The sequence below is a fragment of the Salvia splendens genome, unplaced genomic scaffold, assembly GCF_004379255.2.
Source record: "Salvia splendens isolate huo1 unplaced genomic scaffold, SspV2 ctg712, whole genome shotgun sequence".
Lineage (NCBI taxonomy): Eukaryota > Viridiplantae > Streptophyta > Magnoliopsida > Lamiales > Lamiaceae > Salvia > Salvia splendens.
This window is the reverse complement of record NW_024599381.1, coordinates 1-59,464: the sequence shown is the minus strand read 5'-3', so window position 1 is coordinate 59,464 and position 59,464 is coordinate 1. Positions and strand designations below refer to the sequence as shown.

At 40.3% G+C, this 59,464-nt stretch overlaps 6 protein-coding genes, 1 non-coding gene and 1 pseudogene across 8 annotated transcripts; 3 read left to right on the top strand and 5 right to left on the bottom strand.

Moving 5' to 3' along the window:
- Window positions 1-13,626: 13,626 nt before the first annotated feature.
- On the bottom strand, window positions 13,627-18,758 carry LOC121791072 (proteasome subunit alpha type-2-A-like). Its single transcript, XM_042189123.1, has 12 exons — window positions 18,618-18,758; window positions 18,282-18,361; window positions 18,102-18,178; window positions 17,683-17,747; window positions 17,179-17,225; window positions 16,612-16,687; window positions 15,884-15,951; window positions 14,999-15,068; window positions 14,675-14,760; window positions 14,167-14,229; window positions 13,833-13,898; window positions 13,627-13,747 (listed from the first exon to the last, which is right to left on the bottom strand). The coding sequence occupies exons 2-12, from the start codon at window positions 18,320-18,322 to the stop codon at window positions 13,699-13,701; spliced, it is 708 nt and encodes a 235-aa protein (XP_042045057.1). The 5' UTR covers window positions 18,323-18,361; window positions 18,618-18,758; the 3' UTR covers window positions 13,627-13,698.
- On the bottom strand, window positions 18,541-21,509 carry LOC121791069. The gene is made up of 4 exons (XM_042189121.1): window positions 21,326-21,509; window positions 21,188-21,251; window positions 20,925-21,117; window positions 18,541-18,765 (listed from the first exon to the last, which is right to left on the bottom strand). Exons 1-4 carry the CDS (start codon window positions 21,507-21,509, stop codon window positions 18,541-18,543), a joined length of 666 nt encoding a protein of 221 aa, XP_042045055.1.
- On the top strand, window positions 19,178-19,250 carry TRNAR-CCG. The gene has a single exon. It is a non-coding gene; the product is annotated as a tRNA-Arg (tRNA).
- A 484-nt stretch (window positions 21,510-21,993) lies between the features above and the next one.
- Window positions 21,994-24,757, bottom strand: LOC121791073 (phosphoglycerate kinase, cytosolic-like). The gene is made up of 7 exons (XM_042189124.1): window positions 24,624-24,757; window positions 24,309-24,518; window positions 23,762-23,839; window positions 23,410-23,670; window positions 22,835-23,152; window positions 22,477-22,635; window positions 21,994-22,363 (listed from the first exon to the last, which is right to left on the bottom strand). The coding sequence occupies exons 2-7, from the start codon at window positions 24,501-24,503 to the stop codon at window positions 22,169-22,171; spliced, it is 1,206 nt and encodes a 401-aa protein (XP_042045058.1). The 5' UTR covers window positions 24,504-24,518; window positions 24,624-24,757; the 3' UTR covers window positions 21,994-22,168.
- Window positions 24,758-26,262: 1,505 nt separating this feature from the next.
- Window positions 26,263-28,933, bottom strand: LOC121791066 (peroxisomal 2,4-dienoyl-CoA reductase [(3E)-enoyl-CoA-producing]-like). 2 transcript variants are annotated; one of them, XR_006048470.1, is made up of 7 exons: window positions 28,673-28,933; window positions 28,307-28,466; window positions 28,126-28,157; window positions 27,472-27,600; window positions 27,176-27,398; window positions 26,838-27,033; window positions 26,263-26,567 (listed from the first exon to the last, which is right to left on the bottom strand). XR_006048470.1 is itself a non-coding variant. In XM_042189119.1 (6 exons), the coding sequence occupies exons 1-6, from the start codon at window positions 28,862-28,864 to the stop codon at window positions 26,987-26,989; spliced, it is 783 nt and encodes a 260-aa protein (XP_042045053.1). In that variant the 5' UTR covers window positions 28,865-28,933; the 3' UTR covers window positions 26,703-26,986. The 2 variants fall into 2 exon arrangements, 1 of the variants encoding a protein (XP_042045053.1); XM_042189119.1 differs by lacking the exon at window positions 26,263-26,567 and having other exon boundaries at window positions 26,703-27,033.
- A 15,670-nt stretch (window positions 28,934-44,603) lies between these two features.
- Window positions 44,604-47,801, top strand: LOC121791070 (probable glycosyltransferase At3g07620). The gene is made up of 5 exons (XM_042189122.1): window positions 44,604-44,783; window positions 45,516-46,280; window positions 46,359-46,489; window positions 46,576-46,924; window positions 47,025-47,801. Exons 2-5 carry the CDS (start codon window positions 45,573-45,575, stop codon window positions 47,682-47,684), a joined length of 1,848 nt encoding a protein of 615 aa, XP_042045056.1. The 5' UTR covers window positions 44,604-44,783; window positions 45,516-45,572; the 3' UTR covers window positions 47,685-47,801.
- A 4,208-nt stretch (window positions 47,802-52,009) lies between these two features.
- LOC121791068 lies at window positions 52,010-52,690 on the top strand. The gene is made up of 2 exons (XM_042189120.1): window positions 52,010-52,385; window positions 52,527-52,690. The coding sequence occupies exons 1-2, from the start codon at window positions 52,010-52,012 to the stop codon at window positions 52,688-52,690; spliced, it is 540 nt and encodes a 179-aa protein (XP_042045054.1).
- A 3,071-nt stretch (window positions 52,691-55,761) lies between these two features.
- On the bottom strand, window positions 55,762-59,460 carry LOC121791067 (annotated as a pseudogene).
- Between the last annotated feature and the right edge of the window lie 4 nt (window positions 59,461-59,464).

The following is a 59,464-nucleotide window of genomic DNA, read 5'->3' as shown; positions in this document are numbered from 1 at the left end:
GACTATAGCTTTTATACTTCCATACGCAAAACAGGGTCTTGATTCGTGCCTCTGGCTCGCGACGGGATTCCATCCTGTTGCAGCTTCTGTCTTTTATCTATCGATGGCTCACATCGAGACGGGTGGCTTTACGGAGCAACTGGTTGTTTTTCCAACTTTGTTGTAGTTTCAGTGGCGGAGCCAGAATTTTAATCTTGGGGCCTAAATTGCTGTTAAAAATTTGTTGAATGTTTTTAAAGTCAACAAGTGGAAACAACTTGAATATGAGTAATTGAGAGTTGCGTGCGAGAGATGGATAATGAGATGAATAACTAGAAGGTGCATATCAGTTAGTGCATGCTCGTAAATAGACGAAGGTACTTAGTATCGTTTATTCAAATTGTAGTACTAATATGAATTTAAAATTAAATACGCATTAAAACTTGCATACAAAGTCATTTATTGAAAAACAGGAGTGATTGATAAGAAAAAAATGTGTTTTTACTTTAGTTTTTACCTTCTAGTCGGATTTCATTAACTAAAAGATTTAGTTTATCATATTCATTGTCATACATTGAATTTATTTTAATTCGTTGGGCCATGATTTACCTGTCGATCCGGTTAGATGAGTAACCTTACATGTAGCATATAAATCCATCATACATACTTATACTACTCCATCCGTCCCATTAAATATGCAACATTTGCTTTCCGGCACAGGATTTTATGTAGTCTTATTTTGTGAGTTAATGAAAGAGAGTAAAGTAAGAGAGAAGAAGAGGTAGAGAGTATTGTTTCTATTTTTAGAAACCTTTCATTTTTATTGGGACGGACCAAAAAGGAAAACGTTTCATTTCTAATGGGACAGGAGAGGTACATATCATGTTAGTATAAATGTATAATGTATTACTAGTATTTTTTTTAGTATCCAATTGAAGTCAAATATCAATGCCGCGGTTTATGCGAAAAAACTGATAATGCAAAATAGTTTGTGATATAGGTATAATTTAGGTGATATTGGTGAAAAAATTAAAATAAGTAATGTTATTGAATATGTGGTCGGATTATATATGTGGTGGCGCTTGAATGATGAGGAGTCGTGGGAGGATAGGATAGAGCATGGACCAAATTACTAGTTTCGAGTATTGAAATGATTTAATTGTATGGCTTTCTTAGTCAAATATGGCTTGACAAAGAGTAATGGAAGGTGCTTCCTAAAACCATATTAATTCCAAAAATGGATTTCCTTTTGACCCCAATTGGTACCTTTACTTGTTAAATACTGAACATATCGATCTGTGTCATGATGCTAAATATTATCTTTACAAAAAATCTATACAGCCCACATATATCCACATTTATTTTATAACCAAAATCATATGTATAATATATAATATCAGTATGTGTAAGATATATATGAAAAAATTAAAGCATTATTTTGTAAGATACACACGTGACATTGAGTAATAGGAGCAGATACCATATAAGAACTACGCATATTATGAAACTTTATAAGAACTTACACATATTATGAAAAAACACAAATGAAATAAATCTTGATAGGAGATGCTGTTGGAATTTTATTTGTAGCGACACATATTATAATTTTACTAAGAATCACACATAATAAAAACTACACATATTATAATTTTAACGAATAACCTACATATTTGATTTATAGTAACAAAATTTTAGTAGGAGATGCATATTGGAATTATGTTTGATCAATACTGTCATGCGACTAGATCATATTGATGTGAGTCATGCGGACTAGATCATACTGATTGGGTATGAGACCAAGAATAACGTGTATTATAATTTTTGTACTAATAAAAATTAAGATATTGAAGCTGCCTTAATTTATTTTCTTTTAAAATAGTGAGTATAAGTTCACAAAGTGGTAAATTAAATACAAAAGCTATCCAAACTAGCAAAACAATAAGCAACTAAAGGACACCCAATTTACAATCTATAGTACTCGATAGAAATGGTATTAATTTTATACTAGTAATTTTTTTACTCAATTGAGTTAGATAATGTTAAATAAAAGGATTTGAATAGATAATTTAAAAATGATAGACTTAATGCACATAGATACATTCAATACAATTTATAATTAGGCTGTACGAGATCATTGCCATTTACAAAATCAAATAAAAAGATGTTTGAACTTTGCATTCTACTATACCAATGCACGATTTGGTTGACTGATTTATTATTTGTTTATAACTATTCATACATAGAAATTAGAAGTTAACAAAAACAATAAACACGCACAAATTAATGAGGTTTGGCTTTGCGCCTTTGCCTACTTCCGAAAGCAAACATCCCATTTATTGACTAATTAATCAAAATTAGTACTAACACGATATTAAATTTACAGACTTTTTATACCAATAAAAATGACAACTCCTTTTCTGAGTAAAGTCATTTATATACTGATCTTTTAATTTTCATTAATAGTAGTTTGGCAATTGGTAACTCCCTTTAATAGCCACAATTTCCTCTCTTAAAAATGATTTTGCCCTATTCAATATCAATAATTAGGTTTAATAAATTGGGCCATGTTTCGGTAGCTGTAAGCATTGTTTTATTCGTTCATAACAGATTAACACTCTATTAATGTAATTTTAAATGTCTGGTAATATTTCTTTTTGGACAGTTCCAAGTTAAATCGGTTATATTTATTTATTAACAAAATCTAATATTTTTAATATTTCTTACTTTATGCCAGTGTTTTATTTTTTTCTTCTTCACTTAACTAACTAAACACTACTTTTTAAATCTCGTATAAGAACTGTAATTTGTGACAAATATTATAGGTTATGTATAACACAGACACAGTAATAATTTGACAAACTCCTAATCCAACCAAAGCAGAAAAAACAACACTCAATAGGCCCAAAAAGGCCCAATATCTGTTACAAAGTGGGCCCTCGTAAACGGTTTGAAATTAAGAGATTGGATGCTTCAATCTTATCAAGAAATTGCAACGAGAATCATTATTGTTTTTATGTTGGAGTTATCAAACAAATATCCAGAAAATAATTATTAATGAATTTTATTTATATATTTTCCAGGTGATGAGTTGTATGGATAGATGTGGTTAGTTGTATGGCAAAATACGTAATTAAATTCATTTGAATCAAATTGAAAAGGGGGTAGTAGATGATACTAATATATTCGAATTCCCTGGTCCTCATTTATTGATGGAATACAGAAAATCTCACAATACTCAAACTGACAACTGACAAGCATATATGTATGTGTATGTGTTTTTTTTGTGGGTCTAATTAGAAACTAATTGACTACTCGACTTTATATTCATTATTGCAGCTATAATATTGAGTGTGTCCCAAATGTTTTTGTCCCAACCTAACCACATATTTAATGAACAGTCTACCATTTAGCTCAAGAAGGACATACAATGCCTTTCAAAATTATAAATGCTCTGTTGGAGTTATTCTACTCTTACAAAAGGTTAATTTAGTACCTAAACTTAGAAGAAAAGATCAGTTTATACTCTTAACTTTTGATAAAATTTTCAATTATTACTTAATTATCAGAAATTAGTCATATCTAGCAACAATTATGTTAAATTTGCTACTTCCCTCCGTCCCCATAGAATATGCACTTTGTGTTCGACACAAGTTTTAATGTAAAATTAGTAAAGTAGAGAGAGGTAGAGAGAAAAATAACTAAAGTATTGTTAGTGGAGAATGGATCCTACCCTATTAGAGATAAGAGTTTTCAAAATTAAAAGTGCATATTCTTGTTGGACGGACTAAAAAGGAAAGAGCGCATATTCTTGTGGGACGGAGGGAGTATTAATTTGCAGATAAACTATAACAAGGCTCACTAGATTGATGCATGAGCTTTGTCGATAATGTTTAGACAAGATGTAACTTATAGTATATGACAATTCCTACAGGGTAACCGATAGCCAAATATTTTTTTTAAAAAGAAGAGCGAGGATGAGAGATTAAATGAAATAAATGATAGTAATATATTATTAGTGGAGAATGTAGTCCATCTCAAAGAAAAAAAAATAACTTATCAAAATGAAAATGTACTCATTTTATGTGATGAATTAAAATGGCAAAAAGAGATTATTTATTGTTTGAAGATATAGGGAGTGTATATCAGTCCTAGGTCTAGTCTAACAACCTGGGATGGTCATGGTGATGATAATGAGGTGCTCCAAGATGGAATCTTGTCAGTGAAATCAAGAATGTGAAGAAAAGAAGCAAAAAAAAAAAAAAAAAAAACCATTCCACCACAATCTAATTCTAAATTACTTGCAGTGTACTCTGCTTGGCTAATTACCTGTTTTAGTCTTTGATATTGCATTTCCCTCTTTTTCATATACTCCCTAACTACCTGTTTTAGATATTGTACCTATTTTTTTTCCTTATCATCCTTTGTAATTTGATGAAATGTTGTTATTGAAATGAAACATTAAAGTATTATGTACTCTTATCAAAAGTAAATTGAAGTTGTTGCTCATTAGTCAACAAGTATTTTTTTTACTTTTCCAATATTAATAGTAATACCTAACGTATTAATCTTTTGACAAAAAGGAACAGATATTACTGTTTGGAGATTAATAGTAATACTAGATTAGTGTTCACTTATTATGTGCACTCCCAGTATTGATCAAATATTCACAATTTATTTGCATTAGTTTATAATTAGTAAATTAGAAATAAAATAACATGCATAACACTGGATCTGAGCATAAAGTATGAACATAAAGAATGGAAGTCGAACCCCAATAAATACTACGATGGAATTGCAACGGCACCACGGACATCACATAAGTGGAACATCAAAAAGTAACGTGGTAATTAATATAAATTTAGTGTTTGTGACTCAACTCTCATCGTGTTAAGCATGTTCCTGACATGTATGACGATAAGCTATATATCTTCCAACACTCACAACTCATGTTCAGTCTTGCACTTGCATTTTCGAGCATGCCTACAAAAGTGCTCACTGCGGCTTCAATGTTTGTTTTGGTTCTTGTTCTTTTATGGGGACTCTATTTGTTGCCTTTTTGAATTAGTGAAGGACGAAGGTTGGCAATGGCATATGTAACTGGGAATGTTCAATTACGATGCATGACACAAGAAGCTTGTACGATTTTTCATACTAGTATGCTGGAGAAATGATTAACCTTGATCAATGTTCTACGATCTTGACATAGCCGGGTTACCTTCTAAAGTAGGGAATGCCTCTGCGAGCGCATATATTGTTTACTGGAGTCGAGTGGGATGCTCATGTAAGAAGCTCATTTATGTCAATGTAAGCTAATGTTAGTTCAAGTAGTTCCATGTTTGGATTCGCCATTGGGAGGAGGCTTTGAAGATTCCCCTCAGGCTGAAGCAGATTTTGATCTAAACTTGGAGCATCTTCATGGTTTAGCTATCAAAATCACAATCATAATAGCCATGGAATGATGAGTTGAAACTGATTCCAGAGACAAAAATGCGATCTGGAATCTAGATTATCGTGACATTGAATATCTATCTGCCTTATGCTGCATTGACCCACTGCCTTATGCTGCGTTGAACTCAAGACCTCCCGCTTACTAAACGGGTTGATGAGTCGGCGAATTTTTGATGTTTGTAAATGCTGGTAGAAGATAAAGACTACGACACAAAGAATTTACGTGGTTCGATTTACTGAAGTAAATCTACGTCCACGGGAAGAAGGGAGGGCAAGATTGTATTGCTTGATCTGGGATTACAGCTTACAACACAGACTTGCTATATGATCTTTTATCTCTAGAGTTAGTAAATCTGGTTTATCAGATCTAAGTTCTATTTATATATTGAACTGAGATCGTGGCTTGCATCACCACCCTAAGTCGTGGAGGTCATGGAGGTCATGAGATCCTGCATGGCCACTAACTAGGCAGTGGCTTACATCATCAGTAATTATGTCGTGGATGTCGTGGAGGTCATGAGAGCCTGCATGGGTCCACCACTAGATAGATCGTGTAGTGGAGGTCGTGGCTCCCAGTTCGGTATTGCCGAGCAGCTTTTGCCGATGCTGAGACCGAACTGCTGAACTATTGCCGAGCAGCTTTGTAGAGCTTGATTGGTCGGCTTTTACCGAGCTATAGGCTGGGGCCGAACTCTTTGGTAACGCCGAACTGATACTCTTTCTTGGGCTTTAGGCTGATGGGCTTTACTGCTGTTGGGCTTGTTTAGTACATACTCCATCACTTTTGTTTAGTACATACTCCATCACTACCCCCCCCCCGAAAAGCGAAGTGAACCACTTCGGCGAAGCGAGTCACTTCAGCATTCTGGATAAAGGTACGGGGTAAGTTGATGTTTGTCCTCGGTCTTATGAAGTAAACTCTTCTTTGACCGGACTTGGTTTGTGTCCTAATTTGGCGAGTTTTATCGCGTGGATCGGACTTTCCCTTGTCCTAATTCAGGCAAGTTTTATCGCGTGAATCGGACTTTTGTTGCAGTTCGTTTCAGACGAAGTGCTTGATTCTTAAGCTGAATTGTGGTCTTGTATCCTCTTTAGAAGCTTGGACTTCACAATCGTTGGCTTATTGCAGTTCATTTCAGACGAACTGCTTGTTTAAGCTGAATTGTGGTCTTGTATCCTCTTTAGAAGCTTTGACTCACAATCGTTAGCTTATATATGTTCTAAAAAGGGGATCAGCCTTCGAAGAACAAGATACCTCAGCAGCATTTGTAAGAGACGACACGCACATAGACAGACAAAACGCACATAGACAAAACGCACATAGACAAAAAGACCAAGCAAACCAAAGAAAGCACATTGACCGAACAGGACTCAAGACTGACTGACTGACCGGACTGTCTCTTACAAATGGAACTTCTTGAGGTTGGAAATGTGCCATGTTCGGGGTACCTGTTCTCCTGACATGTGAGCCAATTTGTAAGACCCTTTGCCGAGGACTTCTGACACCCGATACGGACCTTCCCATGTGGGTTCGAGTTTGCCCAGCTTTTCTGCTCGGCTTACTTCGTTGTTTCTCAAGACGAGATCTCCCACTTGAAATTGCAGCTTTTTCACCCTTGGTTATAATACCGGGCTACTTGCTCCTTGTACTTGGCTGCTTTTATGCATGCCAATTCTCTTCTTTCTTCGGCAAGATCTAGCTCGGCTCTCAGTCCGTCGTCATTCATTTCTGCTGAGAAATTTAGAGTTCGGGGACTGGGTATGCCGATCTCCACCGGAATCACGGCTTCAGTGCCGTACACAAGACTGTACGGAGTTTCACCGTTGGAGGTTGTGGGTGTAGTTCGGTAGGACCATAGGACTTGAGGGAGATTTTCTACCCATTGTCCTTTGGCTTGTTCTAACCGAGCTTTTAACCCTTTCACCAGGATACGATTTGTTACCTCCGTTTGTCCGTTTGCTTGTGGATGAGAGACCGAAGTGAACCGCTGTTGAATATTCAGCTCTTGGCACCAATTCTTGAACGTCTTGTCGGTGAATTGAGTCCCGTTATCCGAGATGAGGATGTGGGGTATGCCAAATCGGCACACTATGTTCTTCCAGACGAAATCCAATGCCTTCGAGCTCGTTATCGTAGCTAATGGTTCAGCTTCCACCCACTTCGTAAAGTAGTCCACGGCAACGATTAGGAATTTTATTTGCCGAGGAGCTTGTGGTAGTGGTCCTACTATGTCTATACCCCATTGCATAAAAGGCCAAGGGCTTTGCATAGTGGATAAATCGGTCTGCGGCATCCTTGGGATATTTGCATGGACTTGGCACTTCGGGCATGTCTTGACGAGCTGCACTGCTTCTTGTACCAAGGTTGGCCAATAATATCCCCATCTTAGAACTTTTTTAGCTAAAGCTCTAGCTCCGATGTGGCTACCGCACGATCCTTCATGAACTTCTCTGAGGATGTAGTCCGTCTCTTCTGGCTCTATACATCGTAATAACGGCTGAAGGTAGGACTTTCTGTATAAGACTCCTCCATGAAGTTCGTACCGAAGTGCTCGGTATGTGATTTTCCGAGCTTCTCTCTTATCCTCGGGCAGTTGTCCTTGATCTAGATACTGTAAGATCGGCGTCATCCAGTTCGGCGAGCTGGTTACTGAATGTACCTCAGCTTCATCAATGCTTCGATGCATCAATTCCTCCACCTTTGAGCTTGGACATGCGGCTAACTTACTTAAAGTATCTGCTCGACTGTTTTCTGCTCTGGGAATGCGGATTATCCGAAAATAAGAGAAACTTCGGCTAATGCTTTGCGCTTTGTCTAAATATTTCCTCATCCTCTCATCACGGGCTTCACTTGTACCCAACATGTGATTCACTATGACTTGTGAATCACAATGGATTTTGAGAGACTTGATACATAGACTTTGCGCTAGCTGGAGTCCGGCAAGGAGGGCTTCGTATTCGGCTTCGTTATTAGTGGTTGGGAATGAGAACCGAAGTGAATAGGTTACCTCGTGTCCATCGGGAGCGATAAGCAGAATACCAGCTCCACTTCCCGTTTTATTCGAAGCTCCATCTACGAATCCGCTCCAGCAGTCCGGCGGCTCTTCTTCGGATTCCAAGGGCTGTGCTAGTTCGGCATTGGCAGAATTTTTCTGTTCGGCAATGACAGGGATTGCTTGATCGAACTTGGCCTCTGCAAGAAAATCTGCCAAGGCTTGTCCCTTGATGGCTTTCCGAGGTAGGTACTCGATTGAGTGTTCTCCCAGCTCTATGGCCCATTTGGCGATTCTGCCTGATGCTTCTGGCTTGGTCAAAACTTGCCGAAGAGGCAGATCGGTTAAGACGCATACCTTGTGAGCATAGAAGTATGGCCGCAGTCTCCTTGCTGCATTTACTAACGCCAGAGCAATTTTTCCAGAGGTTGATACCTTGTTTCTGGACCTCTTAATGCTCGGCTTGTAAAGTAGATGGGAAACTGCTTTAGGCCTTCTTCTCGTACAAGCACCGCGCTAATGGTTTGATCGGATGCCGCTAAGTATAAGAAAATCACTTCGGCATCTGTTGGAGCAGAGAGAATTGGAAGCTCGGCTAAATAACTTTTGAGCTCGTCAAAAGCCTTTTTCTGCTCGGCTCCCCACTCAAACTTTGGTGCCTTTTTTAACACTTTGAAGAACGGCAGTTGCTTTTCGGCTGCTTGGGAAAGGAATCTATTCAATGCAGCTAGACATCCAGTTAGTCTTTGCACATCGTGTATGGACTTCGGCATCGCCATGTTCTGAATAACCTGAACTTTTGAGGGATTTGCCTTGAGTCCGTCCTTTGAAACCCAACAACCCAGAAATTTTCCCGAATCTACCAAAAAGGTACATTTTTGGGGGTTGAGTTTGAGGTTGGCTTTTCGGAGCACGTCGAGAGTGGATTTGAGGTTGTCTTCGTACTCCGAAGTGCTTTTGCTTTTGACAACTATGTCGTCGACATACACTTCAACCTGTTTTCCGATTAGGTGCCGAAAAAGCTTGTCTACCATCCTTTGATAAGTGGCTCCGGCATTCTTTAAACCGAATGGCATCTTTTTATAAGCGAAAATGCCGAAATCGGTAATGAAAGCTGTTTTCGGAGCGTCACTCTCATCCATCAACACTTGGTGATATCCTTTGTATAAATCAAGAAAACAGAAAATTTCGAAGCCGATCAAAGCTTCTACTTTTTTATCTATATTCGGAAGGGGATAGCAATCTTTAGGACAGTGCTTGTTTAGATCGGTAAAATCTATGCACATCCGCCATCCTCCTCCTTTTTTCTTGATCATCACAGGATTGGCCACCCAAGAAGGATATTTCACCTCGAATAGTACATCCGCTTTTAGTAATTGGCGGACTTCGTCATGGATGACTTGGCTTCTTTCTGCCGCAAAGAGTCTTTGCTTCTGTTTTACTGGCCGGATTGAAGGATCAATATTTAACCGATGAGTGATTACCTCGGGGGGCACTCCGGTCATGTCCAACGAAGACCATGCAAAGACATCTTTGTACTCCTTGAGGAGCTGAATGGTCTTTTCACGGAGTAGAGGCGTTCCTGTGAAGCCGATCTTGACCGTTCTGGATGGATCATCTTCGTATAACTGAACGGTCATTGAGTTCGGCTCTGAAGTGACTTCGGTCATCTCGCTTGCCTCTGACTCCGGTTGCTGTGATTGCTATGCTTGATGGTGCCGAACTGATTGCTCGGCACTTTTAAGCGCAATCTGCAGACATTCTTTTGCTCTCTTTTGATCACCTCGGATGACCGCTATCCCACCTTTAGTGGGGATCTTGATGGTGAGGTGATAAGTAGAGCAAACGGCCCGAACTGTGTTGAGTCAGTCTCTCCCCAGGATGATGTTGTACGGGGACCGAGCTTTCACCACAAAGAACTCGATCATCGTATTGGAGCTTGTAGGCGCTTTTCCCACCGTGATCGGAAGGCTGATAATACCTTCAGGGCGGGTGTCCTCCTGGGCGAAACTTTTCAGAGGAAGTGGAGCCGGACTGAGCCGAGCTGGATCCACTTCCATTTTATCGAAACATTCTTTAAAAAGAACGCTGACTGACGCTCCTGTATCCACAAATACTCTGTGGATCAGTTTGTTTGCCACTCCGGCTTGAATGACAATAGCGTCTTGGTGAGGAGAGATGGCTGGGACGGGATCGGCATCTGAAAATGTAATCACTTCGTCTTTCTTCAGCCTTTTATGTGTCGGCTCCTTTTGATTGGAACCTCTGCGTTCTGCTTTTAGGGACGACTTAGTCTTCCCGGCAGGGAGAGCATCAATAGTCTGGATTACTCCATCATATTGCGGCTCGTCGTCGTCTTCGGGATCTTCATGCCTTTTCGGATCCTGAGGATTGCAGTTCGCACCTCTCTGCTTTTTGTTCTTTTTCGGCTGCTTGCTTTGGTATTTTTTTAACGTTCCTGTTTTCACAAGAACATCAATACCTACAGCCAAATTTCGGCACTCCTCGGTATCGTGACCGTGGGCTTGATGGAAGGAGCAATATTGATCCTGAGGTCGCCGCGCGGCTGATTTCGTCATCCGCTTTGGTTTTTCGAACATATCGGAATGTAGTTCGAAAATTTCCGTTCTTGACTTGTTTAATGGTACGAACTGAGCGGGCGGCTTCTCAGGATTGAGACGTGGCCCCAATCTGCCTTGTACCGGTGCCCTTTGAATTCTTTCAAAAGGAGTTCGGCGAGGAAGCACCTGGCCGCTTTGATCGGGCTTCTTTTTCTCTTCTCGGGATGAGCTGTCTAAAGACCGTTTTCGACGGTCTGCCTCATCCGCACGGGAAAACTGGTCCGCAATGTCCCACATTTCTTGAGCTGTTTGCGGACCGCACTCCACGAGCTTTCTGTAGAGAGCTCCGGGCAGGATTCCATTTTGGAATGCCGAAATGACAAGTAGATCATTGAGATTATCTACTTGTAGGCATTCCTTATGGAATCTCGTCAGGAAGTCGCTGATCTTTTCGTCGCGACCTTGACGTATAGAAAGCAGCTGAGCCGAAGTAATTCGGGCTTCCGCTTTCTGAAAGAACCTCCTATGGAAAGCATCCATTAGATCTCGGTAGGATCTAATGCTGCCTTGAGGAAGGCTGTCGAACCACCTTCTGGCGTTCCCGATGAGCAGCTCGGGGAACAGCTTGCACATATGGACCTCATTGAGACCCTGGTTCGCCATATTACATTGATAGCATCCCAAGAAGTCATGAGGATCCACTAGCCCGTCATAAGTCATTGACGGTGTCCGGTAGTTCCGCGGCAAAGGAGTTCGGGTGATATCGTCCGAGAACGGAGTCTTTAATGCTCCGTACATGGCCAACCCGACATCTCTTCGGTACGGAGGAGATGGAGTTCTCCTGTGGTTCCGGTACCGAGGAGGAACAGGAACATGTCGGGGTTGAGGATTCTTTCTCCTGGAAGACACGTCACTACTGCGGTAGTGACTTTCATGTCTGGATGAGGAGGGAGAATCCGCCGTTGTCTTCTCCGGCTGTTGGCTCTTCTGCAGGAAGGTTAAGAACTCCTCCTGCTTCTCGGCCAAGAACAGCTTGACAGCTTCATTTAAATCGAGCTGCTGGGAAGACTCGGTGCGATCTCTCCTGGAGTGGCTTGTTCCTTCTTCGTGAGAACTGGAGACAGATTTCTCACGAGGCTGCTTTCCAGGCCTATGGGCTGCTGGATTAGCTTCCTCATGGTTATCACGGACGGAGGCACGGGTGTTATGTGATCTGGTATGCATTTTTTTTTTTTTTTTTTTAGTGGTGGAAAAAAGGATCAAAAATTCGCTTTATCACAGATTTGGTTCTCTGGTTTCCCACAGACGGCGCCAGTGATGAATCCGCGAATTTCTGATGTTTGTAAATGCTGGTAGAAGATAAAGACTACGACACAAAGAATTTACGTGGTTCGATTTACTGAAGTAAATCTACGTCCACGGGAAGAAGGGAGGGCAAGATTGTATTGCTTGATCTGGGATTACAGCTTACAACACAGACTTGCTATATGATCTTTTATCTCTAGAGTTAGTAAATCTGGTTTATCAGATCTAAGTTCTATTTATATATTGAACTAAGATCGTGGCTTGCATCACCACCCTAAGTCGTGGAGGTCATGGAGGTCATGAGATCCTGCATGGCCACTAACTAGGCAGTGGCTTACATCATCAGTAATTATGTCGTGGATGTCGTGGAGGTCATGAGAGCCTGCATGGGTCCACCACTAGATAGATCGTGTAGTGGAGGTCGTGGCTCCCAGTTCGGTATTGCCGAGCAGCTTTTGCCGATGCTGAGACCGAACTGCTGAACTATTGCCGAGCAGCTTTGTAGAGCTTGATTGGTCGGCTTTTACCGAGCTATAGGCTGGGGCCGAACTCTTTGGTAACGCCGAACTGATACTCTTTCTTGGGCTTTAGGCTGATGGGCTTTACTGCTGTTGGGCTTGTTTAGTACATACTCCATCACTTTTGTTTAGTACATACTCCATCACGGGTGCTCTAACCAACTGAGCTACAAGAGCTACTTGTACTGTTCCAGTCTATTTAGATAGCAAAGGATTTCACCGGCTTAGTCGGATGAAAAATAAACGAATAATATCCATTCTGGTTTGTGGAAGCAGCCTCTTTAATTTTGTTTGCAGAGTCTACGTAAATAAATTGAGATCCAGTATCCGACGAGAGGGAGGAGACCTATACGAAAAATCGACTAATATATGTAAAAGTTGGGATAGAGGAAAATGATTTACTAAAAAGAGAAACAAAAAACGAGAAAGAGGTTAGAGGAGAATGATTTAATAATATTTTTTTAAAAAAATCTTGACCGGGCAGGGTCAGACTGGTTAATGAGTGACTCACTCTGGCTGAACTAGTCGAGTCTTGGGTCTGAGCGGAGCGGGTCGGGTCTGAAATTAGAACCAGAACCAGAACCACAATATGTGCATAACTGGGTAATGAATTGTATCGAGTAAAACTGGTCAAAGAGTTAGGGCGGGCGGCATAATTATGGGAGTTTCCGCATTTTAACCAGAGAATCTAGAGACCTGACATGATAATGATATTGTGAAAAATACATACATTATCAGAGTAAAGCGAGATTACAAGCCAATAAAAATTTCAGAGGATACAAATCTCTAAAATCTTTTGCTGAAATAGTACAATACTAGAGAAAGGAAAGAGAAGTGAAGTTTTTTCAGGCCAATACAGCAGGATAATTGTAATAGTCGAGAGATGGAACTCGACTATTCCACCTCTTGCAAGTAATCCTCCACTTCAGATGAGCTCAAAACCCTGCACAACAAATTTTGACAAAAAAACATCTCACACTCCCTTGTGCATGTAATTTCCAGAAACTTCATAGACAGACAACACTCACCTGAATATTCTGTCGCTGCCAATCACGCCAATCTCAATATTTTTGCCAGTAATTTGCCCTTCAAATCTGGAAGTCCAAGGTGTCAACAATTATTAATATCAATTACCACACCATGTTACATAAAAGACCATATTCCTCTGAGCAATTATAAACCGTGGCACCTGAACCTGCTTCTTCTAGATGATATTGAGAAAAACATGCAAAAAATCATTTGATTTTTCCCTCAAGAGACGTTGAAAAATAGATATATATTCAAACCTTCCCCAACAAAAGAGAAATAGAGAGAGTTTTCACATACAGACCAATTTCTAAGAGAGAGAAAACAGGCGCTTACCCCTCCTTCAAAGTCAAAATTGCTGTATGAACAGCATCATCAAGTTCCACCCCCTCGGTATATCTGCAAAGAATTCCACAGGTAAATTACTAAAATTTGGAATCAAGGAGCAGTCAAAGAATTAGATGGGTACAAGAGTAATTGCAATAGTACAAAAAAGTTTAATCCACTCAAAAATATGTAGAGTGCAGCATGCTTCTCTAAATGGGCTAAGGTAACATGAAATAGATAGTGTAGCCCGATCTAGTTGAAAATCATGCAACTCAAAGAAAAGAAGCCATCTATGTTAGACATGTCTACATATGCTACTGTAGGCTACCCATAAAAACGTGCTTACATAGTCATTGCACGTATTATCCAAGGAACTTATTATGAGATTTAAGATTTCATTTAGCTCTTCCCATGACTTAGAAAAAAACTGCTTGAGCAGTTATGCATAATCCTCCTTGTTTAAGAAAAGTCAAGACACCCCCTCCCCCCACCCCAAAAAAATGTAAAAATAAATCACCTCTTCTCCAGAAATGCCTTTGCATTAGAAACATTCTTTCCCATGGCTGAAGCTTTCCAAGAGAAGTATGAACCTGAAGGATCAACCTATAGAAGAAAAATTAAAATCTCAGTAAGTAGATGCTTTGATTTGGTCAATTGCTGCAAAACAAGAAAATGTTACTCATTCATGAATTATTTGTGTATCATGCAAGTGGGATTACAAAATGAGGCAATCAAATTATAGCAACATATAAGTATGTGTGTAGAACAGCATGCACACCCACAGTACATTTAAGAGGAAACAGATAAGGGGAAAGTAATGTATAATTAGTGCTTCGTATACCTGATATAGCTGGGGACCCTTGTCATCATATCCAGCAACCAAAAGTGATACACCAAAGGGCCTCACACCACTATCAGAAAATCCAGAGAGTTTTTAGATTAGTAGGATAAATGTTAATAGTAAGCAAGAACTAAAGAACTTTAGTTCAGCTTCAGACACATTAATTCAGGAGAATCTAAAGAGTAAGGAAACATAGACATAGGTAAACACTGTTTAGGATGGATCTGTCAATTTAACTCATCAGTCTTCACCTCCAGTTTTTAATGTTTCACCTGATTTGCACATGGAAATGCAGAGCAAAAACTACTTCCATCTACTAGAAAAACTTCTATTCAAAGTAGTTTTACCGCATGTCCACAGTGCTAAAGGGTCAATCGGAACACTCACTTTTAAGATTTGATATTATGTGCTAAAAGTAGAATAGAATTTCAGGAACATATAAAGGTTTTTATGAAGGTATTTTTGATAAGTACAAATTAATCAGAGACTCGGCACAAGCCTAATTGGAACTAATTCCTTGATTATCTGGAGGCCAACCATGCAAAATATAGATAACTTGCAGAATATACTGACTGGACAACAAAATGTAGAAACAAACATTAAACTACTGATGCCAGCAATTCTTGGGAAAATGAAACAGCCTGAAGAATGGAACAGTAATAAATTATGAAAAGAAGTGGCGGTGATCATAATTAACTGCCTAGTGAGTAGCAACAGACATAATAAAATTAAGAAAAGAATTAATTTAATTACACTTTATCAGACAGATCTAGTTTACTAATATGAGATCAAAAGCAGTTGTAGCAAAAAGAAGAAAAGCCACCAAAAATAAATAAATGGCCCTTGCTTTTTCAGAACAGAAGCGCAATAAAGTAATGAGTATACCCTGACTGAGTGAATTCCTGCATAACAGTAGCAGTTTCCCTCACCAACTGAGTCACCGGAATTGGTTCCTATAATATATTTGGCAGATGACTGATTGTCAGCATAGATTGCTATAATTATGTCTGCAGAGGACATATAAATGGATATATACATAGCATACAGTTAGCTGTTAGTTAGAAACTTAGCACTACCTATGGGATATCATGTGTAAGATAACTTTATTTTGAAAACAAAAAAGTAGGAACCATAGGGCACCTCAAGAAGTAAAGTGCAACTTTTTATTGTAAAATGTCCCTAGCCCTCTAGCCTTTCTCGTTCATTTTATTATTACAGATGTAAAATGGAATCCCAGGGATAGTTGATCTACACTTAAGTTAAAGGATTTAAACTGACTAACAAAGACTTCCTACATGTTCAGTTGTTCACACAACCTCCCACAACTAAAGGATATAAAACCTAAACAGATATAGAAATATTAATTCAGTAATAAGATTTGCCGATATTTGCTCAGCCAGATATGTCTTGCAATGTGTAATTGACTGCTTTCACTGTGTAAAGAATTTGAAAGTTCTTATCACGATATGTGCTTACAGATTTCAGTTGAAATATTACAAGGCGTACTCCAGTCCATGATGATTTCTTATTAAGATATTTCCAGAAAAGAAAAGGCCGCATGCAAATAATATTGTTATCGGATAACAGAAACATCAGTGGGCATGGATACATACTTTATAGAGCCGATAATATTGCTCGGCCTGTTTTCTACTTTTTCGAACCAAAACTCGAGAATCGGGGCCCATGCCACTGCACAAAAGAGAATGTTTATCAAGCTATCAGAAAACCCTCAACAATGAAAATTCCTGAAAATAATAATGCCTCTGTTTATAAAGATGGAAGCTCAAGAAGAATATATTAGATGTCGTTTTGAGTTAAACATAACTCAACAGAGAAGGATAAACATAACTCGTTTTGTGAACTATAATTCACAAAAGCAAATAATTTTCTTGAAATGCCCTTGACACAAAATTTCGAACATTTCAACTTTATTGAAAGTTTCTTTCATACTTTGAAATGCCAGAGAGTGGTCACTCTTTTCCAGCACGCAAGCAATCGGATAGTTGCAGTCAACAAGAATACCAGGACACATTAATAATTTAATAGTAGTATACAATTATATCATCAGTGGCCTCTTGATGATCATTCTCTTTGCATGACATGCTTTGATTTCACCAAGTTCCATCAAAATAAAGCAAGGGATTGTGGAGCTACAACAGTATGCCAATAACAATACCAACCTGTATACAACTCCAATGTTTGGAGTCAAACTCTGAATTTTCTGCACCTGAAAGAAGCAGATAAACCTTCAGAACAAAGGATGCCCATCAACATAATTAACAGCTGTATACAAATTTAAATTCAAGTTGAAAAGTAATCAATGCCCTCAAAACAGCTAATTGAATGCAATTCCATAATTATGTTTATATACAAAGCATTAAGCACCATACAGAATATCTGGATTCTTTACGGAATGTTTATAAAAAAGTTAGCATAAATATTGTCAAACCAAACTCGTATTAAATTTACAATTACAATTAAGCAAAAAGATACTATCATTCAGGCAAAATTAAAAACTTACATCCTATGGGAAGCATGATACTTAATATTAGCTGTTTATGCACTATAAGCACTTCAATTTATCAGGAAAAGAATAGCATCCATTTCAACTTTGAAAAGGAATAACGAGTTGAATTGGATAGGAATGAAGTTGAAATGCCATTGTAAGTGCATGTAAAACTTACAGATGTTTCATCAACCAAAATCGATGGCAGTTTCTTCTCAGTTGCAATAACAACGCCATTAGCAGCTGCAACCACACGATATAAGCATTCTCAGTTTCTTGAAAAAACAATTGATACATCTCTTTTTTGTTTTGTGAGAGTGTGTAGAAGGCAAGAAAAGGTTAACTACTTGGAACAGAGAATGTAATTGTATAACCTTCAGTGTACTCAACAAGACCATAAACAATGATAACCCTTTTTAAAAAGCTTCTGACTATAGCTCATTCATATTCATTACAAATCAAAAGCTTCTGCAGTTGTAGTTTGCATCATTTATCAACATATGCATAAGCCAAATCATCATTTAGGCAGTTTTGTGAGAGAGGATCAGCGCTAAAAAACGATGTAACTGTGAGCAGGGGCACAGAGCAAAAATCCACCTTTAATTCCCAAGGATGTTTGCCCAGATCCAACTGCAGTCAGAGCATGTTCGATTTGAACAAGTTTTCCCGAAGGGCTGCAAAAATGGAAATGAGTAATAAGACATTGTAATCAACAGACGCCACCATTTAAAAAAAATAGGTTAGCAAAAAAACATCAGTGCAGCCGGTAATACATACCTGAAAGTGGTGAGGGAGAAAGAGTACTGACTATCACCCATTGATTTCTCAACACAATTTTACTAATCCTGACGAGCGAACTGCATAATTAATTAAACCAAGATAAGCACTCTCGCACTGTGAAAGTAAGAGATTAATCACAATTGAAACTTAATGCCCTAAAGGAGCGTAGAAATCCAACTTGGACAATGAAAATTCGACCGCAAAAAAGGTAGAGAAAGATTTTTCAGGAGATAGATATAAAGCATAGGGTTGTGATCTACATCAAGTACGAGCAAATTTGATAGAAACGACTTGCTTTCAAAAAGAGAAAGACACGAAATATTCCAGAATTACTTGTAAAATGAGCTCTCTGAAATGCACTAGTGTGAATTGCCGGAGCAGGGAAGGCGTGGTTTCTTGGTGGAGACGAAGCTGATTCTGAATATTTAACGAACTTGGGGGCTTTGACGCCAGCAAAGGCCCGTGCCCGTCCAAAGCCCACCTGACCCGGATCAGATCAATATTTAATTTATTCGACTTTCTTCAATAAAACCATTCTTGTTACTGAAATTTAAATTACTACATATATGATCAAAACCATAACGAAACATTAGATTTATTTGCATTGTGAAATTAATCAAAATTCAAATTTTGTATACATATGTTCTGGACCTCTGGTTAACTAACAAATTCAGTTTGATCTTATACTGTAATTAATCAATATAATGTTGAACTTGGTGAAGATGAATTTAGATATCTGGGCAGTATGACATCTAATTTTTCTAAAGAAAGATAACACGAAACTACATCTAAATTTATTATACTTCTTATGCTGTAGTAATTTATTCAAGCTAAAAGAAACAATGTTTATTTAATGTTATAAGTTAAATTTCACGAGACATTCAAACAACAACGACCGCGTGGCCTAATGGATAAGGCGCTCGCCTCCGGAGCGGGAGATTGTGGGTTCGAGTCCCATCGCGGTCGTAGTTTTTCAAAATTTTGTTGCAATTTTTTCCTACTTTTTTATTGAATATGTTTTCATAAACCATAATACTGCGCCATTTTCAGTACTCTCATCACCAATCATGTCTGCTTTTTCTCATTGTCTTTTTAATTCTAAATTTATACATCTACATTCTAGACAAATTCGACAGATATCTGATCTTTCTAGTTTGTTTTATACGTCAAACTTTGTGTAGTACAAGTACTAAATAAGCTCTTATTGCATGTCATCCTGTAACCACAAATTTTTTGAAGTTTACATTATCAATCTGTATCTTAACACAACTCACGAGTACAGATCAAGAGAATTTCTAAACAAACTAAATGCACTCGCTGCCATAGACAAAGGACATGTCCGAATCATTTCTTAGATAATAAGACCAGTACAGGAGCCGATGGCCGGTTTAACATTTGGAGTGTGCAGCACACCCAATTATCAACAGGTAATTCAGCTGCGAAGGACCTTAGACCATCCACAACGCGTCTCGCGCCGGGCTCGCGTCTCGTCTCGGAGAGACGAGACCCCCGCGAGACGCATTGCAGCGCCCATCTCGTCTCCAGCTTGCGACCGTCTCGTCGCGTAGCTCGTCTCGGAGAGACACGAGACGAGCTGTCTCGCCACGCGCCAGGGACACGTGGCACGTCCCCATGCGTGCGTGACGCCCACTCGCTGGCCCGCGAGTGGGCGTCGTCACTGATGACGCAATAATTCATTTTTTTTTAAAAAAAATCGATTTTTAATAAAAAATTTTTTTTTTTTCAAACGGTAATATTACCGTTAAATATTTATTTTCATTTTTTAAATTTTTAATTTTTTTACTCTATAAATAATTCTATTCCATACTCATTTCAAACACAAACACACATCTATTCCTCTCAAATCCTCTCTATCACTCCAATTTCCATCTTCAATCAACTCAAACAAATGGATCCTTTTGAGCAAATGCGCCAATTAATGGAACAATCACTCGAAGAAGATCGACGACGAGAGGCGGAGGAAGCCGCACCACCCCCACGACACTCCCGGAAGTACATCAATCGGAACCGGGAGGAAGCCGCCGCACGGTTAGTACGCGACTACTTCTGCGATAACCCGATTTGGGGAGATACCTATTTCCGTCGCCGTTTCCGCATGCGGAAACCGCTATTTCTCCACAGAGGATCTAATTGAGCACATTTGGGAAAACTTTGGCGGAGAAAATTAAATTATGTCATTTTTATTTTTTTAGAATTTTAATTATGTCTTCGTTTTTTTTTAATGTTAAGTTGTAATATTGTTTTAATTTTATTAAAGTGTGTTTGTTTAAATTGAATTGGGTTTTAAAAAAAATTATAAATTAAATTGAATGAATAGTAATTAAGAGGCGGTATAGAGACGGTTAAGAGACGGAGCGTTGCAGGTTCCGTCTCTTAGTTAAGAGATGGAGGAAAAAAGGACAGTGGGGCCCTCAAATAGTGCTCAAATAGTAGTTAAGAGACGGTTTAAGAGACGGTATAGAGACAGCGTCACAGTTCCATCACATATTTTAATGAATTAATCACAAGCTTTATCCTACCTTCCACCAAAATGCCCAACATAAGCCAGTATACTTATTAGACTTATGATTTAGAGTCAATACATGATACTATAAAATTAAAGCAACAAGAGAATATGACCTGATGAGGAGTGAGTGATTGATCGAGCAAAGATGAAGTGCTTTCTAAAGCAGATTTCTGAAGGTCCATTGCAAAGACGCAGCCTCTGCCGGCATCATCTGCAACTAATCTCGCCATAGCCACTGTGTCGTGACCATTGCCACAAGTGGCGTCGACCACCAGATCCCCTTTCCGGACAACATTGTTCCAAACCCTAATGCAACCACTGGTGAAAACGCTTACTAAATAAAAACAACATTTGCAGCCGGAGAAGAAGTACCTACGCGTGAGCAACTTCAGTTGCCTTCTTCTTCCCGAATATGAATCCCGTCATCGTCTCATCCAACCCTAATAATATAATGCGATAAATTAAGCCAAAGACAAGGGAAAATCGAGGCCGTATTGGAGCAATCGGGAGGGACCTGTGAAGGGGGAGGAAGAGGGAACTTGAACATCGTCGTGCGTCGAGATTGATGATTGTGCTGAGAATGAGCGTAAGGGCGAGTGGGTGGAGCGGAAGAGTTTGAGATTGTTGTGCAGTTGAGTAATTTTGTGGGTCGCTGAAGGGTATGAATTTGGGCACCATTTCAACATATTTATAACCATCTTTAACGCTTCCGCTTTCAACATTAGTCTTCAGCAAAAATATGCCCTCTCCTTACAAGAGTTCATGTGTACGACTTTTTATTTGAAAAAATTGGATAAAATGGTAGAAGTATGAATTTTTATCTACATTGATATATTTTCTAAAATTTTTATGGAAATATATCTAAAATATCAATTTATTTTTCAATAAAGATAGACAGTTTTTTCTTGTTTTCTTTTGGGCTCATGACATGATGATGTGCGGCAATCTCTCTATGTCAAGATTTGAATTAAACCCAGGCGATTCAACTGTGGATAACAAAATCATACTTTTTACTATCATTTGCAAGTATTGGATATTCCCACCTGCTAAACATAAGTTAATCATGTTGACAAGTGAGAACTGAGCATCCAAACACAGGCTTTAGTAATCTTTATTCATCCTTATTAGTTCATCCATCGTGGTTTCTTACTTGGGTGAAAAAATGCAACAGCTCTTCATGAGTAAAAAAAGAAGATGAAAAACATACGTTATTGCACCGAAATATATTGGTGATGATTATTCGCGTTTTCGGCCTACCACTCTACAAGACCAACTCTAACATCTCAGCAATGTGTTTTTCGCAGAAAACCAGACACGCCAACTAAAAGGGCATTTTGAGACGACGAAACAAGATAGCTTATGCATCATTAAGGGCAAGGACTCCAGGTAGTGTCTTTCCCTCAAGAAGTTCCAAGCTCGCACCACCTCCAGTTGAGATATGGCTCATCTTCTCTGCGAGTCCAACCTTCTCGACTGCAGCAACTGAGTCACCGCCTCCTATGATTGTTGTCACTCCCTTTCCACTCAGTTCCGCCAGCTTCTTTGCGATAGCCTGAACAGGAAACATTGCAAATTATCTTTACTTTAAAGTCTTGTCCAGCAAATTTATACTAGGGATAAATGTAAACATGAAGATATCGCAATTTAATAGTACTTAATCAATACCTCTGTTCCTGCTGCAAACTTGTCGAATTCAAAAACACCCATTGGGCCGTTCCAGATTATTGTCTTGGTAGAATCAAGAGCTTCGCCAAATGATTTGATCGAATCTGGACCAATATCTAATCCCATCCATCCATCGGGAATGGCAGATGCTGGAACAGTCTGAAGGTAAATGCAGCAATTAATTTTTATGATCAAAAACCACACAGATAGCAGCAAAGGTGCTTCAGTTGTTTCTATTTTGTTCATCAAAGTAAAGCCAATGAAATAATCACCCTTGATTAAACTTAAGACAATTCAGTACATATATTACCAAACTATAGCTGAGCTTATATTTACCACTTTGGCAAAAACTGCATACCTTGCTATTTGCATCAGCAGCAAATTTGTCAGCAATAACTACATCAGAAGGCAGCAAAAGGGATACTCCTTTAGCCTTAGCCTTCTCCATGAGAGAAGTTGCAAGATCAAGCTTGTCGGACTCCACAAGTGAGGATCCCACCGCAAGTCCTTGGGCTTTGTAGAAAGTGAAGATCATACCACCACCGAGAATCAGGACATCGACCTTGGACAAAAGTGATTCAATAACACCAATTTTGGATGAGACCTTTGAGCCACCCACAATGGCAGCAAAAGGCTTCTTTGGATTGGACACCGCTCCAACTAAATAATCAAGTTCCTGAGATGCATTAAATAGAATCATTATTTCAGAATGCAAGTTCATTGATACAAACGTGTATTGCAGTGTTGACAAAACAAAAAAAAAGGTGAACAGCCATCTAAGATTGAAAACTTGAAACCAACAGCGTTTTTATCAGGCAGTAGCTTTAAAAAGTAGTACTACAACATAGACTATGCGGGATTGGTTTATTCTTTTGCGAAGCAGAAAAGGATAATATGGTGTTTAGCAGCGCAACGAAAGATTAGTCAGCTGACCTTCTGCATAAGGAATCCAGCAACAGATGGCTTCAAGTACTTGGTAACTCCCTCTGTTGAGGCATGAGCTCTGTGTGCAGTTCCAAATGCATCATTAACATACAAATCTGCAAGAGAAGCAAGCTTTTTTGCAAACTCGGGATCATTTTTCTCCTCTTCTTTGTAAAACCTAACATTCTCCAGGAGAAGAACACCACCATCTGGCAATTCAGCTACCAGCTTCTGAACTTCTTCACCAATACAATCATTAGACATCTTGACCTGCCAACACAAAATAACTCAGATAAGCAAAACACTTGGCCGACAAAGTAACATAGATCAACATTGAAAAGGTGATTGCTGTACTCAGAACCTGGATTCCAAGAAGCTCAGATAGTCTGGGAACGAGAGGCTTTAAACTGTATTTTGGTGTGACACCTTTTGGACGGCCCTGAAAAACCAACATATTTTTTAATAACTAAACAAGGTAACACATCATACATGGCAGTTGATTTATTACTAAGATCACAACATCAAGCTCACATAATTAATTTAGTTCGCAGTAAAGATACCTTGGATACTAGCGCACAAAAACAAGTAGATATAAACATATATCCAAACGAATTGAAGAACAAATATATCTAACACAGCCCTAGTATTGAGCACTCATAACTACCTAACTTATCCCTTCAACCTAGAAAGCACAATTAATTAAGCAAGCAATACGCACACTCCGAAGCATTACCAACATCAAATCATCATGTTTAGAAATTTATAGAAATGTAAACACCCGGTCATACTATAAATTAATTCAAATAAACGCAGAAAAGAAGAAACCTCTAGCAGAATATGTATAAAACAAATACGAATGCTTCCAGTTTAATCCAGGATTTAGTAATATATGAAAAATGAATACGTACAAGGTGAGAAGTGAGGATGATTTTAGCACCATATCCCGTTAAATACTTGATGGTAGGGACAGCGGCTCTGATCCTGGTATCATCGGTAATGTTGAAGTTATCATCCAACGGCACGTTCAGATCCGCTCTCACCAGAACTTTCTTGCTCTTTAGATCGGCTTCCTTCAGCGTACCCACACTCTTCTTCGTCGCCATTTTCAGATCAAAATCCTGAACAAAAACCAGCCGAACAAAGAAGAATCAGGTAACATTATAAACATATAGATCCGAAGCGAATGTGAATATAAGGGCGAAGATAAGAGAGATCGAGCTTACGTTGATAAAATCGATGAATGTATCGATGCAGAGAGATCAGTCACCAGTTGGATGAATCAAGTGGGGTGTGTAGTTTTATAATGTAAAGTTGAGGCGTAGGTTAAGAGCATTATGCAATATATGGGGCCACTCGACCACAGTCTAATTTCTAACCGTTAGATAATAAAAGTTGAATAATTTCTCATTATTTAAAAAATACTCTTCCACTAATATAGTTGCAGCACGACTTTTAATAAAATAAAAATAATAGATAAAATATGATAATGAAGATAAAAAAAATGTGTAAATATAAAGTGAAGAAGAAAAGGTGAATAGAATTTAGAATAGTGTACACGTAATGGAAAAATGAAACTATTTTTCATAGTATTTTTGGATATCCAAAATGAAATAATCTCATTATAGAGAATATTAATTTTAATATAAAATTAATAAAGCAAGAAATGAAGGTATAACTTAATAATGTGTGGAATCTTTATAATCCAAAAGCAAACATGTTTTGTGGTTAGAATAAATGGAGTATATTTGTATTTTAGGGAGAGAATATATGGACACTACGGGCGAGTGCGCCATTAACTACTGGAAAATCTCATGTGGTGTTTTTAGAGCATCCATAGTGGGGCGTCACCGTCACGTCAGCATTTTATCCTCTTACCCTTCCACCTGCAGTGGGTCGCCCTAAGCATTTTCTTTTATTTGAATATTTAAATAACTACAAAAATTAGGAAAAACCTTCATTTCATTTATAAAATTAATACATTACAATACGAATTAAAAAAATACGCAAACTCAGCGATGGCGGTTACGGGCCCACACTTCTTCAATCATGTCGTTCATGAGCTGCGCATGGTCGTGTTGATTGCACAATGAGGCCTGTCTAGATAAAACCTCATTGAAACCCGTCGGTAATCCTTGAGCAGGGGGCAGGGTCGCCGTGCTGGAAGAGCTAGATGCACCTTCGTCATCGGTCCAATCGGTGATGCTCCTACCTTCATGTTCGACTATCATGTTGTGCAAGATTCCTTGAACCAGAGAGATGAGAGATGCGAGAAATGTTCGTATGAAAAATAGAATGACAATCGAGGTTTAAATAGACAAATTTTGAAAAAAAAAACAAAAACGTGTTGCATCGTTCGCGCCATTGTCCGTGTCACCCATAGTGGGCGGACGATGCCCTATCGTCCACGCTTCGTCCGCGGACGACGCATCGTCCGTCGTCCGCGCACCCACAGTGACGGATGATGGCGCGCCTGAAGCATCGGGCGGCCTATCGTCCGCCCCACTGTGGATGCCCTTAGTTGCTAAATAAATACTAAATTGAATCCACCAGCATATTTCCTGCTTTTCCTTTATTTCCTATTAATGGAATATTTCACTTTTTCAAGGTATATTTATTTGTTATTCTTATGTAGGTAAGTGAACTCTACAAATTTTTGTCTCTAAAATTTGTCAGATTATCAAATGCGGCCACAAGTTATTTAAATGAATAATTAAATTATACTTCATTTTATTTATTTTTCCGTTCCATGTCCATCATAGCCAGACATTTTTTTGAGTTCGTTAGTTAGGAAAATAGTAAGAGCAACATTGAGGGCTTGTGCTTGCTCGGCTTCGCTAGGCCAAGTTCACTTGCGGGTGTCGGTTTTTATAGTATGTTATTGTTAGTTGAAGGAGTTGCAATCTTGCCATAATCCTTAATAAAACGACGATAGTAACCTGTTAGACCGAGGACACTAGAGTGCATAGAGTGGAGGGTGTTGGCCATTTGAGTACTATTGTGACCTTTGTGGAATCTCGTCGTTACTGAACAGGATGGACCATTACGCCGTCTTAGGTTTCAACCCCTGGATATATATTCTGCTCCGCTGCACCAATATTGAACTCCAGGAGGAACTGCTTCTTCTACTAAACGGGGCTCAATGGTTTTGCTCCGATGAAATCAAATGGCTGAAAGACATTGACACAGGTTATAGTGTAGGTAGTTGATAGAAGCCAGGCCTGCCTATCTTAAAAGAGTTCCATTTGATGAACCAAAACAGAGCTACCACATTTTAACCGAGAACATAAATAAATGCCAAGACATTTGAAACATCAATTTTCATTCACACATGATCATGTAATCCTTCTAATTTACTAGGAAGGAGATTAAGTTATTTCCTTCTAATTTTTAATAAAACCTGTAGAATTCGACAAATGGTGTTCCAACTAAATGCTTACGAATTTAGTCCATGATGTATTCGGTGCAATTTGAACTCGAGCTACAGTTTGCTCGTCGGAAGGCCAGCTGGGGCAGCACGAGATCTTTTCTCTACGGTTCGGGAAATCTGCTTCACCTCATCCTTAGCCAGATGACGAGGATGGCTCAGCTACAATCCTCCATCAACAGGGAGGATGCTCCCATTGACGTATTTACCTTCACATAAGACGGTTACATTACAACAGGAAAACGAAGAAACATGGTGTCAAAGCCTAAAACCTAAAGACAGTAGTTGCTGCAATCATGACGAATTATATCCAAGTAAAGGAGACAGGTTGCTTCATCAAATGTGCCTTACCAGCATCCGAGGCAAGGTACACGGCAGCCATGGCAATGTCCCACTTCTCACCAAGTTTGTAGAGAGGCATATAATCACTTATTTTGTTACCAATTTCATCAGGCAGAAGTTTACTCAGGCCAGCCGTGTCTCCTATAGGACCTGGTGCAATCCCATTAACTCTTATATCATAATCGGTGCCCCATTCCAGTGCCAAATTTCTTGTCAACGCATCGATAGCAGCCTGCACACAGAAAAAAAGAGCAACAAATTAACTCAAAGAACAACGATGTTCACACAAGCATCAAACTACAAACCTTGGCTGCAGATACATGGATCTGATACCATGATGCTGTGTAGTGCAAAGTGGCGCTGATGTTCAAAATAAGGCCTCCGGCTTTTCCAGGTCCGTCTTTCTTGAGATACTTGAGCGCCTCGTGACACATTTGTTGGAAATATTGTAGCCTTTACACGGGAAAACTCTTGCTATTATAAAAGAACAAAACTGGAAGGTAAATATAATAATATAAATTACAACGAAAGTAAAGAGATGCAAACTATTGTCTTCTTCAAGTCGAGTCGAGGTGACCCAAGACGAAAAACGCCCCGGCTAGTGCTCACGGATTGGCGCAATGTCCCCAAAGATGAAACGACTTTCCTCCTACCGAGTTGAAGCACCTCAAACTCGTAGGCTCCGGCGAACTTGAATTGGAGGCGAGAACCGAGCAATGCGATGCTCCTAAGATGCGAACTAGAGTGCTTGAGCTATGAGAGAAGAGAGAATGATTGTAGGTTGTGTTGTGTGTCTTCCATCTCTCAAAACAAGCCTATTTATAGGCTAGGAGTGGCCACACGAGAGGTCTCGGGTTTAAGGCACCTCATAAACACTTGGAGGTTGAAAAGCCAAAAGACTTAGGAAAATGAAAGGTTTTGAGTCCTTTCTAATTTCCCACATGTTTTTCCTACAACATTGTGAATGTCCCAACACTATCAATGTCCATAACTGCATAGAGTATTCATTCATTTTAGAAGTAAAGATCTCAAGTCTTCATTATATGGTTGATTCATCATCACATCATTTAAATTAGTTTCCAGATAAAGTTTTTAATTGACTAATAGTATTCATTATTCAAAGGAGATAACTAAACCAACCTGTCTTGAAGCCTTTGGGAGAGAGATTTTCAGCTGCAGATAAAAAATTGCCGGCCGCCGCATTGACCAGAATATCAAGCTTCCCGAAATGCTTCACCGTTGCCTCTACGGCTCTTTTTGCATCTTCCAAATTCCTAACATCCCCTTCAAAACCAATTGCCTAAAACAATTTCCAGTGAGAAATTAAAGACGAAAATTGGTAGCTACCAAATAGCAACACAATCAAAATCGAGAAAGCAATAAAAAACATGAAGCAAAAAAGCAGCAGAGCAGATGAAAAGCGGATTTGAGATGGTGAAAAGCGGAATTGGAAGCGAAAATTAGTTAAAAAGTGAAAGTGAGAGAGAAGGGAGTAAGAAATAATACGGGGATGCCTCGGGAGGTGAGGGCAGAAACGGCGTCGTCGAGGACATTCCTGCGGCGGCCCATGATGGCGACGGAGGCTCCGTGTTTGCCGAATTGGGTGGAGATCTCAAAGCCGATGCCGGAGCCTCCGCCGGTGAGAAGAGCAACCTTGCCTTTGAGGACGTCGGACTTAAACGGGGACTCCATTTCCATTTCTCCGCCCAAACCACTAAAAATGATGACTAGTTGACTAATTAATATGCGGCCCGCCCTATTGGTATAATCCGCCTCTCATTTTTTATTCATCTACTAAAATCGTCGCATTTTGATATTTGTAGATCTCAACGACTTAGAGCATCTCCAATGCCGGCGAGCGGACAGGCTAGCCGATTCCCGGCACTGGCCGGTCCGCTCGCCGAACCATTGGAACCGTCGAGCGCCATTTCGGTGGAAAAATCAGTGACCTGACGCCGATTTTCGGGGGCTGGCCGATCTGCTCGCCGGTCGGCTGGCCGCCATTGCAGGCTCCCGATCGGCGAGCGATCGGCCAGCTCAATTTTTTTTAATTTTTCGAAACACTATATATACACGATTTGCACGTCATTTTCATTCGCATCATTTGTTTTAACGAGTTTTCTCTCCATCTTAATTTATGTACAAGAGCAACAACGTGAAATGAGTAACGCGGGTGGTAGTAGTGGTGGTAGTGGCGGGGATGCTGAGGAGTACGAACGGCAAATGAACGAAGAGTTGGAGGCCTATACGTCCCGCGAGATAAACTGGTTGTTACAAAGGGCCTTGCAGCCGGCGGTACCTCGACCTCCACCCGTTATCCACCGACGAGCAGTGATTGATCGGGATCACGTAGCTGCACATCAGCGGCTATATGAAGACTACTTTGCAGAGGAGCCGAGGTTTGGGGCGCCTCTTTTCGGGCGGCGTTTTAGGATGCGTAGGGCAGTGTTTATGCATATCGTTAATGCTTTGGAGCGTCGGTATTTATGTTTCCGGTTCAGGTACGATGCGGCTGGCAGACCCGGCCACACACCTATACAAAAGTGCACTGCGGCAATCAGCCAGTTAGCCTACGGAGGCGCGGCGGACATGTGGGACGAGTACCTCCACATCGGTGAGACGACTACCCTGGATTATCTGAAGTATTTCTGTCAGGACGTCATTGAAATATTCCGTGATCAGTATCTTCGAATCCCTACCCCTGAAGAGTGCCAAGATCTGATGCAGATGCACGGGGAGAAGCATGGGTTCCCCGGGATGTTGGGCAGCATAGATTGTATGCATTGGGAGTGGAAGAACTGCCCCGCTGCCTGAAAGGGTTCTACACGACCGGCTACAAGGGAAAGAATCCCACGATGATCCTCGAGGCCGTAGCTAATTACCGGCTGTGAATTTGGCCTGCATATTTTGGGGTAGCCGGGTCGAACAACGACCTCAACGTCCTCAACTCGTCCCCCCTTTTCAACGAGCAGTGCCAGGGCGTCGGTCCGGTCATCAGTTTTATCGCCAACGGGAACCAACATGATATGGGCAACTACTTGGCGGATGGGATATATCCTAGGTGGCCCGTCTTTGTGAAGACGATCAGATGCGCATCAGATGAAAGGAAGACCTACTTTGCGGAACGGTAGGAGTCACTGCGCAAGGACGTGGAGCGCACATTTGGTGTGCTCCAGTCTCGATTGGCGGCAATTAGGGGTCAAACGCGTTTGTGGCATGTCGACTGCATTGCTGATATAATGTACACATGTATTATCCTGCACAACATGATTGTCAAAGATGAAGGAGTACAACGGACTAATTGGGCCAATGACGATGCTAATGAAGCCAGCCCAAGCCACGGCGTGGCCGCCCCCAACGTACGAAGGGGGTACCTCACGATGAAGTCGGCCGCCTCAAGGTACATGCCGACATGCGCCAAGTGGATGCTCATATTCGACTCCAAAAGGATTTAATTGAAGAGTTGTGGGCGCAGAGGACTGCATGTCGTTAGATTTTTTTAATTAATGTACTTTTTTTAATTTAAATATTATTATTGAATTTTCCCATATCTGTGTCGTAAATTTAATTCCGTATTTTGTGTGTGATAGAGATCAAGCTAATGATCTCCATTATCTCTTGAGATTATTTTCATTATTATGGAGATTGTTGAAGATTACAATTGATAGAGATCAAGCTAATGATCTCCATTATCTCTTGAGATTATTTTCATTATTGTGGAGATTGTTGAAAGATTACTTTAAATGTTGAGGATTTGTTTCTTTGTTTATCTATAGGTTGATCCTTATAAATAGCTCCTCTTTAGAAGAGCTAGATATCTCGAAAAATAAAGTGTATTAGGACGGTATCAACAGTAGGCCTCTTCGGAGGATTATCTTGGCCTCTTTGGAGGATTGTTCTTCTTTTATATTTATTGAATCCCAGTTCTTGTTTTACTTCCGCCTTTAACTCCATATCAATTTGGTGCGGTGAACAATGGTCGATACACGTTCCTCTGTATCACGCTCGGATGACATGCTCTCACGTGTCGAGGGTTTGGAGAAGGCAGTGGCAGAACTTACTGCTCATGTCCGCTCTTTAGATACGTCACTTGATGAAAGAATTCTTCGTAGCCTCGAACCTGTTCTACGCGAGCTCTGTGGGCCTCGCATTGGGGAGACTATACCGGAGACTCATCCAGACATGTCCCGGGATCCAGTCTCTGATCCAGACGCCTCCAGCCCGATTCCCACAAGCGGTACTCCACCAGCAATGGCGTTACCTTCATTTGATGGCACAGATGCTCTAGGTTGGCTTGCACGGGCTGGCCAATACTTCATGGTCAATAAAACGCCTGATGCCAGTCGTATGGACCTTGCCCTCATTGCCTTATCTGGGCCAGCTCTCCCCTGGATTCAGATTCTCCGTCGTAGGTTCCCTTCCCTCTCTTGGGACCAGTTTCACGTGAACTTCTCTTTCGCTTTGGCGACGATTCGGCTTGTGATAGTTATGAAGCCTTAGCTGCTACCAAACAAGATGGGTCTGTGGCAGATTACATTGCTTCATTTGAGTCACACTTAGCCCAGCTGCCCGATCTTACCGACAACCAATTACTGAGTTTCTTTTTAGCAAAGCTTAAACCACATATTCGGCTACAGTTAAGTGATCCAACAACATATTCGGATGCAGTTAAGATGGCCAAACGTATCGAGCGTATGTCGACGCCTCTAACCTATCCGATTAAGAATGACTCAGGTAATTTCTCCACTCAACGTTCCTCTATACAGCGTTCGAGTCACCCTTAGGCACACCCTCGGCCACCCCAACATCCAGCAACCTACTCGCCCAATTCCACTGCAGTGCCCAACTCTGGTACCCCCAATTCCACTTTCTCACACTCGGACTCAGCCTCATCATTCCCGTTGTCCTCAGGGCAGCGTCCCAATCACCGGTTCAGAAACATGTCTCAGGAGGAATACAACAAACATAGGGCCGCAGGCACATGTTTCCAATGCGGCCTCAAGTACAGCCCAACGCATCGTTGTCCACCCAAAACTCTCCAAGTAATTGTGCTCAATGATGATGATGATGATGATGCGGATGAGAGCTTCGAAGCAGGGATGGACGAGAATCTCGGCCCTCAGCCTTGTGGACAAGGCTGTTTTAATCCGGGAGGCAATTAATATCGATTACTAGGAACGGAAATGATGGTGATTGGATCCAAGTGATTGCTGATTTCTAGGCATATTGTATTATCTTTGATTTAGTTTTAAATTAAGAAAGTTAGGATTTCATGAGATTTGAATAAATTAGGGATTGATTGAATAATTGAATTAATTAGAGCAAATTTGGTGGGATTATTGTCTACTGCACTCCTATATATTCCATAGGGGAGCTTGAAGAATATATCCAGAGAGATCAAAGCTATTAGGCGGTGAAAACCGAGGCCTCGGTGAGAGGATTATTATCTATTTTATTTCCAAGTTCTATTGGTTCTTGTTTACAAAAGCTTGAGAGTCATTTTCTGTTCTTTATCTTTGAGTTGTTTATCCATTGGTTCTTACTGTCTTATCACTCCATAACAATTTAATTGATATCGATTACTAGGAATGGAAATGATGGTGATTGGATCCAAGTGATTGCTGATTTCTAGGCATATTGCATTATCTTTGATTTAGTTTTAAATTAAGAAAGTTAGGATTTCATGGGATTTGAATAAATTAGGGATTGATTGAATAATTGAATTAATTAGAGCAAATTTGGTAGGATTATTGTCTACTGCACTCCTATATATTCCATAGGGGAGCTAGAAGAATGTATCCAGAGAGATCAAAGCTATTAGGCGGTGAAAATCGAGGCCTCGGTGAGAGGATTATTATCTATTTTATTTCCAAGTTCTGTTGGTTCTTGTTTACAAAAGCTTGAGAGTCATTTTCTGTTCTTTATCTTTGAGTTGTTTATCCATTGGTTCTTACTGCCTTATCACTTCATAACAATTGGTGCGGCGAACGTGGATCGCATCATGGTGAACACTCAGAGCACTGAAGAACGTCTTGACAGATTGGAGAGGGCGGTCGCGAACATCAAAGTGCAAATGAGCACATTCGAAGCCCGAATCTCTAAATGTATCAATGATGCCTTGGCACCATTCTTGCAGGATCTGCAGTCTCGTGGCTTCATTCGGGAGCGCAGGCAACAGATCGCATTCACTTTAGATGATCAACCTTTATCTCACACCAACAATATCAAGTCCCACAACTTCAACACTGAGCCACCGCCGCCCCTACTTCCTCTTGCACCTAATCCGCCCCCAACCAGCCCCCTTGTGAAGGAGATACAACCAATTCAGCAACCCGTGACTCTCCCACGTTTGGATGCACCATCCATCCCTGCAAATCAGCATCTCCATAAGTTGCCCATCACCCAACCTAATTTTGCACTTTCACCATCCATTTCACAATCAAAACTGCTTGCACTCTCTCCACCCCTCACTGTACGTCCAGTTGGGGCAGGCCATCTCTCTTCACTCATGTTTTCCTCGCCCAATTTCACATGTGCATTCAGTGAAGCTAGTTGTAGGCGTATGACAACCAAACATCTTGAGTATGAATGGCTACTTGCAAGCCCAACAACAAGGATATCCAAGCAATGCATTAATGTTGTTGGTCGTTCTCTATTGTTTGGCAATCTGGATTCTCTTCGAAAGCACGAGTACGAGCCTCCACCGATCAAAGCAATGTGTTTATGTTTCAACTCCAGCCTTGTGGGCAAGGCTGTTTTGACAGCGAGGCAATTGATAGAGATCAAGCTAATGATCTCCATTATCTCTTGAGATTATTTTCATTATTATGGAGATTGTTGAAGATTACAATTGATAGAGATCAAGCTAATGATCTCCATTATCTCTTGAGATTATTTTCATTATTGTGGAGATTGTTGAAAGGTTACTTTAAATGTTGAGGATTTGTTTCTTTGTTTATCTATAGGTTGATCCTTATAAATAGCTCCTCTTTAGAAGAGCTAGATATCTTGGAAAATAAAGTGTATTAGGACGGTATCAACCGTAGGCCTCTTCGGAGGATTATCTTGGCCTCTTTGGAAGATTGTTCTTCTTTTATATTTATTGAATCCCAGTTCTTGTTTTACTTCCGCCTTTAACTCCATATCAGTGTGATTGTTAATTATTTGTTTTTTAGAATTTTGTTTATTGTGGCTAGCCTATTGTTTGTCCTGATGATGTGGCAGGAGAAGTTTTTAGTGCTGATAAAGTGGCAGGAGAAGTTTTTTAGAATTTTGTTTATTGTGGCTAGCCTATTGGTTGAAGCCGATCTCTCTATCCCTTCGCCGCTGTGGAGAACGGCTCCTCCCCTGCTGTTTCCATCTACTTGCAGCGAACCTCCGACGCCTTCAACCGCCTCGTCCAGTACCACTCCAAGACCAAGAACACCATCACTTTCGACTCCGTCACAGAAATCGAAAACGAGATTATCAACGATGTCGAATCTGATGGACACGCTACAGCAGCCGCCAAGTCGAAGAAGACAGAAAACAGCGGCAGCAAAAAGAGCAAAATTGATTCTTAACATGTTTGTACTACACTACTACTAATTACGGAGTATGTAGCAAAGATTTGTTGTGGCTGTTGTCATTCATTCACATTATAGCATAGCATTTGAATCATCAAGATTGCTTCTTTTTTTTTTGTCTTTTCTCTTTATAGTATTCAATTGAGTGAGTTTTATGAAACAAATGGTGTTCAAACAAGTTTGTAACAGCCAGACTTGTATCAACAAGTTAGATATGGAAATACTTATATTTTCAATCTGAACAAGAGCTGCTGCTACCAAATTTGGTGTTTTACTTTTATGTAAGTAATAATGGGTAATAATAAGGCTCAATTTGATGGAGTTGCCACTAAATTCTCTATGCAAAAGAAGAGTTTGCAAGATGATGTATCTAATGACTCTCTAGTCTCTACATTGCCTCTCCATCTGTGCTTTCACCTTCGTCATGTTCCAATCTTATACTAATGCTTCTTGGATTATGATATAGCGTAATACTAGTTTCTTTATTTGTAACTATAACACACTAAAAAAAGGATGTAGTTTTATAGAAATGGAATGTGACTCGCATCAATTTGATTTTATGCTGTAATGATAATGGTATGAAAATGTTGATGTATTACTGTGTAGCTAATTTCGTTTTTGTTGCACATAAATAAGGTTTTTACCATCTTTTGGGATATTGCGAGATCTGTCTAGTTTTCTTTACATGATCATGTTTAGGAATTGATACAAACAGTGTGTGTTGGGGGGAAATTGGATCTCTATCTCCTAGTAGGAGTCACTCAGAAGAGCATTGTCTCTCGTTCGAGGTTTGGGCGATGGGGAGGCCTGTCAAGTGGCGTCGCCTTTGTCCAAGTCGTCTCCAAACAGTCAGAACTACCCTCCACAAGGGGGACCTGTTGTCTTCCTAGCTGGGCTCCTTGGACTATGTTTTGTTGTTGGTCTTGGCGCCTTGCTTTGTAAACTTAGAGGATATGGGAGATTGAAAGGGAAAAATTTTCTTTGTTATGGACAGTAATTGACATAACTTTTTACCTTAATGTTATATGATGTCTTAGAATGAATATAAATTATAATACTTCTTCCCTCAAAAAATTTAAATTTTTGTTAGAATGATTCAAAGTTATAAGGCCATCCACAATAGGCGCCCAGCGACCGCCCAGCCGAGCGCCGGCGCTGGGCGGTTCACTGGGCGGTCTATTGCAGTCGCCCAGCGGACGATTGGAGAGAGAAACCGCGCAGCGCTGGGCGGTTTCGTGGCGCTGGGCGGTGCGCTGGGCGATCCGCTCGGCGCTATTGCAGCGCCCGGATCGCCCAGCGCAATTTTTTTTTTAAATTCGAATTTTTGAAATTCGAATTTTTAAAAAAAATCAAATATAAAAAAATATTATTTATTTATAAAAATTGTTTTCTATATATAAAAATCAATTTTTATAAATAAATTTATACTAGAAATTCGTAATAGCCCATATATATTTAATGGGCTTGCGAATTTATGAAACTCATTCTTGGTTGTCTCTCTTTTATAAAGACATCCTTGAATGTTTTATGTTCCACTTTCAATGTGGGACAAACTCATTCTTGGTTGCCTCTATTTTATAGAGACATCCTTGAATGTTTTATGTTCCACTTTCGATGTGGGACAAACTCATTCCAAGGATGTTTCTTTTTTATAGAGAGATATCCATGAATGTTTTATGTTCCACTTTCGATGTGGGACAAACTCATTCAAGGATGTTTCTCTTTTATAGAGAGATATCCTTGAATGTTTTATGTTCCACTTTCGATGTGGGACAATCTCATTCAAGGATGTTTCTCTTTTATAGAGAGATATCCTTGAATGTTTTATGTTCCACTTTCGATGTGGGACAATCTCATTCAAGGATGTTTCTCTTTTATAGAGAGATATCCTTGAATGTTTTATGTTCCACTTTCGATGTGGGACAAACTCATTCAAGGATGTTTCTCTTTTATAGAGAGATATCCTTGAATGTTTTATGTTCCACTTTCGATGTGGGACAATCTCATTCAAGGATGTTTCTCTTTTATAGAGAGATATCCTTGAATGTTTTATGTTCCAGTTTCGATGTGGGACAAACTCATTCAAGGATGTTTTTCTTTTATAGAGAGATATCCTTGAATGTTTTATGTTCCACTTTCGATGTGGGACAAACTCATTCCAAGGATGTTTCTCTTTTATAGAGAGATATCCATGAATGTTTTATGTTCAACTTTCGATGTGGGACAAACTCATTCAAGGATGTTTCTCTTTTATAGAGAGATATTCTTGAATGTTTTATGTTCCACTTTCGATGTGGGACAAACTCATTCAAGGATGTTTCTCTTTTATAAAGAGATATCCTTGAATGTTTTATGTTCCACTTTCGATGTGGGACAATCTCATTCAAGGATGTTTCTCTTTTATAGAGAGATATCCTTGAATGTTTTATGTTCCACTTTCGATGTGGGACAATCTCATTCAAGGATTTTCTATAAAATTGTATTTTAAATTATGTCATTTTTATTTTTTTAAGATTTTAATTATGTCTTTTTTTTTTATTTTTTAACTTTAAGTTGTAATGTTATTTTAAATTTTCATTTGTAAATTTAATTAATGTAATTTTTTTTAATTATGTAATTTTTTTTAATTATATACTTTTTAAATTTTATTAATATTAGTGAATTTTCCCGTATATGTCTCGTAAATTAAATTTCGTATATTGCGTTATTGTTAATTATTGCATTTTGTATATATTTGTTAATAGTGATGTGGATAGTATGTGGCTAGGCTATGGCTGGGCTATTGCTGGGCTATTTGCTTGTTTTGATGATGTGGCAGGAGGATTTTTAGTGCTGATGATGTAGCAGTGGTTAGGCTATGGTTGGGCTATTGCTGGGCTATTTCTATTGTGGATGGCCTAAAGGGCCTCCTACTGAATTCATTTATAAACTCTCCAAAAAGTCTTGGGAATTGGGATGCTAGAAGTGTTAGGACTTGTTTTGGGGTGGGGATCCTCTGCTGTGCTGAAAAGCACAGCAGTCCCTGCTGCCTCACCTAAAAAATAAAATAATCAAATAAATAAAAATAAATTTAATTAAATAAATATATATTATTTTAATGTTTTGTGTGAGGCAGGCTGCTGTGCCTAGCTCCACAATACCTTATTAATGAAACTCCAAAAAGTAATATATTAAAATTAAAATTGGATCTTGTACTTTGTGAAGCATCATATTTGGCGTAGAGTTATGTGCAAATTTAGACTTTTTTCACATGATAGTTCAACTTCAAGATGAAGGAATCATGTGAACAGAGTGTCAAGAATATCACAAGTAGATATCTGTGGTCCACAACCACTTTGGTTATACTTTGTTTTTAGAAATAAATACTATCCTGGAGAAGAAATAACCGTAATTAGGTATTTTTTTGTAAATAGGTATATAAGAAAGGTGCAATGTTTGATAGCAACATCACAATAAAAAATGTTTTTATTTAAAGTAGTATATGATTTTCTATATATTTAGTGGCATTTTGTTTAGAAAGGGACACCTTAGCAAAAAATGTAAAATTAACAGATTCAAAACAGGGAAATAAAGGCTGACACACCCCCTCTAATATGATAGGATGTTTATTAATTACTACAAGGAACACATTTAGTTATTTATTTAATTCCTTATGGATGTGTACGCATTGTTATTAATTAGGGCTAAAACAGCAATAAAAATTGAATCTTGGTATTATTCTTTAATTGATGGAGAAAAAGCTGCAGCTGGTAAGGTAGAATTTTTTTTTGTTAAATACTTAAATTCCAACTAAAGAACAAACGCCACTCTTTTCTGCAATAATAAAATGCAAGAGGGAGTTTTTCTTCTTAATATCTTAATTCTTCAAATTCCATTACTGCATGATGATTGGCGAATTTTTGATGGTAATAAATGCAGGTAATAAATATAGATCACGACACAGAAAGTTACGTGGTTCGATTTACTGAGGTAAATCTACGTCCACGGGAAGAAAGGAGGGCAAATTTGTATTGCTTGATCTGGATTACAGCTTACAATACTGACTTGCTATATGAGATTCGATATCTAGAGAGCTTAACCCTTGTCTATCTGATCTAAGTTTTATTTATACATTTGAACCAAGATCGTGGCTTGCAGGTTGACAACTGCTTCATACCACTAAATAGATCGTGGGTGTAGTGGAGGTCGTGGAGGTCCTGCATGGGTCCACTATCTCCTTGTTCGGTCGAATACTGAGACCGAACTGCTGAACTTTGCCGATCAGCTTTTGCCGATCTGAGAGTAGAGCTTGATTGGTTCTTTTGCCGATCTGAGAGTAGAGCTTGATTGGTTGGCTTTTACCGAGCTGTAGGCTGCGACCGAACTCTTTGGTTGTGCCGAACCGAACTGAACTCTTTGGTCGTGCCGAACTGATACTCTTTCTTGGGTTTTGGGCTAATGGGCCGTCACTGCTATTGGGCTCGCCATTAGGGTTTAGTTGTTTAGTTCGTACCCCATCACTACCCCCCCGAAAAGCGAAGTGAATCACTTCGGCATTTTGGATGAGTGTAAGGGGGAGGCTGACGTCAGGGGACGTGCCATGCGCGTGTCTGCATTAAATGCGATAGCAAATCCGGCCGTTGAATCCAGAAAAAGGGGGATTTGAAACGGCGCTACGGATTTGAAATGCCTCTGTGAATCTTATAAATATTACCATTTTCCATCATTGGAACACTTTTGCTATTGTTTCTTCTGCATTCTCTCTCTTTTGCGCAAAATTTCCTTCCGCTCCTTCAAGAATTTCTTCAGAACTTCTTCAGACTTTCAAAGAGTAAGAATCATGTCTTCTTCTTCTTCTTCTGAGTCAGGGTAGCGGTAGGAAAGGCGGTAAGGGGTCTTCTGGCCGGAAAGAGTCCGGGGAGAAGACCGTAGAATACTTTCACAGCATCTTGAGTAAGGACACTGTGATATCCCTACACGGAAAATATCTTCTTCCCGGGGGGAAGGTGGTGATTCCCGACGACGATCATAGGGCTAACTCGCCGCCGGAGGGTTATGCCACCGTTTACGAAGCCTGCTTAGAATGCGGGCTTCGTTTCCCTCTTCCCCCACCTTTTGTAGAGCTTCTTGATTTTTTCCAACTCCCTTTAGGTCAGGTGACTCCGAATTCTTGGAGGCACTTATCGGCCTTTGCTGCCGAACTGCGTAGGCTAGATAAGGATCTGTCTCTGAGGGCAATCCTTAATTTCTTCCAGTTTAAGAGGAAGGGATCTTGGTTTTACTTGATCCCTTTACAGCCCTTTAGAGCCTTTTGTAAAACCAAATGGCCGAAATGGCAAAATCGTTTCTTTTTTTATAATAGGACTTCGGCTTCGGACTTTTCCTGGAGAGGGCCGAAGTCCGTTATTCCTCATCCTCGGGTAGAACCGTTGGACGAGCTCGAGGCCGAGCTCAATAAGATTCCCATGATTAGGAAGCAGTACTTGGGGTCTGAGCTCGTCAAGGGCGACTTCATGTTCGACTCCTCGTCTTCGGACGACGAGACTGAGGGTGAGGATTTCTTTTTTATGCATTACTGCCTTGACGACGAAAACTAACCTTGTTTTCTTGCTTTTTGGCAGTGAACTTGCTAAACAAGCTCGGTCGCAAATCCTCCGAATCTAAGGAACCGGAGAGGCCGAAAACCACCAGCTCGGCGTCTGATGCCGAGAAGAATCCGAAGAGGCAAAAGACCTCTTCGGATCCAAAGAAGCCGGAGTCGACTTCGGCAAAGGGGAAGGCGAAGCTTCAGAAGCCCCCAAGAGCGCCAGAGAAAGACGTGGTCTTGGCGCCTCCTTCGGAACATATCTGTGAGCCCTTTTTATGGCCCACGGACTTCGCCGAGGTGAATTCTCTTCTTGATTTTCTGGCCTTGCTTTTTTCCTGTATTTTTTGTGGCCCCTCGGTTGACTTTTTCCTTTTTCCATTTTCAGAGGAACGATATGCTCAGCAAGCTCGTCGCAGTTGAACTCTCTAAAGCGTCCAGCGACTATGCTGAGATGCAGAGCAAGTTGACTGCTGCTCGTCACCAGGCCGAACAGGCTAGGGCAGACTTTGAGAAGGCAAGGGCTGCTAGGATCTCGGCTCAGGATGAGGCACAGCGGGCAAAAAAACGAGCTCATTATCCAGAGAGAGCAGACGAAACGGAGGGATGCTGCTGCCGTGGTTGCCCAAGGGGAGGCTCTCCGTGCTTTCGCGGAGAAACTCTTTTTGAGCAATCAATTTTCGGCCTTTGTCGGTGATCTGCTGAAACTGATGACCGATAATGCTGAGCAGGGACCCGAAGTCGTCCTGCCGCTGTATGGCCGAGAAATTGCAGCTCGTCTCCAGAGTCTGCCGCTCCTTGACGAGCTCGCGTCTTCCTCGGTCCTGCTTTCTGCTGACCGAGTCCGTAATTGCCGAGCTGACCGGGACGAGAACATGGAGGCCATCTTTGCCTCCTTGGGACCTGTTTCACCCGCTCCAATTTTCCAAGGAGAGGGTGAGCAGGAAAACGAGGCCGGCAAGGAGACCGAGCAGCCGGATCGGCAGACCGGCGACGGGCAGGCCGAGCAGGCTGGGGGGAGTAGGGAGGCTGAGGCTGAAGCCGAGGTGGACAAGGAGGGAGAAGCTGAAACCCGGAGGGGAGCCGGAGATGAAACTGGCGGAGTATGATTTCGTCTCCCTTCTCTTAGTTTAGTTTCTTTCTTCCTTCTTGTAAAATGGCCTTGAAGCCCTCCTTGTGTAAAAAATTTTTTTCTTATGAATGAAAAAATTTTCTTTCTACACTCGTGTCTTCGTATAGCTTTTCTTGATCTCTTTTACTCCTGTTGTGGTTTACTGCCTGCTCGGTAAGCTGAAATGCCGAACTGACCTAGCTGCTTTGTATTCTTTAACTCTAAGGAGCTGGAGGGTACTTCACTGGAAGCGGCTATACTCTTCGGCTTTAAACGAAGCTGAGAAAAAAGCCATAGAGGACCAGATGAAGTATGACGAACTCTTGGCTCGTTCAGTGGAGCTGGAGTCCGACAATAAGGACTTAGAGTCCATAAGGAAGGATCTGGAGGCCGAGCTGGATATTGTCGTCGCTGAGAGGACTGCATATGAGGATTTCATCTGCGGACGCGGGGGAATGAGCATATCTGAAGTTCAGAATCAAGTTGATGAACTGTGGGAGGAGCTTCATGTACTCCGGAGGAACAATGCGCTGGAGAGCTCGGCTTGCCAATAAGTTGTGAAATCATTACGGCGCTGGGCTTCTCGGTACGACATCATTCTTTCCCGGCGTCCTTCAATCGAGAGATTCCTTAGGCATTTCCCGCCAACAGATGCTCACACTCCAGCTCAAACCTCTGATCCACTTGCTCAAAATCCTACTCCAAATCAGCAACGAACTCAGGAGCAACCGAAAACGTCAAGACGAGAACGGACTCAGGAGCAACCGGAAACGTCAAGACAAGGACGGACTGAAGTTCGTAGAGGAGTTGTGATTATGAGTGAGCAAGATCAACAAATGCTTCGTGAAGAGACTCTTCGCCGCCGAGGTGCCAGAACTTCCCGGACTCAGGGAAGAGGCGGTAGGTCGATCAGAGCATCTCGTCGACCTGCTTATTCTTCAGCTGCCCGGAACGCCCGAACTCGGCTTCACGAGGATTTTTTGAATAGGTGGCTCAACTTTAGCAACCGTGGACAGTAGAATAGTCCTTTGTAATAGCGTAACGCCTTCTCGTAGGGCAGCGGAGTTGTATGCCGAACAAGACTTAATAAATGAAATTTTTTTCATTTCGCTTCTATCACTGCGTACTTACAGTTCAGCGATTTTATTTCGCTTCTATCACTGCGTACTTACAGTTCAGCGATTTTTTATTTCATTTATTGTACTCGTCCTCGGTCTTATGAAGTAAACTTCTTTGACCGGACTCGTCCTCGGTCTTATGAAGTAAACTTCTTTGACCGGACTCGTCCTTGGTCTTATGAAATAAACTTCTTTGACCGGACTCGTCCTCGGTCTTATGAAGTAAACTTCTTTGACCGGACTCGTCTTTGGTCTTATGAAGTAAACTTCTTTGACCGGACTCGTCTTTGGTCTTATGAAGTAAACTTCTTTGGCGGGACTTGGTTTGTGTCCTAATTTGGCGAGTTTTATCGCTTGGATCGGACTTTCCCTTTGTTAACCGAAGTGGTCTTATGAAGTAAAATCTTCTTTGACCGGACTTGGTTTGTGTCCTAATTTGGCGAGTTTTATCGCTCGGATCGGACTTTCCCTTTGTCCTAATTTGGCGAGTTTTATCGCTCGGATCGGACTTTCCCTTTGTCCTAATTTGGCGAGTTTTATCGCTCGGATCGGACTTTCCCTTTGTCCTAATTTGGCGAGTTTTATCGCTCGGATCGGACTTTCCCTTTTTGCAGTTCGTTTCAGACGAACTGCTTGTTTCTTAAGCTGAATTGTGGAGTCTTGTATCTTCCTGAGAAGCTTGGACTCACAATTGTCTTTAATACATGTTCTAAAAAGGGGATCAGCCTTTAAAGAACAAGATACCTCAGTAACATTTGTAAGAGACGACACGCACATAGAGAGACAACGCACATAAAGACAAATAAAAAAGACGAAAAAGGTTTTAAACTTTTATAAAACGACAAGCATGAAAAACAAGTAAAAAACAAAGAAAGCACATACCCCTAGGACCGAACTAGACACAAGACTGACTGACCGGACTGTCTCTTACAAATGGAACTTCTTGAGGTTGGAAATGTGCCATGTTCGGGGTACTTGTTCTCCTGACATGTGAGTCAATTTATAAGACCCTTTGCCGAGGACTTCTGACACCCGATATGGACCTTCCCATGTGGGTTCGAGTTTGCCCAGCTTTTCTGCTCGGCTTACTTCGTTGTTTCTCAAGACGAGATCTCCCACTTGAAATTGCAGCTTTTTCACCCTTTGGTTATAATACCGGGCTACTTGCTCCTTGTAATAAATATAGATCACGACACAGAAAGTTACGTGGTTCGATTTACTGAGGTAAATCTACGTCCACGGGAAGAAAGGAGGGCAAATTTGTATTGCTTGATCTGGATTACAGCTTACAATACTGACTTGCTATATGAGATTCGATATCTAGAGAGCTTAACCCTTGTCTATCTGATCTAAGTTTTATTTATACATTTGAACCAAGATCGTGGCTTGCAGGTTGACAACTGCTTCATACCACTAAATAGATCGTGGGTGTAGTGGAGGTCGTGGAGGTCCTGCATGGGTCCACTATCTCCTTGTTCGGTCGAATACTGAGACCGAACTGCTGAACTTTGCCGATCAGCTTTTGCCGATCTGAGAGTAGAGCTTGATTGGTTCTTTTGCCGATCTGAGAGTAGAGCTTGATTGGTTGGCTTTTACCGAGCTGTAGGCTGCGACCGAACTCTTTGGTTGTGCCGAACCGAACTGAACTCTTTGGTCGTGCCGAACTGATACTCTTTCTTGGGTTTTGGGCTAATGGGCCGTCCCTGCTATTGGGCTCGCCATTAGGGTTTAGTTGTTTAGTTCGTACCCCATCACTACCCGATCTGAGAGTAGAGCTTGATTGGTTCTTTTGCCGATCTGAGAGTAGAGCTTGATTGGTTGGCTTTTACCGAGCTGTAGGCTGCGACCGAACTCTTTGGTTGTGCCGAACCGAACTGAACTCTTTGGTCGTGCCGAACTGATACTCTTTCTTGGGTTTTGGGCTAATGGGCCGTCTCTGCTATTGGGCTCGCCATTAGGGTTTAGTTGTTTAGTTCGTACCCCATCACTGCACATGCATTTGTGTATAGCTTTGAACTGGAGATTAATAAAGAATTGTTTTATTAATTCTTCCGCAATTAATGCTGTTGAATGAAAACCACTGAGTTCAAGGCGAAATCATTTCTTACTCCTATTTTTACTTCCTTTTTAGCCAACTTCTTCTGTTCATGATTTTCTTTTTCCATGGCGGCCATTCAGAATACAACACTAAAACTGCAGCATTGCTTGTACCTCAGCTCGAATTCTTGAATCTTGATGTTCTATAACCTTTGTTTTATGAGTAAGCCTCTTTTTCATTCTTTCTTTCTTTTTCTTCTGCAAGCTTAGTGTTCTGTTAAATATTAATTCGTTTTCAATTTAAATTTTCTTGAAGTTGTTGTTCTTTTCTTCTGCAAGCTTAGTGTTTTTTTGTAAAATAATTCTTCTTTTATTTCGGAAATTTCTTGAATTTGCTGTTCTTTTTTTTCTGCAAGTTAGTGTTTTGTTAGAAATGGATTCTTTTTTTAATTTGGGAATTTCTTGAATTTGTTGTTCCTTTTTTAATTACTCTGTTTGTTAGAGGAGAGGTAGATGGTTTCCTAGTAGGAAACATGGATTTTGTGTGTTTGGTATCTGAATTTATGTTAGACCACCAAATCAATAACTGCAATTGTTTGCCCATTTTTTCATTTCTTTTTTTGGGGTCTTGGGTTTTTGATATTAGTGTTTCAATTGAGCTATTAATTTCATGTGTTTGCTTTGATTACTGCTTCCTACACATCAAAATCCAATCTTGTTTCCCACTAGGTTAGATTAACTGCAGTTCTTTCTTTATTTCCCTCTTTTTTAGTTCAATAGCTTTGTTGTTTGAGTACAGAATCTCAAATTGTATAAAATTATCTTCAAAAGTAGAATGCTTTAGTTATGAAATAGCATATGCTTGAACTATCTACAAAGAGGCTTAATCTCATTTATTTTTCTTAGTCTACTATGCAACTAGAATGAAACAAATGGCTTAAACCCAATTTCGCAGATTCAGCAGCAGAACTCGACTGCTCCAGTTGTTGGTTGTTTCAGCAACGTCGTTGTGATGGAAACTCGAAGGCTGCTGTGGTTTATGGCTTTTGCCTTTTCACTGGTTTTATTGGTTCAGTACATTGAACTCCCATATGGTTATGTTATATCATCTTTATTGTCAACTGGCAAAGCCGGAGTAGCAACAGCTGACAGTTTCTCAGCTAATGGGACGGGGGATCCAGTTAATCAGGCAGTTTCTGGTGGTCCGGATGCTTCTAGTGTGTCTCAGAATGTAACAGAGGTGGTGGGTGAGAAAAAGAAGCCAGACACGAGCAAGCACTCTAGTGATGCTTTTGGTGGTGATGAGCGTGTAGTTGAGCGCTCGTCTGGAGATTTTCTGGAGATGAACCTCTCCAACAAGAGTTTGGCTGCGGAAACAGGTAGTAATCAGCACAAGCACGAGCTGCCAATGTCGAGTGACACTTCTTCGAGAAACTCATCAATAGATAGCCTTCAAGGTGCAGATGCAGCTCCTCCGTCCATCAAAGATGATGACAGAGCTCCCCTGGTTTCAAGTCCACTCTATTCACCCTCCAACGCCTCGTCTCCAGTAAGAGAGAGGCCTAGTTTGACACACAGTCAGCTTTCAACTGAAGTCAGCAATTCAGCCATCAGAAGGGCTCCTAAGTCGACAAGGATCAAGGGAGCGCCCACTGTGGTCGTGCCAATATCTAAGATGAATGATCTTCTGAGCCAGAGCCGTGTTTCGTATCATTCTATGGTTTGTGTGGATTTAACTGGAATTTATGGCGTATATTGGTTAATTGCTGCTTCTTACTAGTGGTTTTTGCCATTTTAGAAAGCTAGGTGGCCTTCAAAAGCAGACGATGAATTGCTGAATGCGAAGAGACTGATTGTGAGCGCAGACTCTGTGGCGAAGAACCCTCGTGTCGACGTTAGCATCTACAGAAACTTCTCTGCATTTGCAAGGTATAATAAAGCAAGTTAGTTGTATGTGATTGATCTTCAATGTTCTTAACTATTATCAAGAATGCTGATCTGATCCTTGTATGCAGGAGCTACGAATTGATGGAGAAGACTCTAAAGATTTACATATACAGCGAAGGAGAAAGGCCCATTTTCCATGAACCCGAGCTCAATGGGATATATGCTTCCGAAGGATGGTTCATGAAGCAGCTGCAAGAAAACAAGCATTTTGTCACCAAGAACGGCGACAAAGCCCATCTGTTTTACTTGCCCTTCAGCTCACACGTGCTGCAGGAGGTTCTCTACGTGCCTGACTCCCACAGTCGTAAGAACTTGGTCCGTTACCTGAGTAGCTACCTCAAGAACATCACGACCACACACCGTTTCTGGGACAGAACCAATGGGACTGACCATTTCCTCGTTGCCTGCCATGATTGGGTACATCTCCTGATCTCAATAGTCTTTACGCTATGTAGTCGAATCGTTTCTCCAATTTTGTACATGACTCCCTAAATTGTCTTCTATTGTTTTTGCTCAGGCACCTGCAGAGACGGGGCGGATTATGAACAACTGCATCAGAGCTCTATGCAACGCGAATGCCAAGGGAGGGTTCCAGTTCGGAAAAGACATATCCCTACCTGAAACGTACGTACGAGATGCCAAGAGCCCTCTCAAGAGCCTCGGAGGGAAACCACCCTCCCAACGCCACATCCTAGCCTTCTTTGCAGGGAAAATGCACGGCTATCTCCGCCCCATTTTGCTCGACCACTGGGAGAACAAGGACCCCGACATGAAGATCTCCGGCAAGCTGCAGAAGGGGAAGGATCAGACCTACATCCAATACATGAAGAGCAGCAAATACTGCATCAGCGCCAAGGGATACGAGCCCTACACTCCGCGTGTTGTTGAGGCCATCTTTTACGAGTGCGTGCCAGTGATCTTATCAGACAACTACATCCCCCCGTTCTTCGAGACGCTCAACTGGGAGTCCTTTGCGGTGTTTATACTAGAGAAGGACATTCCCAAGTTGAAGAAGATCCTTGCATCCATCCCAGAAAAGAGGTATGTTGAGATGCAGCAAAGGGTGAGGTTGGTGCAGAAGCATTTTCTCTGGCATGATAAGCCTGTGAAGTTTGATATTTTTCATATGATACTTCACTCGTTGTGGTATACTAGGGTTGTGAACATAGGTGCTTAGGTCTAGGTTTAGCCGCACGAGGCCCCGGGTGAAGAGATGTACATATACATAGCATGTTCTACAAATATTCATTTCATGCTTCCTTCTTGATTTCTTTAATAAGTTTCTTTTACTCTAGTTTTTTAGTCGAGGAGTCTAACTGTTATGTACTTCACCCGTCTCATTATAAGCGACCTATTTGATTTGGGCATGCCAAATCCGCTAGATATCAGCTGCTGGGCCGTCATATCTTAATACTTAAAACTCCTATTATGGAACGGAGAGTAATTTTCTAATAGTATGAAAGAATACACAACAAAAAACTCTTATACGAATTGTGGGGATGCCAATTGAGGTGAGACAAAGTAAATGAAAACCGAATATTCGATCCGAACCGAACCTAAATTTAAGAGGCGGTTTGTTTTTTTTGTTTTTCTGTTCGGTTCGATTTAAACTTTGGCTAATATTGATTTTTCGGTTCGGCTCGAATAAAAAAACCGAACAACCAATTTATTTTTAACATTACATTAATAATAAATCATATAATACCTCCATCCACAAAAAATAGACCAGTTTTACTATTTTGGGCCGTCTACTAAAAATATATCAATTTCTAAATATGGAAACTTGTAAACATTTAAATACTACTCCTTCCGTCCCGACTAAGATGACACATTCCTGGTCAACACAAGATTTTAGGAGTTATTGGTTAAAGTGTTTAATTGGAGAGATAAAATGTGAGTGTAGATATTAAAATAGAGAGAGAAAGAAAGATGAATATTTTAATAGGAGTGAGAAAAAGCGGTTGAATGTATTAATTGGAGAGAGAAAGTTTTCAAAAAAAGAAATGTGTCATCTTAGTTGGGACAGACTAAAAAGGAAAACGTGTCATCTTAAGTGGGACGGAGGGAGTAATAATAATGTGGATCGCACAATCCAATAACACTATTTCTCTAATACTTCTTTTTTCCGTCTTTCTTATTTTACCAATTGCATATTAAAACGCTTGCAATAAACAATTAAGTCTATTTTTGGTGGACGGAGGTAATATCTAAATATAAACTCTATTTGTGTTATAATAGATGTAATAATATAATGTTTTTATAAAGATGTAATTGTTTGGATACGTTAATTGGTAAATACGATATAATTTTGGTAATATCTACAGAAAGTGGATTTTTGAATTTTTTATTATTTTTTATTTTTTTCAGATATATTGTGCAATTTCGGTTTTTTGAGCTCAAATTTTGTAGTTTGGATTTTTGTTTTTCGAATTTTTTTGATGTATCTATGAAATTTTGATTTTTCGGTTTGGATCGGTTTTTATTGTTCAAATTTCAATTTTTCATGTTTGGTTTTTTGGATAATTCGTTTCCGTACGGTATTCATTTTCACAAAATTTCACTTTTTCAGTTTAGCTTGGCCAAAAAAACCGAACGAGAAACAAATTACTCACCACTAATGGTAATCTAGTTGAGATTTATTTTTTGAAGTTACAAATTTACAATCCTAATCCTATAAAATCTTCATCTTACAAATTTACAATCTTAACCCTAAACCCAATATCCGACCTTGTTTCTAAATAGGTTACCTGAAAGGACCATGGGTGCGTAGGTGTCGTTCAAGCAAGGATATATCCTACTGGTCAGGGTAGAGATCCTAACTAAGCCTAGACCCAGGCTTCAAAGATTCCTCAACCCACTTCTACTGAGCAGTATGGTGGTGGTAAGGGTCGAATCCCACAGAGATGGTGCGTTAAAACTATTGTGGTGATATTCTGGATGGTTTGGTTAGTTACCACGCTTTGGGTTGAGACTTATCTAGGCTGGAATTTAAAGGTGGTACTCTACTGACTAGGAGGTTGGAAAGGTGTTGGACAGGTGGCTGTGTACGTGGAAATGGGGAGACATTTTTGTAACAGAAAATATTTGGAAGGTACGGGATTCTATTTTGGGCTAGACAGAATATTTAGAGGGTAGTGGTAGTCATGGTGACTAGGCCGACAGATCTGCAGATTATAACTAAAAGTAAAGGACAAAAAGCAAAAAACATCTAAAAAGCAAAGTGGTCCCCAACATTAGACATGGACATCTTCTTCTTCAACAACACAAACTAAAATCAGAAAATAATTCCAGATTCAACACGGAAACACAGTTTATCAATTCGCGAACACAGATCCACAAATAAGAACACCAAATCTGAAATCAAAACACAGAAACTGCAACTCCGCGTACTGGTCACCAGGAAACGAAACGCACTCGAACTAAACTTCACATGCAGCGATTCACTCCCGATCGAACAGTTCCACGTTTAACTAAGGAAATTGCGACGGAAACAAGGAAAGAAAAGATTCAGCACTTAAAACACCAAGGAACCTTAGATCTAAGCTAACTAGGCGGAATAGGAAGGAAAATAAATCAACACAATAACCGAAACGGAAATCAACTTCATAGCATAAACACGTTCAGATCTTCAACAAGTACTTCAAAAGCAGAAATTATCCAAAAGCAACAAAGATCCAACGTAAAGAAAGCAAGTAAATTAAACTACGAAAGCGAATAAAAGTATTTCGCCACTCCGGGCGATGGAATATCTAAGCTATGGTCTTGCTGGCTGGAACGGACGATTTGGAACTCCGGGAACATCTAGATCTTCAAGTGACCATGGCAGTGGCGAGGAACGAGATTCTGGACTGGGCTGAAAGACTAAACTCCGAGAGAACTCTCCTAAAAGTGATGATGATCCTTTTTCTCTCCAAGTGGCTTCCTTTTATAGGGAGGCCTACCCTTGATTTTTAGGGTAAGACCTTGCGGTGAAATGACTTCTTTGCCCTTAATTGTGATTGAGCAGTCCCAGCTATCCTCCTTCTCCATCTCGAGCCATTTTTGCATGTATACTGGTCAGTACGTAATCGTCCTGACGCCCTTTTCACTTGAAGTGTCTGAACTCTGCCTACTGGCTAGAACGCTTACCCTGCACGCTTAAGCAACTAGTTTTGCAGATATAATTCAATTATGCACATCATACTGACCCGTAACCTAGGCCTAGAATACGACTTATCAGTACCTGGATACCCGATTAGGGTATCGAGTCCCGATTTTTTTTGAAAATGACAGTGCGCGGCAGTAGATACAGCAAGCACTACTTGCTTGGGCATCGGACAAGGCAGCAGCAGTATGAGGGGCAGGGTGGGTGGCGGCCTTGGAGAGGGCATCGGCAGCATGGGAGGCAGATACAATGAACTTGAGAGAGAGCCGAGAGTAGGGTTGTATCTAATTGTGTTTTGGTTTTGGGTTGGGGGTACCCTAACCTCGACTCCCTTAAAATTTTTAAATTAAATTAATCATTTATAAAATTTAAATTAATTTTCAGGTAAATAGAAAATACTCGATACCCGAAAATCTACAAATCCTAATACCCAAAAACTAAAATTAATTTTCGAGTATCTGGTATCCATTACCTATTTTTTCGGACTTCAGAGGTATCTGATACCCAATATCGATTTGGGAGAGCCCTACTGAAGAGCGCAGGGCAGATGCCGCTAATAGTGTCCACAATAGGGGGCCGCGGCGGACTATAGCTGGGCTGGAGGGAGCCGCGGCGAGGGTAGCTGGATGGCAGGGAGCCGCATTTGCGGCGTGGAAAGGGCAACGGCGGTCAATTGCTGACCGCCGAGAGCCGCGGCACCGCCGGACGGTTTTTTTTTCCTTAATTTATTTCAATAAATACAACCTATTTCTCTCATTTTTTTCACACCATTCCAATCTCCACTCTAAAATTTTACTCAGCTCCACTTTCATAAAATGGATGACGGCAAGTATCAACGCGCGTTGGATGAGGCGTTTGACGCGGTGGTTGAAGAGGTGGAGCGGGAAGTACAAGAGGATGTTGAGCGGGAGGCGGCGGTCCCTCGTCTGATCCGTCGGCAGCGGACAATCCGACGTGACCATGTCGGGGCTAACTAGTGGTTGATGAATGACTATTTTGGTGAAAACCACCGTTATCCGCCAGAGCTTTTCCGTTGGCGTTTTAGAATGTCACAATGGCTCTTCCTCCATATATCGACGTCATTAGCGGGCGGTACAGGTGCTTCACCCATGGGGCTGGATCGGCATGTCGACGTTACAGAAGTCCACCGCTGCAATTAGGCAGCTTGCCTATGCCGGACCGGCTGACATGTTCGACGAATACCTACATATGGGGAGACGACTAGCCTTAAAGGTTTTAAGGCAGTTTTCTAGGGGCATCAAAGCTATCTTCGGTCCACAGTATCTACGAAAGCCAATCGTCACCGACTGCAGATACTGCTAAATAAGCACGGGAGGGTGCACTGTTTTCCAGGGATGATGGGCAGCATAGATTGCCTGCACTGGGAATGGAGGAACTGTCTGGTGGCTTGGAAAGGGCAGTTCACTACCGGCTTCAAAAGTAAACCCCCTTCGATGATTCTGGAAGCCGTGGCTGACTACCGGTTACGGATTTGGCATGCGTATTTCGGTGTTGCAAGATCTCACAACGACATCAACGTTCTGCAGTCGTCGCCTCTCTTCAATGAGCAGTGCCGGGGTGAGGGTCCAAAGACCAGCTTCGTGGGCAACGGCACGCAGTACAATAGGGGCTACTATTTGGCAGATGGGATAGACCCTCATTGGCCCGTATTTGTGAAGACGATCCGGCATCCAGTTGGTCCGAAGAAATCCTATTTCGCACAACGTCAAGAGGGTGCGAGGAAGGATGTTGAGCGAGCTTTTGGTGTGCTCCAAGCACGATGGGGCATTATACGGTGCCCGACACTAATTTGGAATGAAAACGATGTTGCTGGTATCATGTATGCATGTATCATATCGCATAACATGATAATAGATGATGAAGGATCGGATGCAGAGCGTTGGGAATCAGACGATGGTGCTAGTTCAAGACACAGTGTTGTGACCGCGCCCCTGCAAATGGGTGTACCACGCAGTAATGAATACTTGCTCCAAGCTTTCACCGATATGCGTAGGAAACATGACATATCCAGCTCCTGACCGATTTGGTTGAAGAGATCTGGGCACGTAGGGAAGCGGGCACATCGTGATATGAGCGGTGGTGTTGTTTTTTAAGTGTGATGTCGATAATTTTCGTTGTATGATTTTCCAATATTTGTAATACAACGAATATTTGGTTTTTTTCTAATTAAATGATTTTTTCTAATTATTCTAATCTAATTAAAATATACCAACAATTGATAAAATAATGTGATTTGTGGCTGTGGCGTGGCTGTTTATTGGGTTGGACAAGTTTTTGTGGTTGTGGAAGAGTTTTTGTGTCTGTGCCTTGGCGGAATCGTGGTTGGGCCACTCTATTGTGGACTCCATAGAGTCTCCACAGTGGTGCGGAACAGCAACGCCACAGCCACAAAAACTTGTCCAGCCCAGTAACAGCCACGCCACAGCCACAAATCACATTATTTAATCAATTGTTGGTATATTTTAATTGGATTGGAATAAAAATTATTAGACAAAAATAATTAAAAAAAACATCATTTACTTAGTATTCAGGAAATACCTGTAGTATTAAAAGAAAAGATAAAAGTCTAAAATTCAATTTAATAAATTTAATTTCAAGTCTCTCCCCAAAAATAAGGACTTCGAAAATGCACAAATTTAATACAAATTGTCCACGTTGTCTTCTTCAATCCTCTTACTACCTCTGTCCCACAAAGTTTGTCCCAGTTTGACCTGGCACGGTGATAGGGCTCGTTACAAGCATGGTTTTGTATGGTTTATTACACTAACATGGCTGATAATGTGCGAAAAGAGTGGTGAATTTGAGTGTGCAGGGGCTGTAAAGTGTAGAAGCGGCAAGTGCAGGAACAACTTGATCAACTAGGGAAAGGAGTAAAAAATGGCCAGAAATGAAGCTAAATTGATCAAGTGCGTACAAACAGTGAAGCATGCCCAGCCGACAAGTTGATCAAGTGGAGTTTACCACATAAAGTGATGAGTCAGAGGAAATAGAAGAAAAGATGTCATCTCAAGGGCATAAATGTCAAGATAGGATGGGCTTACCCTAGGGATTTGGGCCCAACATCATCCTATAAATATGGAGAGAGTGCACACAAGAAGGGAGTTCGACACCATCATCACCTTCAGTCACCTCATTTTCACCTTATTTTCATAGCATGGAGCAAGAAGTTAGCAGTCAGAGTCGCCGTTTCCACCTCTACTTTCATCTCTTCTTCCTCGTTAAGGAAGTAGGGACCTGGATCTGCCTAAAAGTCTTTGTAGTTGAGTTTTTCTTACACCCCGATGGGAAAACAATTTTCATTCTATTTTCAGTTCATCGCTTCCGTAGCTTAGTTATTTTTAATATTTTTTCTTCTAGTGGCTACTCTAGTTATCTTTCCATCGTTGATCGCTCTTTAAATACTTGTTCGGAATTCTGTTTTAGTTACGTTTATTGAAGATCTTTTATGAAATGAAGTTTTTGATGCAAGTTGTGTTGGATCTGATGTTCTCTATTTTGATTGCTTTCGTTAGTTTTAGTTCTGCTTTGTTTATGTTTTCTCGTAGGTAGATTTACATTTTAGTTCGTCAACTTGCACGAGAATAGGTTAGATACTTAGATATGTTTTTCTTTGCGTCGATTTCATATGGATATGTGTTTAATTTGTCCGATTTCTGTTTTTATGTTTGTTGCTCTGTTTAGATCTGCTTTCGTTGTTTTTATTTAGCTACTTAGCGAAGAAGAAGGTAGTAGTTTGTTAGAATTGCAGTCTCTGTCACCTTTTCGATGTTTACAGCTTTTTAGGTAGTGCGTTCATTTTGTGTCAGTGGTCCCAAGTTACTTTTACGTTCTTAGCTTAGTTGATCAAGTTACAATCTCCCAAATGTCTCAATCCCAACTCCACTCGCCTCCGTCTCTGTGGGATTCGACCCTTACTTCCCTTTACTAGTCTAATAGTATTGTGAGTTAAGGTCTTGAAGGTCCTAAGTCTCTCCGTTTGCGTACCAACGACCAGATAGTAGCCAGCTTGATCCATTGCTTGTCTAGCCTGATCAAGTGCGTGAACTCTATGTGCTTTTAATCTGTATTGTGAACTCTGAGTGCTTAAGCGACACTCTTCACACGGGTTTTAAGAAATTGTTTGACTTTGTATTAAATGGAGGGTGTAGTGGAATAAGGGTCTCATATTAGGAGAAAATAGAGGGGTGTAGTGGAATAAGGGTCCCACATTGGGAGAAATGGAAGGGGTGTATTTAATGTCTTTTTTTGGTAGATTCCAAATGTGACAAATTTTGTCAGACTGACCGAAATGGTAAAATGAGACAAACTTTGTGGGACGGAGGGAGTATCGTTTTCTTCAATTCTTGTTAATTTTTAAAATTAAATTAGTTATTGCAGCTCTACCTGAAGAATAGGAGAGAGAAGGCCTCTGCATTGCTTCAAATGGCTTCAATTTCTCTGCACGCAGCTCACTCCTTCCCTTCTACTCCACACACAAAACCCCAAAACCAACACTCTCTCACAATCTCACAAATCACCTCCAGTTTCCTCCAACGAAGCTCCAACTTCACCAAAACACCATAATCAAAACACTTATGAAAATTTTTAAAAAAATCAAAAATAATCCAGCGGCGCGCCGCTGGCGTTCTGCAATAGACCGCCGCAGAACTGCCGGAAGACCGCCCCTGCCCTGTCCACGCCGCAAACGCAGCTGAGCCCCCCGCCCCGGCGCCCCTCGTCCAGCAGTGGACCGCCGCGACTCCCCCACTGTGGACACATCTAATGAGGCAATCTTGAGTTCCAGTGTGGAAAGCCAGAGGGTATCACGTGATCGGCATCAATATCACGTGACCACGTCCACATATTTCGTTTTACCTGCTGTTGTAATTGTAAATCGTAAAGCTATTTCGTTGTCATTTTTTTTCAATTCATTTTTGCCCTGTCTTGTCTTTCGTAATCAGTTGAAAATCAAATGAGAAACCCACATTAAGGAAAATAAATGAACTTTGTTCATAATACAGGAGTAATATATAATGTTCTATAAACTCGGTATATGTATATGTTGATCAACGTGCTATATTGTCTACAATTGAGTCAACTAATTGTGTGACCATTAAAGAACATACCAAAACCCCCTAGGAAGCTGCCGCCTTCCGTGGCTGGGCTGCAGCCGACATTACACGCAAGCGGCTAGCGATCTCAGTAATGATGGCCTCATCACTGGATTCGGAGCCCCAAACACTGTTCCATTAGTAGTTTCCATTCTGAATCGCAATAGCTTGAATTGTCCGGCCTAAGTGTTTTTTATTCACAATGCCTCCTGCATATTGAATACAAGATTTGAATGTTTGCAAAATAAAAAAACATCCTACTGCCATTTTGCCTTTGGCTAAAGAGGATGCATGATTTAGCTACTAGTGGAATATTTCATAAATCCCCGCTGAATTCTTCAGAATTTGTGCAAAAAAATTACAGCTGAAATAAGCAGAAACTTCTCATATGGAAGATCAAGTCAAGAGCCATAGCAAGATGACACCAGGAGAAGATAAAAACATAATTTAACTCACCTAAAATCTAAAACCTGGTTAAGGAATACAAGATCTTATCACTCATTTAGTCTTGTAATCCATGCAGCAGTTACAAGACATATTAAGCCCTCGCCACTGAAATAAAAATTATTGGCAAGTGATCCTTAGAGAGTTTTTTGGATGGCTTTCATCAAATCCATCCTACTCTTTTGCCTAAAACACAGCACAGGCACATTTTGCAATTTCCTCATGTTATTTTCCAAGAAGCCATTCTCAATTTCGCAAAATAAATATTCCATCATTTATAGGTACCAAGCTGAATTCCATGCGTGTACACAGCAATTTAAGTTATTCATGACATCCATAAATGCTTCATACCACAACACAAAGAATGTATATGAGCTTGTGTTACAAACCTATGATAGCACCGTAATGCATGTTTGCATAAGGTTCCTCTCCAGTGAGTATCCCCACAAGACAATACCAAATGAAAAGACATCAACCTGCCACGCAAACAACAAAATCCAGAAATTATTAGACTGATAGCACATAAAAATTGAGATGCTATGGATCAAATATTATAAATATACTCATATACTCCTCCGACCCACAAAAATATGCACTCTTTCCTTTTTAGTCTGTCCCACTAGAATATGCACTTTCTAATTTTGAAAAGTCTTTCTCTCTAATGAAGTGGGACCTATTCTCCACTAACAATAGTTTAATTACTTTTCTCTCTACCTCTCTCTTACTTTACCAATTTTTCATTAAAATTTGTGCCGAACCCAAAGTGCATATTCTTTGGGGACGGAGGGAGTACTTAATTAGAACAGTTTTCATTGCTCTCTCTACTTTGCAGAGAATTTTAGAATAGTTAAAAAGTGTTGGTTTTGTAGGAATAAGGCTATAAGCCTAAGAAACTAGCTTATGTAATTCAATGCCAATGAACTAGCTTATGCAAAGAAGTTCCTCTTAACAGAGGGATGTTTCTAAACCCGAACTGAATGACAAATTATTATAAAAGCATATGAAGTCTCTGAATATCATAAATGATTTTCTAGATTTGCTATGCTATGAGGTCTGATTTGTGGAGGTAAATCTGTAGATTACAGGTGTTACCTTCTCAGATACTTTACTGCTGCTACCATTTAGTAGCTCCGGAGCCATCCAAGGCAGAGTTCCCCTAACTCACCAGAAACCAACGTATTCCGCTTTATTTTTGATAGACCAAAATCAGCCACCTGATAAATTACATAATAATATCAGAATACTGATTGGTGAGTCAGTGACGTCAAATACTGATGACGATGAATGGTAGAGAAGATTCCAAAAGGGTAACTCTGGAAATATAATACTTAATGAGGAATGATGAAAGCTAGCAAAGATATCAATAATCTGTGCAAAAGAAGAATAGGTTCCCATGTAGATGACCTTGCATATTGGTCTTGAAGGATCTTTCAAGTTGACAAGCAAATTGTCACACTTCAGATCAAAGTGCACTATATTCTTTGAGTGCAAATATTCCATCCCAAAAGCTGCATCCATGGCAATTATAAGTCGTTTCCGGCGATCAAGGTGTCTGAAAAGGTATGTTAATAAACATTGAGTGAATGAAAGCTATCGCAAAAGTGGAATGAATGCATAATTCCACATTAATATTTTGATGCCAATGCTTTAAGTCAACATAATAATATAAACATAGAATGAGTAATAGGCTCCTGATTGACTTGAATAGTTGCAACAGCTCAGTTGAAAGTAATACCTATCTTTACGGAGTAAAACATGTCGCAAAGATCCATCAACATAAATTCTGCTACAGTAGCCAATGTACCCCCTGGTCCATCTTGTACAACACCATAAAATGCTACCACATTTGGGTGGTGAAGCTTTGAAAGAATATCTGCTTCCCTCCAAAATTCATTGGTCTGAAAGTGTTGAGTTATTTAATAACAATGCCAGCAAGGCCTAATATACATTTGTGATAAAAATAACTTAAATAAAATTAAATAAGAAAACATTGATAGAATCAGTTCAAGAGAAAATCAATAATGTTTCACACCTTTAAGAATATATTGAAAGGACAGAGAATTTTTTTGTGATAGGAACTTTAAATCATGTACCAGTCGCTCTTGCTCTGATTGTCTCCCGGTGAAGCAGCTTTTCTTTATGCGCTTGATTGCTACATCTGAACCCCTCCATTTTCCATGATATACAGTTCCAAATGTGCCAAACCAAGTTCCCTCAGTTCTTCTAGATCTGCATCTTGTATAATCTGCAAATCATCCATCACATAGTTACAGATTCATAATTAGTGATTACAGACAACTTAGCCAAAAAGTTACACTGATATTCAACAAATTCATTATTCTTTATTCCAATTAATTTCGTGATTGAAAATGAAGATAAGAAATGTAAATTAGCAAATATTCAATGTTGAATACTTTAACAGATACCAAAGCATATCACTTTCAACAATATACAGAATACAAAATTGTTTTGCAAGATAGCAATAGCATGGGATTGCAACCAATTTAACTTACCATTTCATGCTATTGTTTGAAGAATGGTTATAAGGGCAATAATTAAGACTAACCTGCAATGAGTTGATGTCAAAATCTTCCAAGGACAGTTCTAGAGGAGGCAAGTCAATATGTTCAATCCCATCCTGAAATATTAATAAAGTTACAAAAAGCTCCATTAGAGCAGTATTGAGCATAAAATAATTATTTCTGCATATTCATCAGAAAAGGTACCTCATAGTCGGAATCTGGAATTCTCATATTATCCGTCAAATCACTATACTGAACGCCCTCGTTGACTTTCGCTTGTGGTGCATCATAATTAGAATGAAGATCCATAGAGTGAGGTCGGTCTCCAAGCGGTGAATTTTTCTGATCATGTTTGCCATAATTCTCCTGGAATTCTTGGTGACTAGGAGGAATTCCATCTCTTGTAAGAGGCACAAAGTCATATGCCAAAGGTGCCTCTTCAACCATTGTATTTGCATAGGAATGTATAACATGGTCTTGATCAATGAGAGAGACATCCCTTCCCAAAAACTCATCCCCTGCCAGCCTCTGGAAGAAGGACCAGTGCTGTGGTTCATGGTTTTCCATATTCACGCTCAAACCAGCTCCATCTTTAGGTACATGACCAATATCAGATGAGTTATCAGAAAGAATAGCTTTTGAAAATATATCGGAAAGAAGATTACGAGGGAACCGATCATTGATATCAATAAGTATGTCTCCTTGCTCAGTTCTGGGTATAGCAGCCTTGGATTCT

What these genes read in the sequence shown, in the direction of transcription:
- LOC121791072 (XM_042189123.1), bottom strand. Translation starts at nt 18,322, where the DNA reads ATGGGTGATAGTCAGTACTCTTTCTCCCTCACCACTTTCAG. An exon ending in CAGGAATTCACTCAGTCAGG is followed by an intron (nt 15,069 to 15,883) that starts GTATACTCATTA and finishes ATTTTCTGATAG; the next exon opens with TGGTGTGAGGCCCTTTGGTG. An exon ending in AAGGCATTTCTGGAGAAGAG is followed by an intron (nt 14,230 to 14,674) that starts GTGATTTATTTT and finishes AATTCTTTGCAG; the next exon opens with ATATACCGAGGGGGTGGAAC.
- LOC121791069 (XM_042189121.1), bottom strand. Translation starts at nt 21,509, where the DNA reads ATGGTTATAAATATGTTGAAATGGTGCCCAAATTCATACCCTTCAGCG. An exon ending in CTCTTCCTCCCCCTTCACAG is followed by an intron (nt 21,252 to 21,325) that starts GTCCCTCCCGAT and finishes TTATATTATTAG; the next exon opens with GGTTGGATGAGACGATGACG. An exon ending in GCAACTGAAGTTGCTCACGC is followed by an intron (nt 21,118 to 21,187) that starts GTAGGTACTTCT and finishes TGGTTGCATTAG; the next exon opens with GGTTTGGAACAATGTTGTCC.
- LOC121791073 (XM_042189124.1), bottom strand. Translation starts at nt 24,503, where the DNA reads ATGGCGACGAAGAAGAGTGTGGGTACGCTGAAGGAAGCCGATCTAAAG. An exon ending in TCATCCTCACTTCTCACCTT is followed by an intron (nt 23,840 to 24,308) that starts GTACGTATTCAT and finishes TTGGTTTTTCAG; the next exon opens with GGCCGTCCAAAAGGTGTCAC. An exon ending in CTGGATTCCTTATGCAGAAG is followed by an intron (nt 23,153 to 23,409) that starts GTCAGCTGACTA and finishes AATGCATCTCAG; the next exon opens with GAACTTGATTATTTAGTTGG.
- LOC121791066 (XM_042189119.1), bottom strand. Translation starts at nt 28,864, where the DNA reads ATGGAAATGGAGTCCCCGTTTAAGTCCGACGTCCTCAAAGGCAAGGTT. An exon ending in TCACCTCCCGAGGCATCCCC is followed by an intron (nt 28,467 to 28,672) that starts GTATTATTTCTT and finishes AAATTGTTTTAG; the next exon opens with GCAATTGGTTTTGAAGGGGA. An exon ending in GTACCTTGCCTCGGATGCTG is followed by an intron (nt 27,034 to 27,175) that starts GTAAGGCACATT and finishes TCTTATGTGAAG; the next exon opens with GTAAATACGTCAATGGGAGC.
- LOC121791070 (XM_042189122.1), top strand. Translation starts at nt 45,573, where the DNA reads ATGGAAACTCGAAGGCTGCTGTGGTTTATGGCTTTTGCCTTTTCACTG. An exon ending in AACTTCTCTGCATTTGCAAG is followed by an intron (nt 46,490 to 46,575) that starts GTATAATAAAGC and finishes CCTTGTATGCAG; the next exon opens with GAGCTACGAATTGATGGAGA. An exon ending in TCGTTGCCTGCCATGATTGG is followed by an intron (nt 46,925 to 47,024) that starts GTACATCTCCTG and finishes GTTTTTGCTCAG; the next exon opens with GCACCTGCAGAGACGGGGCG.
- LOC121791068 (XM_042189120.1), top strand. Translation starts at nt 52,010, where the DNA reads ATGGGCAGCATAGATTGCCTGCACTGGGAATGGAGGAACTGTCTGGTG. An exon ending in TTTCGCACAACGTCAAGAGG is followed by an intron (nt 52,386 to 52,526) that starts GTGCGAGGAAGG and finishes ACATGATAATAG; the next exon opens with ATGATGAAGGATCGGATGCA.